Below are 72,089 nucleotides of genomic sequence, written 5' to 3' on the forward strand. Positions count from 1 at the left end.
CCTCTAGATGTTGGGATTTAATTCTAGAATTTGGGTTTGAAATCTATATATTTTGCTTTTCCTCTAGATGTTTGGCTTTACCTCTAGATATCTGGCTTTACCTCTAGATGTTGGGTTTTACCTCTAGATATTGGTCTTTACCTCTAGATGTTTGGCTTTAGATCTAGAAGTTGTGCTTTTCATCTAGATTTTGGGCTTTACGTCTAGATATTGGGCTTTACCTCTAGATTTTGCGGTTTATATCTATATATTTGGCTTTTCCTCTAGATGTTGGGCTTTACCCCTAGATATCTGGATTTACATGTAGATGTTGGGCTTTACCTCTAGATGTTGGGTTTTACCTCTAGATGTTGGTCTTTAGGTCTAGCTATTGGACTTTACCTCTAGATGTTGGGCTTTACATCTAGATGTTTTGCTTTACATTTAGATGTTGGTCTTTATCTCTAGATGTTGGGTTATACCTCTATATGTTGTGCTTCACCTCTAGATGTTAGGCTTTACCTCTAGATGTTTGGATTACATCTAGATGTTTTGCTTTACATTTAGATGTCCGGCTTTATCTCTAGATTTTGGGTTTTCCTCTAGATGTTGGGCTTTACCGTCAGATATCTGGCTTTACGTCTAGATGTTGGGCTTTACCTCTAGAAGTTGGACTTTAACTCTAGACTTTGGGCTTTACCTCTAGATTTTGGGCCTTACGTCTAGAAGTTGGGGGTTATATCTATATGGTTGGATTTAACTGTAGATGTCAGGCTTTAACACTAGATATTGGAATTCACCTCTAGATCTTAGTCTTTACCTCTACATGTTGGGCTTTACCTCTGGAGTATTTGGCTTTAGATCTAGCAATTGGGATTTACATCTAGATTTGGGGCTTTAGCTCTAGATGTTGGGCTTTACCTCCAGATTTTGGATTTTAAATCTATATATCTGGCTTTATCTCTAGATTTTGGGCTCTAACTCTAGGTATTGGTGTTTACCTCTAGATTTTGGACTTTAACTCTGGAAGTTGGGCTTTACCTCTAGATGTTGGGATTGAACTCTAGAATTTGGGTTTGAAATCTATATATTTTGCTTTTCCTCTAGATGTTGGGCTTTACCTCTAGATATCTGGCTTTACCTCTAGATGTTGGGTTTTACCTCTAGATATTGGTATTTACCTCTAGATTTTGGGTGTTAGATCTAGAATTTGGGCTTTACATCTAGATTTTGGGCTTTAGATCTAGAAGTTGGGCTTTACCTCTAGATTTTGGGTTTTAAATCTATATATTTGGCTTTTCCTCTAGATGTTGGGCTTTACCTCTAGATTTTGGGTTTTACATCTAGATGTTTGCCTTCACCTCTGTCAGTTGGGCTTTACCTGCAGACATTGGGCTGTAGGACTAGATGATGGGCTTTACCTCTTGAAGTTGGGCTTTACATCTAGATTTTGGGCTTTACCTCCAAATGGTGCGCTTAAACTCTAAATATTGGGCTTTACCTCTAGATGTTGGGCTTTAGATTTAGAAGTTGGGCTTTACATCTATATTTTGGGCTTTAGATCTATAAGTTGGGCTTTACATCTAGATTTTGGGCTTTACGTCTAGATATTGGTCTTTACCTCTTGATTTTGGGTTTTACATCTAGATGTTTGCCTTCACGTCTGTAAGTTGGGCTTTACCTGCAGACATTGGGCTGTAGGACTAGATGATGGGCTTTACCTCGAGACGTTGGGCTTTACCTCTAGATATCTGGCTTTACCTCTAGATGTTGGGATTTACCTCTAGATATTGGTCTTTATCTCTAGATTTTGGGCGTTAGACCTAAAAGTTGTGCTTTTCATCTAGATTTTGGGCTTTACGTCTAGATATTGGGCTTTACCTCTAGATTTTGGGTTTTATATCTATATATTTGGCTTTTCCTCTAGATGTTGGGCTTTACCCCTAGATATCTGGATTTACCTGTAGATGTTGGGCTTTACCTCTAGATTTTGGGTTTTCCATCTGGATTTTTGACTTCTCTCTAGAATCTGGGCTTTACCTCCAGAATTTGGGCTTTACCACTAGATGTTGGGTTTTACCTCTAGATGTTGGTCTTTAGGTCTAGATATTGGACTTTACCTCTAGATGTAGGGTTTTACATCTAGATATTTTGCTTTACATTTGGATGTTGGTCTTTATCTTTAGATGTTGGGTTATACCTCTATATGTTGTGCTTCACCTCTAGTTGTTAGGCTTTACCTCTAGATGTTTGGATTACATCTAGATGTTTTGCTTTACATTTAGGTGTTCGGCTTTATCTCTAGATTTTGGGTTTTAAATCTATATATTTGGCATATCTCTAGATTTTGGGTTCTAACTCTAGGTATTGGTGTTTACCTCTAGATTTTGGACTTTAACTCTGGAAGTTGGGGTTTACCCCTAGATGTTGGGATTTAACTCTAGAATTTGAGTTTGAAATCTATATATTTTGCTTTTCCTCTAGATGTTGGGCTTTACCTCTAGATATCTGGCTTTACCTCTAGATGTTGGGTTTTACCTCTAGATATTGGTCTTTATCTCTAGATTTTGGGCGTTAGATCTAGAATTTGGGTTTACATCTAGATGTTGGGCTTTAGATCTAGAAGTTGAGCTTTACATCCAGATTTTGGTCTTTAAATCTATATATTTGGCTTTTCCTCTAGATGTTGGGCTTTACCCCTAGATATCTGGATTTACCTGTAGATGTTGGGCTTTACCTCTAGATTTTGGTTCTTACATCTGGATTTTTGGCTTCTCTCTAGAATCTGGGCTTTACCTCCAGACGTTGGGCTTTACCACTAGATGTTGGGTTTTACCTCTAGATGTTGGTCTTTAGGTCTAGATATTGGACTTTAACTCTAGATGTAGGGTTTTACATCTAGATGTTTTGCTTTACATTTAGATGTTGGTCTTTATCTCTAGATGTTGTGTTATACCTCTATATGTTGTGCTTCACCTCTAGATGTTAGGCTTTACCTCTAGATGTTTGGATTACATCTAGATGTTTTGCTTTACATTTAGATGTTCAGCTTTATCTCTAGATTTTGGGTTTTAAATCTATATATTTGGCTTTTCCTCTAGATGTTGGGCTTTACATCTAGATATCTGCTTTACCTCTAGATGTTGGGTTTTACTTCTAGATATTGGTATTTAACTCTAGATTTTGGGCGTTAGATCTAGAATTTGGGCTTTACATCTAGATTTTGGGCTTTAGATCTAGAAGTTGGGCTTTACATCTAGACTTTGGGCTTTACGTCTAGATATTGGGCTTTACCTCTAGATTTTGGGTTTTATATCTATATATTTGGCTTTTCCTCTAGATGTTGGGCTTTACCCCTAGGTATCTGGATTTACCTGTAGATGTTGGGCTTTACCTCTAGATTTTGGTTCTTACATCTGGATTTTTGGCTTCTCTCTAGAATCTGGGCTTTACCTCCAGACGTTGGGCTTTACCACTAGATGTTGGGTTTTACCTCTAGATGTTGGTCTTTAGGTCTAGATATTGGACTTTAACTCTAGATGTAGGGTTTTACATCTAGATGTTTTGCTTTACATTTAGATGTTGGTCTTTATCTCTAGATGTTGTGTTATACCTCTATATGTTGTGCTTCACCTCTAGATGTTAGGCTTTACCTCTAGATGTTTGGATTACATCTAGATGTTTTGCTTTACATTTAGATGTTCAGCTTTATCTCTAGATTTTGGGTTTTAAATCTATATATTTGGCTTTTCCTCTAGATGTTGGGCTTTACCTCTAGATATCTGCTTTACCTCTAGATGTTGGGTTTTACTTCTAGATATTGGTCTTTATCTCTAGATTTTGGGCGTTAGATCTAGAATTTGGGCTTTACATCTAGATTTTGGGCTTTAGATCTAGATGTTGGGGTTTACATCTAGATTTTGGGCTTTACGTCTAGATATTGGGATTTACCTCTAGATTTTGGGTTTTAAATCTATATATTTGGCTTTTCCTCTAGAGGTTGGGCTTTACCTCTAGATATCTGGCTTTACCTCTAGATGTTGGGCTTTACCTCTAGGTTTTGGGTTTTAAATATATATATATTTGGCTTTTCCTCTAGAGGTTGGGCTTTACCTCTAGATTTTGGGTTTTACATCTAGATGTTTGCCTTCACCTCTGTATGTTGGGCTTTACCTGCAGACATTGGGCTGTAGGACTAGATGATGGGCTTTACCTCTAGAAGTTGGGCTTTACATCTAGATTTTGGGCTTTACCTCTAAATGATGCACTTAAACTCTAAATATTGGGCCTTACCTCTAGATGTTGGGCTTTAGGTTTAGAAGTTGGGCTTTACATCTATATTTTGGGCTTTAGATCAAGAAGTTGGGCTTTACATCTAGATTTTGGCCTTTACGTCTTGATATTGGGCTTTACCTCTAGATTTTGGGTTTTAAATCTATATATTTGGCTTTTCCTCTAGATGTTGGTGTTTACCCCTAGATATCTGGCTTTACCTCTAGATGTTGGGCTTTACCTCTAGATTTTGAGTTTTAAATATATATATATTTGGCTTTTCCTCTAGATGTAGGGCTTTACCTCTAGATTTGGGGTTTTACATCTAGATGTTTGCCTTCACCTCTGTAAGTTGGGCTTTACCTGCAGACATTGGGCTGTAGGACTAGATGATGGGCTTTACCTCTAGAAGTTGGGCTTTACATCTAGATTTTGGGCTTTACCTCCAAATGGTGCGCTTAAACTCTAAATATTGGGCTTTACCTCTAGATGTTGGGCTTTAGATTTAGAAGTTGGGCTTTACATCTAGATTTTGGGCTTTACGTCTAGATATTGGGCTTTACCTCTAGATTTTGGGGTTTATATCTATATATTTGGCTTTTCCTCTAGATGTTGGGCTTTACCTCTAGATTTTGGGTTTTACATCTAGATGTTTGCCTTCACCTCTGTCAGTTGGGCTTTACCTGCAGACATTGGGCTGTAGGACTAGATGATGGGCTTTACCTCTAGAAGTTGGGCTTTACATCTAGATTTTGGGCTTTACCTCCAAATGGTGCGCTTAAACTCTAAATATTGGGCTTTACCTCTAGATGTTGGGCTTTAGATTTAGAAGTTGGGCTTTACATCTATATTTTGGGCTTTAGATCTAGAAGTTGGGCTTTACATCTAGATTTTGGGCTTTACGTCTAGATATTGGTCTTTACCTCTTGATTTTGGGTTTTACATCTAGATGTTTGCCTTCACGTCTGTAAGTTGGGCTTTACCTGCAGACATTGGGCTGTAGGACTAGATGATGGGCTTTACCTCGAGACGTTGGGCTTTACCTCTAGATATCTGGCTTTACCTCTAGATGTTGGGATTTACCTCTAGATATTGGTCTTTATCTCTAGATTTTGGGCGTTAGACCTAAAAGTTGTGCTTTTCATCTAGATTTTGGGCTTTACGTCTAGATATTGGGCTTTACCTCTAGATTTTGGGTTTTATATCTATATATTTGGCTTTTCCTCTAGATGTTGGGCTTTACCCCTAGATATCTGGATTTACCTGTAGATGTTGGGCTTTACCTCTAGATTTTGGGTTTTCCATCTGGATTTTTGACTTCTCTCTAGAATCTGGGCTTTACCTCCAGAATTTGGGCTTTACCACTAGATGTTGGGTTTTACCTCTAGATGTTGGTCTTTAGGTCTAGATATTGGACTTTACCTCTAGATGTAGGGTTTTACATCTAGATATTTTGCTTTACATTTGGATGTTGGTCTTTATCTTTAGATGTTGGGTTATACCTCTATATGTTGTGCTTCACCTCTAGTTGTTAGGCTTTACCTCTAGATGTTTGGATTACATCTAGATGTTTTGCTTTACATTTAGGTGTTCGGCTTTATCTCTAGATTTTGGGTTTTAAATCTATATATTTGGCATATCTCTAGATTTTGGGTTCTAACTCTAGGTATTGGTGTTTACCTCTAGATTTTGGACTTTAACTCTGGAAGTTGGGGTTTACCCCTAGATGTTGGGATTTAATTCTAGAATTTGAGTTTGAAATCTATATATTTTGCTTTTCCTCTAGATGTTGGGCTTTACCTCTAGATATCAGGCTTTAACTCTAGATGTTGGGTTTTACCTCTAGATATTGGTCTTTATCTCTAGATTTTGGGCGTTAGATCTAGAATTTGGGTTTACATCTAGATGTTGGGCTTTAGATCTAGAAGTTGAGCTTTACATCCAGATTTTGGTCTTTAAATCTATATATTTGGCTTTTCCTCTAGATGTTGGGCTTTACCCCTAGATATCTGGATTTACCTGTAGATGTTGGGCTTTACCTCTAGATTTTGGTTCTTACATCTGGATTTTTGGCTTCTCTCTAGAATCTGGGCTTTACCTCCAGACGTTGGGCTTTACCACTAGATGTTGGGTTTTACCTCTAGATGTTGGTCTTTAGGTCTAGATATTGGACTTTAACTCTAGATGTAGGGTTTTACATCTAGATGTTTTGCTTTACATTTAGATGTTGGTCTTTATCTCTAGATGTTGTGTTATACCTCTATATGTTGTGCTTCACCTCTAGATGTTAGGCTTTACCTCTAGATGTTTGGATTACATCTAGATGTTTTGCTTTACATTTAGATGTTCAGCTTTATCTCTAGATTTTGGGTTTTAAATCTATATATTTGGCTTTTCCTCTAGATGTTGGGCTTTACATCTAGATATCTGCTTTACCTCTAGATGTTGGGTTTTACTTCTAGATATTGGTATTTAACTCTAGATTTTGGGCGTTAGATCTAGAATTTGGGCTTTACATCTAGATTTTGGGCTTTAGATCTAGAAGTTGGGCTTTACATCTAGACTTTGGGCTTTACGTCTAGATATTGGGCTTTACCTCTAGATTTTGGGTTTTATATCTATATATTTGGCTTTTCCTCTAGATGTTGGGCTTTACCCCTAGGTATCTGGATTTACCTGTAGATGTTGGGCTTTACCTCTAGATTTTGCGTTTTCCATCTGGATTTTTGGCTTCGCTCTAGAATCTGGGCTTTACCTCCAGACGTTGGGCTTTACCACTAGATGTTGGGTTTTACCTCTAGATGTTGGTCTTAAGGTCTAGATATTGGACTTTACCTCTAGATGTAGGGTTTTACATCTAGATGTTTTGCTTTACATTTAGATGTTGGTCTTTATCTCTAGATGTTGGGTTATACCTCTATATGTTGTGCTTCACCTCTAGATGTTAGGCTTTCCCTCTAGATGTTTGGATTACATCTAGATGTTTTGCTTTACATTTAGATGTTCGGCTTTATCTCTAGATTTTGGGTTTTAAATCTATATATTTGGCATATCTCTAGATTTTGGGCTCTAACTCTAGGTTTTGGTATTTACCTCTAGATTTTGGACTTTAACTCTGGAAGTTGGGGTTTACCCCTAGATGTTGGGTTTTAACTCTAGAATTTGGGTTTGAAATCTATATATTTAGCTTTTCCTCTAGATGTTGGGCTTTACCTTTAGATATCTGGCTTTACCTCTAGATGTTGGGTTTTACCTCTAGATATTGGTCTTTACCTCGAGATTTTGGGCGTTAGATCTAGAATTTGGGTTTACATCTAGATGTTGGGCTTTAGATCTAGAAGTTGAGCTTTACATCCAGATTTTGGTCTTTAAATCTATATATTTGGCTTTTCCTCTAGATGTTGGGCTTTACCCCTAGATATCTGGATTTACCTGTAGATGTTGGGCTTTACCTCTAGATTTTGGTTCTTACATCTGGATTTTTGGCTTCTCTCTAGAATCTGGGCTTTACCTCCAGACGTTGGGCTTTACCACTAGATGTTGGGTTTTACCTCTAGATGTTGGTCTTTAGGTCTAGATATTGGACTTTAACTCTAGATGTAGGGTTTTACATCTAGATGTTTTGCTTTACATTTAGATGTTGGTCTTTATCTCTAGATGTTGTGTTATACCTCTATATGTTGTGCTTCACCTCTAGATGTTAGGCTTTACCTCTAGATGTTTGGATTACATCTAGATGTTTTGCTTTACATTTAGATGTTCAGCTTTATCTCTAGATTTTGGGTATTAAATCTATATATTTGGCTTTTCCTCTAGATGTTGGGCTTTACATCTAGATATCTGCTTTACCTCTAGATGTTGGGTTTTACTTCTAGATATTGGTATTTAACTCTAGATTTTGGGCGTTAGATCTAGAATTTGGGCTTTACATCTAGATTTTGGGCTTTAGATCTAGAAGTTGGGCTTTACATCTAGATTTTGGGCTTTACCTCCAAATGGTGCGCTTAAACTCTAAATATTGGGCTTTACCTCTAGATGTTGGGCTTTAGATTTAGAAGTTGGGCTTTACATCTAGATTTTGGGCTTTACGTCTAGATATTGGGCTTTACCTCTAGATTTTGGGGTTTATATCTATATATTTGGCTTTTCCTCTAGATGTTGGGCTTTACCTCTAGATTTTGGGTTTTACATCTAGATGTTTGCCTTCACCTCTGTCAGTTGGGCTTTACCTGCAGACATTGGGCTGTAGGACTAGATGATGGGCTTTACCTCTAGAAGTTGGGCTTTACATCTAGATTTTGGGCTTTACCTCCAAATGGTGCGCTTAAACTCTAAATATTGGGCTTTACCTCTAGATGTTGGGCTTTAGATTTAGAAGTTGGGCTTTACATCTATATTTTGGGCTTTAGATCTATAAGTTGGGCTTTACATCTAGATTTTGGGCTTTACGTCTAGATATTGGTCTTTACCTCTTGATTTTGGGTTTTACATCTAGATGTTTGCCTTCACGTCTGTAAGTTGGGCTTTACCTGCAGACATTGGGCTGTAGGACTAGATGATGGGCTTTACCTCGAGACGTTGGGCTTTACCTCTAGATATCTGGCTTTACCTCTAGATGTTGGGATTTACCTCTAGATATTGGTCTTTATCTCTAGATTTTGGGCGTTAGACCTAAAAGTTGTGCTTTTCATCTAGATTTTGGGCTTTACGTCTAGATATTGGGCTTTACCTCTAGATTTTGGGTTTTATATCTATATATTTGGCTTTTCCTCTAGATGTTGGGCTTTACCCCTAGATATCTGGATTTACCTGTAGATGTTGGGCTTTACCTCTAGATTTTGGGTTTTCCATCTGGATTTTTGACTTCTCTCTAGAATCTGGGCTTTACCTCCAGAATTTGGGCTTTACCACTAGATGTTGGGTTTTACCTCTAGATGTTGGTCTTTAGGTCTAGATATTGGACTTTACCTCTAGATGTAGGGTTTTACATCTAGATATTTTGCTTTACATTTGGATGTTGGTCTTTATCTTTAGATGTTGGGTTATACCTCTATATGTTGTGCTTCACCTCTAGTTGTTAGGCTTTACCTCTAGATGTTTGGATTACATCTAGATGTTTTGCTTTACATTTAGGTGTTCGGCTTTATCTCTAGATTTTGGGTTTTAAATCTATATATTTGGCATATCTCTAGATTTTGGGTTCTAACTCTAGGTATTGGTGTTTACCTCTAGATTTTGGACTTTAACTCTGGAAGTTGGGGTTTACCCCTAGATGTTGGGATTTAACTCTAGAATTTGAGTTTGAAATCTATATATTTTGCTTTTCCTCTAGATGTTGGGCTTTACCTCTAGATATCTGGCTTTACCTCTAGATGTTGGGTTTTACCTCTAGATATTGGTCTTTATCTCTAGATTTTGGGCGTTAGATCTAGAATTTGGGTTTACATCTAGATGTTGGGCTTTAGATCTAGAAGTTGAGCTTTACATCCAGATTTTGGTCTTTAAATCTATATATTTGGCTTTTCCTCTAGATGTTGGGCTTTACCCCTAGATATCTGGATTTACCTGTAGATGTTGGGCTTTACCTCTAGATTTTGGTTCTTACATCTGGATTTTTGGCTTCTCTCTAGAATCTGGGCTTTACCTCCAGACGTTGGGCTTTACCACTAGATGTTGGGTTTTACCTCTAGATGTTGGTCTTTAGGTCTAGATATTGGACTTTAACTCTAGATGTAGGGTTTTACATCTAGATGTTTTGCTTTACATTTAGATGTTGGTCTTTATCTCTAGATGTTGTGTTATACCTCTATATGTTGTGCTTCACCTCTAGATGTTAGGCTTTACCTCTAGATGTTTGGATTACATCTAGATGTTTTGCTTTACATTTAGATGTTCAGCTTTATCTCTAGATTTTGGGTTTTAAATCTATATATTTGGCTTTTCCTCTAGATGTTGGGCTTTACATCTAGATATCTGCTTTACCTCTAGATGTTGGGTTTTACTTCTAGATATTGGTATTTAACTCTAGATTTTGGGCGTTAGATCTAGAATTTGGGCTTTACATCTAGATTTTGGGCTTTAGATCTAGAAGTTGGGCTTTACATCTAGACTTTGGGCTTTACGTCTAGATATTGGGCTTTACCTCTAGATTTTGGGTTTTATATCTATATATTTGGCTTTTCCTCTAGATGTTGGGCTTTACCCCTAGGTATCTGGATTTACCTGTAGATGTTGGGCTTTACCTCTAGATTTTGGTTCTTACATCTGGATTTTTGGCTTCTCTCTAGAATCTGGGCTTTACCTCCAGACGTTGGGCTTTACCACTAGATGTTGGGTTTTACCTCTAGATGTTGGTCTTTAGGTCTAGATATTGGACTTTAACTCTAGATGTAGGGTTTTACATCTAGATGTTTTGCTTTACATTTAGATGTTGGTCTTTATCTCTAGATGTTGTGTTATACCTCTATATGTTGTGCTTCACCTCTAGATGTTAGGCTTTACCTCTAGATGTTTGGATTACATCTAGATGTTTTGCTTTACATTTAGATGTTCAGCTTTATCTCTAGATTTTGGGTTTTAAATCTATATATTTGGCTTTTCCTCTAGATGTTGGGCTTTACCTCTAGATATCTGCTTTACCTCTAGATGTTGGGTTTTACTTCTAGATATTGGTCTTTATCTCTAGATTTTGGGCGTTAGATCTAGAATTTGGGCTTTACATCTAGATTTTGGGCTTTAGATCTAGATGTTGGGGTTTACATCTAGATTTTGGGCTTTACGTCTAGATATTGGGATTTACCTCTAGATTTTGGGTTTTAAATCTATATATTTGGCTTTTCCTCTAGAGGTTGGGCTTTACCTCTAGATATCTGGCTTTACCTCTAGATGTTGGGCTTTACCTCTAGGTTTTGGGTTTTAAATATATATATATTTGGCTTTTCCTCTAGAGGTTGGGCTTTACCTCTAGATTTTGGGTTTTACATCTAGATGTTTGCCTTCACCTCTGTATGTTGGGCTTTACCTGCAGACATTGGGCTGTAGGACTAGATGATGGGCTTTACCTCTAGAAGTTGGGCTTTACATCTAGATTTTGGGCTTTACCTCTAAATGATGCACTTAAACTCTAAATATTGGGCCTTACCTCTAGATGTTGGGCTTTAGGTTTAGAAGTTGGGCTTTACATCTATATTTTGGGCTTTAGATCAAGAAGTTGGGCTTTACATCTAGATTTTGGCCTTTACGTCTTGATATTGGGCTTTACCTCTAGATTTTGGGTTTTAAATCTATATATTTGGCTTTTCCTCTAGATGTTGGTGTTTACCCCTAGATATCTGGCTTTACCTCTAGATGTTGGGCTTTACCTCTAGATTTTGAGTTTTAAATATATATATATTTGGCTTTTCCTCTAGATGTAGGGCTTTACCTCTAGATTTGGGGTTTTACATCTAGATGTTTGCCTTCACCTCTGTAAGTTGGGCTTTACCTGCAGACATTGGGCTGTAGGACTAGATGATGGGCTTTACCTCTAGAAGTTGGGCTTTACATCTAGATTTTGGGCTTTACCTCCAAATGGTGCGCTTAAACTCTAAATATTGGGCTTTACCTCTAGATGTTGGGCTTTAGATTTAGAAGTTGGGCTTTACATCTAGATTTTGGGCTTTACGTCTAGATATTGGGCTTTACCTCTAGATTTTGGGGTTTATATCTATATATTTGGCTTTTCCTCTAGATGTTGGGCTTTACCTCTAGATTTTGGGTTTTACATCTAGATGTTTGCCTTCACCTCTGTCAGTTGGGCTTTACCTGCAGACATTGGGCTGTAGGACTAGATGATGGGCTTTACCTCTAGAAGTTGGGCTTTACATCTAGATTTTGGGCTTTACCTCCAAATGGTGCGCTTAAACTCTAAATATTGGGCTTTACCTCTAGATGTTGGGCTTTAGATTTAGAAGTTGGGCTTTACATCTATATTTTGGGCTTTAGATCTAGAAGTTGGGCTTTACATCTAGATTTTGGGCTTTACGTCTAGATATTGGTCTTTACCTCTTGATTTTGGGTTTTACATCTAGATGTTTGCCTTCACGTCTGTAAGTTGGGCTTTACCTGCAGACATTGGGCTGTAGGACTAGATGATGGGCTTTACCTCGAGACGTTGGGCTTTACCTCTAGATATCTGGCTTTACCTCTAGATGTTGGGATTTACCTCTAGATATTGGTCTTTATCTCTAGATTTTGGGCGTTAGACCTAAAAGTTGTGCTTTTCATCTAGATTTTGGGCTTTACGTCTAGATATTGGGCTTTACCTCTAGATTTTGGGTTTTATATCTATATATTTGGCTTTTCCTCTAGATGTTGGGCTTTACCCCTAGATATCTGGATTTACCTGTAGATGTTGGGCTTTACCTCTAGATTTTGGGTTTTCCATCTGGATTTTTGACTTCTCTCTAGAATCTGGGCTTTACCTCCAGAATTTGGGCTTTACCACTAGATGTTGGGTTTTACCTCTAGATGTTGGTCTTTAGGTCTAGATATTGGACTTTACCTCTAGATGTAGGGTTTTACATCTAGATATTTTGCTTTACATTTGGATGTTGGTCTTTATCTTTAGATGTTGGGTTATACCTCTATATGTTGTGCTTCACCTCTAGTTGTTAGGCTTTACCTCTAGATGTTTGGATTACATCTAGATGTTTTGCTTTACATTTAGGTGTTCGGCTTTATCTCTAGATTTTGGGTTTTAAATCTATATATTTGGCATATCTCTAGATTTTGGGTTCTAACTCTAGGTATTGGTGTTTACCTCTAGATTTTGGACTTTAACTCTGGAAGTTGGGGTTTACCCCTAGATGTTGGGATTTAATTCTAGAATTTGAGTTTGAAATCTATATATTTTGCTTTTCCTCTAGATGTTGGGCTTTACCTCTAGATATCAGGCTTTAACTCTAGATGTTGGGTTTTACCTCTAGATATTGGTCTTTATCTCTAGATTTTGGGCGTTAGATCTAGAATTTGGGTTTACATCTAGATGTTGGGCTTTAGATCTAGAAGTTGAGCTTTACATCCAGATTTTGGTCTTTAAATCTATATATTTGGCTTTTCCTCTAGATGTTGGGCTTTACCCCTAGATATCTGGATTTACCTGTAGATGTTGGGCTTTACCTCTAGATTTTGGTTCTTACATCTGGATTTTTGGCTTCTCTCTAGAATCTGGGCTTTACCTCCAGACGTTGGGCTTTACCACTAGATGTTGGGTTTTACCTCTAGATGTTGGTCTTTAGGTCTAGATATTGGACTTTAACTCTAGATGTAGGGTTTTACATCTAGATGTTTTGCTTTACATTTAGATGTTGGTCTTTATCTCTAGATGTTGTGTTATACCTCTATATGTTGTGCTTCACCTCTAGATGTTAGGCTTTACCTCTAGATGTTTGGATTACATCTAGATGTTTTGCTTTACATTTAGATGTTCAGCTTTATCTCTAGATTTTGGGTTTTAAATCTATATATTTGGCTTTTCCTCTAGATGTTGGGCTTTACATCTAGATATCTGCTTTACCTCTAGATGTTGGGTTTTACTTCTAGATATTGGTATTTAACTCTAGATTTTGGGCGTTAGATCTAGAATTTGGGCTTTACATCTAGATTTTGGGCTTTAGATCTAGAAGTTGGGCTTTACATCTAGACTTTGGGCTTTACGTCTAGATATTGGGCTTTACCTCTAGATTTTGGGTTTTATATCTATATATTTGGCTTTTCCTCTAGATGTTGGGCTTTACCCCTAGGTATCTGGATTTACCTGTAGATGTTGGGCTTTACCTCTAGATTTTGCGTTTTCCATCTGGATTTTTGGCTTCGCTCTAGAATCTGGGCTTTACCTCCAGACGTTGGGCTTTACCACTAGATGTTGGGTTTTACCTCTAGATGTTGGTCTTAAGGTCTAGATATTGGACTTTACCTCTAGATGTAGGGTTTTACATCTAGATGTTTTGCTTTACATTTAGATGTTGGTCTTTATCTCTAGATGTTGGGTTATACCTCTATATGTTGTGCTTCACCTCTAGATGTTAGGCTTTCCCTCTAGATGTTTGGATTACATCTAGATGTTTTGCTTTACATTTAGATGTTCGGCTTTATCTCTAGATTTTGGGTTTTAAATCTATATATTTGGCATATCTCTAGATTTTGGGCTCTAACTCTAGGTTTTGGTATTTACCTCTAGATTTTGGACTTTAACTCTGGAAGTTGGGGTTTACCCCTAGATGTTGGGTTTTAACTCTAGAATTTGGGTTTGAAATCTATATATTTAGCTTTTCCTCTAGATGTTGGGCTTTACCTTTAGATATCTGGCTTTACCTCTAGATGTTGGGTTTTACCTCTAGATATTGGTCTTTACCTCGAGATTTTGGGCGTTAGATCTAGAATTTGGGTTTACATCTAGATGTTGGGCTTTAGATCTAGAAGTTGAGCTTTACATCCAGATTTTGGTCTTTAAATCTATATATTTGGCTTTTCCTCTAGATGTTGGGCTTTACCCCTAGATATCTGGATTTACCTGTAGATGTTGGGCTTTACCTCTAGATTTTGGTTCTTACATCTGGATTTTTGGCTTCTCTCTAGAATCTGGGCTTTACCTCCAGACGTTGGGCTTTACCACTAGATGTTGGGTTTTACCTCTAGATGTTGGTCTTTAGGTCTAGATATTGGACTTTAACTCTAGATGTAGGGTTTTACATCTAGATGTTTTGCTTTACATTTAGATGTTGGTCTTTATCTCTAGATGTTGTGTTATACCTCTATATGTTGTGCTTCACCTCTAGATGTTAGGCTTTACCTCTAGATGTTTGGATTACATCTAGATGTTTTGCTTTACATTTAGATGTTCAGCTTTATCTCTAGATTTTGGGTTTTAAATCTATATATTTGGCTTTTCCTCTAGATGTTGGGCTTTACATCTAGATATCTGCTTTACCTCTAGATGTTGGGTTTTACTTCTAGATATTGGTATTTAACTCTAGATTTTGGGCGTTAGATCTAGAATTTGGGCTTTACATCTAGATTTTGGGCTTTAGATCTAGAAGTTGGGCTTTACATCTAGACTTTGGGCTTTACGTCTAGATATTGGGCTTTACCTCTAGATTTTGGGTTTTATATCTATATATTTGGCTTTTCCTCTAGATGTTGGGCTTTACCCCTAGGTATCTGGATTTACCTGTAGATGTTGGGCTTTACCTCTAGATTTTGCGTTTTCCATCTGGATTTTTGGCTTCGCTCTAGAATCTGGGCTTTACCTCCAGACGTTGGGCTTTACCACTAGATGTTGGGTTTTACCTCTAGATGTTGGTCTTAAGGTCTAGATATTGGACTTTACCTCTAGATGTAGGGTTTTACATCTAGATGTTTTGCTTTACATTTAGATGTTGGTCTTTATCTCTAGATGTTGGGTTATACCTCTATATGTTGTGCTTCACCTCTAGATGTTAGGCTTTCCCTCTAGATGTTTGGATTACATATAGATGTTTTGCTTTACATTTAGATGTTCGGCTTTATCTCTAGATTTTGGGTTTTAAATCTATATATTTGGCATATCTCTAGATTTTGGGCTCTAACTCTAGGCATTGGTATTTACCTCTAGATTTTGGACTTTAACTCTGGAAGTTGGGGTTTACCCCTAGATGTTGGGTTTTAACTCTAGAATTTGGGTTTGAAATCTATATATTTGGCTTTTCCTCTAGATGTTGGGCTTTACCTTTAGATATCTGGCTTTACATCTAGATGTTGGGTTTTACCTCTAGATATTGGTCTTTACCTCGAGATTTTGGGTGTTAGATCTAGAATTTGGGCTTTACATCTAGATTTTGGGCTTTAGATCTAGAAGCTGGTCTTTACATCTAGATTTTGGGCTTTACGTCTAGATATTGGGCTTTACCTCTAGATTTTGGGTTTTAAATGTATATATTTGGCTTTTCCTCTAGATGTTGGGCTTTACCCCTAGATATCTGGCTTTACCTCTAAATGTTGGGCTTTACCTCTAGATTTGGGGTTTTACATCTAGATGTTTGCCTTCACCTCTGTAAGTTGGGCTTTACCTGCAGACATTGGGCTGTAGGACTAGATGATGGGCTTTACCTCCAGACGTTGGACTTTACCTCTAGATATCTGGCTTTACCTCTAGATGTTGGGTTTTACCTCTAGCTATTGGTATTTACCTCTAGATGTTGGGCTTTAGATCTAGAAGTTGTGCTTTTCATCTAGATTTTGGGTTTACGTCTAGATATTGGGCTTTACCTCTGGATTTTGGGTTTTATATCGATATATTTAGCTTTTCCTCTAGTTGTTGGCCTTTACCCCTAGATATCTGGATTTACCTGTAGATGTTGGGCTTTACCTCTAGATTTTGGGTTTTCCATCTGGATTTTTGGCTTCCCTCTAGAATCTGGGCTTTACCTCCAGACGTTGGGCTTTACCTCTAGATGTTGGTCTTTAGGTCTAGATATTGGACTTTACCTCTAGATGTAGGGTTTTACATCTAGATGTTTTGCTTTACATTTAGATGTTGGTCTTTATCTCTAGATGTTGGGTTATACCTCTATATGTTGTGCTTCACCTCTAGATGTTAGGCTTTACCTCTAGATGTTTGGATTACATCTAGATGTTTTGCTTTACATTTAGATGTTCGGCTTTATCTCTAGATTTTGGGTTTTAAATCTATATATTTGGCTTTTCCTCTAGATGTTGGGCTTTACCGGCAGATATCTGGCTTTACGTCTAGATGTTGGGCTTTACCTCTAGAAGTTGGGCTTTAACTCTAGACTTTGGGCTTTACCTCAAGACGTTCGGCTTTAACTCTAGCTGTTGGGCTTTACCTCTAGATTTTGGGCCTTACCTCTAGAAGTTGGGGGTTATATCTATATGGTTGGATTTAACTGTAGATGTCAGGCCTTAACACTTGATTTTGGAATTCACCTCTAGATGTTAGGCTTTACATCTAGATTTTGGGCTTTACCTCTAAATGATGCACTTAAACTCTAAATATTGGGCCTTACCTCTAGATGTTGGGCTTTAGGTTTAGAAGTTGGGCTTTACATCTATATTTTGGGCTTTAGATCTAGAAGTTGGGCTTTACATCTAGATTTTGGGCTTTAGATCTAGAAGTTGGGCTTTAGCTCTAGATTTTGGGTTTTAAATCTATATATTTGGCTTTTCCTCTAGATGTTGGGCTTTACCTATAGATTTTGGGTTTTACATCTAGATGTTTGCCTTCACCTCTGTAAGTTGGGCTTTACCTGCAGACATTGGGCTGTAGGACTAGATGATGGGCTTTACCTCCAGACGTTGGGCTTTACCTCTAGATATCTGGCTTTACCTCTAGATGTTGGGTTTTACCTCTAGCTATTGGTATTTACCTCTAGATGTTGGGCTTTAGATCTAGAAGTTGTGCTTTTCATCTAGATTTTGGGCTTTACGTCTAGATATTGGGCTTTACCTCTAGATTTTGGGTTTTATATCTATATATTTGGCTTTTCCTCTAGATGTTGGGCTTTACCCCTAGATATCTGGATTTACCTGTAGATGTTGGGCTTTACCTCTAGATTTTGGGTTTTCCATCTGGATTTTTGGCTTCTCTCTAGAATCTGGGCTTTACCTCCAGACGTTGGGCTTTACCACTAGATGTTGGGTTTTACCTCTAGATGTTGGTCTTTAGGTCTAGATATTGGACTTTACCTCTAGATGTAGGGTTCTACATCTAGATGTTTTGCTTTACATTTAGATGTTGGTCTTTATCTCTAGATGTTGGGTTATACCTCTATATGTTGTGCTTCACCTCTAGATGTTAGGCTTTACCTCTAGATGTTTGGATTACATCTAGATGTTTTGCTTTACATTTAGATGTTGGGCTTTATCTCTAGATTTTGGGTTTTAAATCTATATATTTGGCTTTTCCTCTAGATGTTGGGCTTTACCGTCAGATATCTGGCTTTACGTCTAGATGTTGGGCTTTCCCTCTAGAAGTTGGGCTTTAACTCTAGACTTTGGGCTTTACTCGAAAGGATGCGCTTTAACTCTAGATATTCGGCTTTACCTCTAGAAGTTGGGTTGTACATCTAGATGTTTGGCTTTAACTGTAGGTGTCAGGCTTTAACACTAGATATTGGAATTCACCTCTAGATCTTAGTCTTTACCTCTACATGTTGGGCTTTACCTCTAGAGTATTTGGCTTTAGATCTAGCAATTGGGCTTTACATCTAGATTTGGGGCTTTACCTCTAGATGTTGGGCTTTACCTCCAGATTTTGGATTTTAAATCTATATATCTGGCTTTATCTCTAGATGTTGGGCTTTATCTCTAGATTTTGGGCTCTAACTCTAGGTATTGGTGTTTACCTCTAGATTTTGGACTTTAACTCTGGAAGTTGGGCTTTACCTCTAGATGTTGGGATTGAACTCTAGAATTTGGGTTTGAAATCTATATATTTTGCTTTTCCTCTAGATGTTGGGCTTTACCTCTAGATATCTGGCTTTACCTCTAGATGTTGGGTTTTACCTCTAGATATTGGTCTTTACCTCGAGATTTTGGGTGTTAGATCTAGAATTTGGGCTTTACATCTAGATTTTGGGCTTTAGGTCTAGATATTGGGCTTTACCTCTAGATTTTGGGTTTTAAATCTATATATTTGGCTTTTCCTCTAGATGTTGGGCTTTACCCCTAGATATCTGGCTTTACCTCTAAATGTTGGGCTTTACCTCTAGATTTTGGGTTTTAAATATATAAATATTGGGCTTTACCTCTAGATGTTGGGCTTTATATTTAGAAGTTGGGCTTTACATCTATATTTTGGGCTTTAGATCTAGAAGTTGGGCTTTACATCTAGATTTTGGGCTTTAGATCTAGAAGTTGGGCTTTACATCGAGACTTTGGGCTTTACGTCTAGATATTGGGCTTTACCTCTAGATTTTGGGGTTTTACATCTAGATGTTTGCCTTCACTTCTGTAAGTTGGGCTTTACCTGCAGACATTGGGCTGTAGGGCTAGATGATGGGCTTTACCTCCAGACGTTGGGCTTTACCTCTAGATATCTCGCTTTACCTCTAGATATTGGGTTTTACCTCTAGATATTGGTATTTACCTCCAGATGTTGGGCTTTAGATCTAGAAGTTGTGCTTTTCATCTATATTTTGGGCTTTACATCTAGATATTGGGCTTTACCTCTGGATTTTGGGGTTTATATCTATATATTTGGCTTTTCCTCTAGATGTTGGGCTTTACCCCTAGATATCTGGATTTACCTGTAGATGTTGGGCTTTACCTCTAGATTTTGGGTTTTCCATCTGGATTTTTGGCTTCTCTCTAGAATCTGGGCTTTACCTCCAGACGTTGGGCTTTACCACTAGATGTTGGGTTTTACCTCTAGATGTTGGTCTTTAGGTCTAGATATTGGACTTTACCTCTAGATGTAGGGTTCTACATCTAGATGTTTTGCTTTACATTTAGATGTTGGTCTTTATCTCTTGATGTTGGGTTATACCTCTATATGTTTTGCTTCACCTCTAGATGTTAGGCTTTACCTCTAGATATTTGGATTACATCTAGATGTTTTGCTTTACATTTAGATGTTGGGCTTTATCTCTAGATTTTGGGTTTTAAATCTATATATTTGGCTTTTCCTCTAGATGTTGGGCTTTAACGTCAGATATCTGGCTTTACGTCTAGATGTTGGGCTTTACTTCTAGAAGTTGGGCTTTAACTCTAGACTTTGGGCTTTACCTCAAGACGTTCGGCTTTAACTCTAGCTGTTGGGCTTTACCTCTAGATTTTGGGCCTTACCTCTAGAAGTTGGGGGTTATATCTATATGGTTGGATTTAACTGTAGATGTCAGGCCTTAACACTTGATTTTGGAATTCACCTCTAGACGTTAGGCTTTACATCTAGATTCTGGGCTTTCCCTCTAGATGTTGGGCTTTAACTCTAGATTTTGGGCTTTACTCTAAAGGATGCGCTTTAACTCTAGATATTCGGCTTTACCTCTAGAAGTTGGGTTTTACATCTAGATGTTTGGTTTTAACTGTAGGTGTCAGGCTTTAACACTAGATATTGGAATTCACCTCTAGATCTTAGTCTTTACCTCTACATGTTGGGCTTTACCTCTAGAGTATTTGGCTTTAGATCTAGCAATTGGGCTTCACATCTAGATTTGGGGCTTTAGCTCTAGATGTTGGGCTTTACCTCCAGATTGTGGATTTTAAATCTATATATCTGGCTTTATCTCTAGATGTTGGGCTTTATCTCTAGATTTTGGGCTCTAACTCTAGGTATTGGTGTTTACCTCTAGATTTTGGACTTTAACTCTGGAAGTTGGGCTTTACCTCTAGATGTTGGGATTTAACTCTAGAATTTGGGTTTGAAATCTATATATTTTGCTTTTCCTCTAGATGTTGGGCTTTACCTCTAGATATCTGGCTTTACCTCTAGATGTTGGGTTTTACATCTAGATATTGGTCTTTACCTCGAGATTTTGGGTGTTAGATCTAGAATTTGGGCTTTACATCTAGATTTTGGGCTTTAGGTCTAGATATTGGGCTTTACCTTTAGATTTTGGGTTTTAAATCTATATATTTGGCTTTTCCTCTAGATGTTGGGCTTTACCTCTAGATGTTGGGCTTTAGATTTAGAAGTTGGGCTTTAGATCTATATTTTGGGCTTTAGATCTAGAAGTTGGGCTTTACATCTAGATTTTGGGCTTTAGATCTAGAAGTTGGGCTTTACATCTAGACTTTGGGCTTTACGTCTAGATATTGGGCTTTACCTCTAGATTTTGGGGTTTACATCTAGATGTTTGCCTTCACCTCTGTAAGTTGGGCTTTACCTGCAGACATTGGGCTGTAGGACTAGATGATGGGCTTTACCTCTAGAAGTTGGTCTTTACATCTAGATTTTGGGCTTTACCTATAAATGATGTGCTTAAACTCTAAATATTGGGCTTTACCTCTAGATGTTGGGCTTTATATTTAGAAGTTGGGCTTTACATCTATATTTTGGGCTTTAGATCTAGAAGTTGGGCTTTACATCTAGATTTTGGGCTTTAGATCTAGAAGTTGGGCTTTACATCTAGACTTTGGGCTTTACGTCTAGATATTTTCCTTTACCTCTAGATTTTGGGGTTTACATCTAGATGTTTGCCTTCACCTCTGTAAGTTGGGCTTTACCTGCAGACATTGGGCTGTAGGACTAGATGATGGGCTTTACATCTAGATTTTGGGCTTTACCTCTAGATGTTGGGATTGAACTCTAGAATTTGGGTTTGAAATCTATATATTTTGCTTTTCCTCTAGATGTTGGGCTTTCCCTCTAGATATCTGGCTTTAGCTCTAGATGTTGGGTTTTACCTCTAGATATTGGTCTTTACCTCTAGATTTTGGGTGTTAGATCTAGATTTTGGGCTTTACATCTAGATTTTGGGCGTTAGATCTAGAAGTTGGGCTTTACATCTAGATTTTGGGCTTTACGTCTAGATATTGGGCTTTACCTCTAGATTTTGGGTTTTAAATCTATATATTTGGCTTTTCCTCTAGATGTTAGGCTTTACCTATAGATTTTGAGTTTTACATCTAGATGTTTGCCTTCACCTCTGTAAGTTGGGCTTTACCTGCAGACATTGGGCTGTAGGACTAGATGATGGGCTTTACCTCTAGATGTTGGGCTTTATATTTAGAAGTTGGGCTTTACATCTATATTTTGGGCTTTAGATCTAGAAGTTGGGCTTTACATCTAGATATTGGGCTTTACGTCTAGATATTGGGCTTCACCTCTAGGTTTTGGGGTTTAGATCTATATATCTGGCTTTATCTCTAGGTGTTGGGCTTTATCTCTAGATATTTGGTTTTAAATCTATATATTTGGCTTTTCCTCTAGATGTTGGGCTTTACCTCTAGATATCTGGCTTTACCTCTAGATGTTGGGGTTTACCTCTAGATATTGGTCTTTATCTCTAGATTTTGGGCGTTAGATCTAGAATTTGGGCTTTACATCTAGATTTTGGGCTTTAGATCAAGAAGTTAGGCTTTACATCTAGATTTTGGCCTTTACGTCTTGATATTGGGCTTTACCTCTAGATTTTTGGTTTTAAGTCTATATATTTGGCTTTTCCTCTAGATGTTGGCCTTTACCGCTAGATATCTGGCTTTACATCCAGATGTTGGGCTTTACCTCTAGATTTTGGTTTTTAAATATATATATATTTGGCTTTTCCTCTAGACGTTGGGCTTTACTTCTAGATTTGGGGTTTTACATCTAGATGTTTGCCTTCACCTCTGTAAGTTGGGCTTTACCTGCAGACATTGGGCTGTAGGACTAGATGATGGGCTTTACCTCCAGATGTTGGGCTTTACCTCTAGATATCTGGCTTTATCTCTAGATGTTGGGTTTTACTTCTAGCTATTGATCTTTACCTCTAGATGTTGATCTTTAGATCTAGAAGTTGTGCTTTTCATCTAGATTTTGGGCTTTATGTCTAGATATTGGGCTTTACCTCTAGATTTTGTGTTTTATATCTATATATTTGGCTTTTCCTCTAGATGTTGGGCTTTACACCTAGATATCTGGATTTACCTGTAGATGTTGGGCTTTACCTCTAGATTTTGGGTTTTCCATCTGGATTTTTGGCTTCTCTCTAGAATCTGGGCTTTACCTCCAGACGTTGGGCTTTACCACTAGATGTTGGGTTTTACCTCTAGATGTTGGTCTTTAGGTCTAGATATTGGACTTTACCTCTAGATGTAGGGTTTTACATCTAGATGTTTTGCTTTACATTTAGATGTTGGTCTTTATCTCTAGATGTTGGGTTATACCTCTATATGTTGTGCTTCACCTCTAGATGTTAGGCTTTACCTCTAGATGTTTGGATTACATCTAGATGTTTTGCTTTACATTTAGGTGTTCGGCTTTATCTCTAGATTTTGGGTTTTAAATCTATAAATTTGGCTTTTCCTCTAGATGTTGGGCTTTACCTCTAGAGTATTTGGCTTTAGATCTAGCAATTGGGCTTTACATCTAGATTTGGGGCTTTAGGTCTAGATGTTGGGCTTTACCTCCAGATTTTGGATTTTAAATCTATATATCTGGCTTTATCTCTAGATGTGGGCTTTATCTCTAGATTTTGGGCTCTAACTCTAGGTATTGGTGTTTACCTCTAGATTTTGGACTTTAACTCTGGAAGTTGGGCTTTACCTCTAGATGTTGGGATTGAACTCTAGAATTTGGGTTTGAAATGTATATATTTTGCTTTTCCTCTAGATGTTGGGCTTTACCTCTAGATATCTGGCTTTACCTCTAGATGTTGGGTTTTACCTCTAGATATTGGTCTTTATCTCTAGATGTTGGGCTTTAGATCTAGAATTTGGGCTTTACATCTAGATTTTGGGCTTTAGATCAAGAAGCTGGGCTTTACATCTAGATTTTGGCCTTTACGTCTTGATATTGGGCTTTACCTCTAGATTTTGGGGTTTAAATCTATATATTTGGCTTTTCCTCTAGATGTTGGCCTTTACCCCTAGATATCTGGCTTTACCTCTAGATGTTGGGCTATAGCTTTAGATTTTGGGTTTTACATCTATATATATTTGGCTTTTCCTCTAGATGTTGGGCTTTACCTCTAGATTTCGGGTTTTACATCTAGATGTTTGCCTTCACCTCTGTAAGTTGGGCTATACCTGCAGGCATTGGGGTGTAGGACTAGATGATGGGCTTTACCTCCAGACATTGCGCTTTACCTCTAGATATCTGGCTTTACCTCTAGATGTTGGGTTTTACCTCTAGATATTGGTCTTTACCTCTAGATGTTGGGCTTTAGATCTAGAAGTTGTGCTTTTCATCTAGATTTTGGGCTTTACGTCTAGATATTGGGCTTTACCTCTAGATTTTGGGTTTTATATCTATATATTTGGCTTTTCCTCTAGATGTTGGGCTTTACCCCTAGATATCTGGATTTACCTGTAGATGTTGGGCTTTACCTCTAGATTTTGGGTTTTCCATCTGGATTTTTAGCTTCTCTCTAGAATCTGGGCTTTACCTCCAGACGTTGGGCTTTACCACTAGATGTTGGGTTTTACCTCTAGATGTTGGTCTTTAGGTCTAGATATTGGACTTTACCTCTAGATGTAGGGTTTTACATCTAGATGTTTTGCTTTACATTTAGATGTTGGTCTTTATCTCTAGATGTTGGGTTATACATCTATATGTTGTGCTTCACCTCTAGATGTTAGGCTTTACCTCTAGATGTTTGGATTACATCTAGATGTTTTGCTTTACGTTTAGATGTTGGGCTTTATCTCTAGATTTTGGGTTTTAAATCTATATATTTGGCTTTTCCTCTAGATGTTGGGCTTTACCGTCAGATATCTGGCTATACGTCTAGATGTTGGGCTTTACCTCTAGAAGTTGGGCTTTAACTCTAGACTTTGGGCTTTACCTCAAGACGTTCGGCTTTAACTCTAGCTGTTGGGCTTTACCTCTAGATTTTGGGCCTTACCTCTAGAAGTTGGGGGTTATATCTATATGGTTGGATTTAACTGTAGATGTCAGGCCTTAACACTTGATTTTGGAATTCACCTCTAGACGTTAGGCTTTACATCTAGATTCTGGGCTTTCCCTCTAGATGTTGGGCTTTAACTCTAGATTTTGGGCTTTACTCTAAAGGATGCGCTTTAACTCTAGATATTCGGCTTTACCTCTAGAAGTTGGGTTTTACATCTAGATGTTTGGTTTTAACTGTAGGTGTCAGGCTTTAACACTAGATATTGGAATTCACCTCTAGATCTTAGTCTTTACCTCTACATGTTGGGCTTTACCTCTAGAGTATTTGGCTTTAGATCTAGCAATTGGGCTTTACATCTAGATTTGGGGCTTTACCTCTAGATGTTGGGCTTTACCTCCAGATTTTGGATTTTAAATCTATATATCTGGCTTTATCTCTAGATGTTGGGCTTTATCTCTAGATTTTGGGCTCTAACTCTAGGTATTGGTGTTTACCTCTAGATTTTGGACTTTAACTCTGGAAGTTGGGCTTTACCTCTAGATGTTGGGATTGAACTCTAGAATTTGGGTTTGAAATTTATATATATTGCTTTTCCTCTAGAAGTTGGGCTTTACCTCTAGATATCTGGCTTTACCTCTAGATGTTGGGTTTTACCTCTAGATATTGGTCTTTACCTCTAGATTTTGGGTGTTAGATCTAGAATTTGGGCTTTACATCTAGATTTTGGGCTTTAGGTCTAGATATTGGGCTTTACCTCTAGATTTTGGGTTTTAAATCTATATATTTGGCTTTTCCTCTAGATGTTGGGCTTTACCTCTAGATTTTGGGTTTTCCATCTGGATTTTTGGCTTCTCTCTAGAATCTGGGCTTTACCTCCAGACGTTGGGCTTTACCACTAGATGTTGGGTTTTACCTCTAGATGTTGGTCTTTAGGTCTAGATATTGGACTTTACCTCTAGATGTAGGGTTTTACATCTAGATGTTTTGCTTTACATTTAGATGTTGGTCTTTATCTCTTGATGTTGGGTTATACCTCTATATGTTGTGCTTCACCTCTAGATGTTAGGCTTTACCTCTAGATGTTTGGATTACATCTAGATGTTTTGCTTTACATTTAGATGTTCGGCTTTATCTCTAGATTTTGGGTTTTAAATCTATATATTTGGCTTTTCCTCTAGATGTTGGGCTTTACCGTCAGATATCTGGCTTTACGTCTAGATGTTGGGCTTTACCTCTAGAAGTTGGGCTTTAACTCTAGACTTTGCTCTTTACCTCAAGACGTTCGGCTTTAACTCTAGCTGTTGGGCTTTACCTCTAGATTTTGGGCCTTACCTCTAGAAGTTGGGGGTTATATCTATATGGTTGGATTTAACTGTAGATGTCAGGCCTTAACACTTGATTTTGGAATTCACCTCTAGACGTTAGGCTTTACATCTAGATTCTGGGCTTTCCCTCTAGATGTTGGGCTTTAACTCTAGATTTTGGGCTTTACTCTAAAGGATGCGCTTTAAATCTAGATATTCGGCTTTACCTCTAGGAGTTGAGTTTTACATCTAGATGTTTGGTTTTAACTGTAGGTGTCAGGCTTTAACACTAGATATTGGAATTCACCTCTAGATCTTAGTCTTTACCTCTACATGTTGGGCTTTACCTCTAGAGTATTTGGCTTTAGATCTAGCAATTGGGCTTTACATCTAGATTTGGGGCTTTACCTCTAGATGTTGGGCTTTACCTCCAGATTTTGGATTTTAAATCTATATATCTGGCTTTATCTCTAGATGTTGGGCTTTATCTCTAGATTTTGGGCTCTAACTCTAGGTATTGGTGTTTACCTCTAGATTTTGGACTTTAACTCTGGAAGTTGGGCTTTACCTCTAGATGTTGGGATTTAACTCTAGAATTTGGGTTTGAAATTTATATATATTGCTTTTCCTCTAGAAGTTGGGCTTTACCTCTAGATATCTGGCTTTACCTCTAGATGTTGGGTTTTACCTCTAGATATTGGTCTTTACCTCTAGATTTTGGGTGTTAGATCTAGAATTTGGGCTTTACATCTAGATTTTGGGCTTTAGATCTAGAAGTTGGGCTTTACATCTAGATTTTGGGCTTTAGGTCTAGATATTGGGCTTTACCTCTAGATTTTGGGTTTTAAATCTATATATTTGGCTTTTCCTCTAGATGTTGGGCTTTACCTCTAGATTTTGGGTTTTCCATCTGGATTTTTGGCTTCTCTCTAGAATCTGGGCTTTACCTCCAGACGTTGGGCTTTACCACTAGATGTTGGGTTTTACCTCTAGATGTTGGTCTTTAGGTCTAGATATTGGACTTTACCTCTAGATGTAGGGTTCTACATCTAGATGTTTTGCTTTACATTTAGATGTTGGTCTTTATCTCTAGATGTTGGGTTGTACCACTATATGTTGTGCTTCACCTCTAGATGTTAGGCTTTACCTCTAGATGTTTGGATTACATCTAGATGTTTTGCTTTACATTTAGATGTTCGGCTTTATCTCTAGATTTTGGGTTTTAAATCTATATATTTGGCTTTTCCTCTAGATGTTGGGCTTTACCGTCAGATATCTGGCTTTACGTCTAGATGTTGGGCTTTACCTCTAGAGTATTTGGCTTTAGATCTAGCAATTGGGCTTTACATCTAGATTTGGGGCTTTAGGTCTAGATGTTGGGCTTTACCTCCAGATTTTGGATTTTAAATCTATATATCTGGCTTTATCTCTAGATGTGGGCTTTATCTCTAGATTTTGGGCTCTAACTCTAGGTATTGGTGTTTACCTCTAGATTTTGGACTTTAACTCTGGAAGTTGGGCTTTACCTCTAGATGTTGGGATTGAACTCTAGAATTTGGGTTTGAAATCTATATATTTTGCTTTTCCTCTAGATGTTGGGCTTTACCTCTAGATATCTGGCTTTACCTCTAGATGTTGGGTTTTACCTCTAGATATTGGTCTTTATCTCTAGATGTTGGGCTTTAGATCTAGAATTTGGGCTTTACATCTAGATTTTGAGCTTTAGATCAAGAAGCTGGGCTTTACATCTAGATTTTGGCCTTTACGTCTTGATATTGGGCTTTACCTCTAGATTTTGGGTTTTAAATCTATATATTTGGCTTTTCCTCTAGATGTTGGGCTTTACCTCTAGATTTTGGGTTTTACATCTAGATGTTTGCCTTCACTTCTGTAAGTTGGGCTTTACCTGCAGACATTGGGCTGTAGGACTAGATGATGGGCTTTACCTCTAGAAGTTGGGCTTTACATCTAGATTTTGGGCTTTACCTCTAAATGATGCGCTTAAACACTAAATATTGGGCCTTACCTCTAGATGTTGGGCTTTAGATTTAGAAGTTGGGCTTTACAGCTATATTTTGGGCTTTAGATCTAGAAGTTGGGCTTTACATCTAGATTTTGGGCTTTACGTCTAGATATTGGGCTTCACCTCTAGATTTTGGGGTTTAGATCTATATATCTGGCTTTATCTCTAGATGTTGGGCTTTACCTCTACATTTTGGGCTCTACCTCTAGGTATTGGTATTTACATTTAGATTTTTGACTTTAAATCTGGAAGTTGATCTTTACATCTAGACTTTGGGATTTAACTCTAGATGTTGGGATTGAACTCTAGAATTTGGGTTTGAAATCTATATATTTTGCTTTTCCTCTAGATGTTGGGCTTTACCTCTAGATATCTGGCTTTACCTCTAGATGTTGGGTTTTACCTCTAGATATTGGTCTTTACCTCTAGATGTTGGGCTTTAGATCTAGAAGTTGTGCTGTACATCTAGATTTTGGGCTTTAGATCAAGAAGCTGGGCTTTACATCTAGATTTTGGCCTTTACGTCTTGATATTGGGCTTTACCTCTAGATTTTGGGTTTTAAATCTATATATTTGGCTTTTCCTCTAGATGTTGGCCTTTAACCCTATATATCTGGCTTTACCTCTAGATGTTGGGCTTTACCTCTAGATTTTGGGTTTTAAATATATATATATTTGGCTTTTCCTCTAGATGTTGGACTTTACCTCTAGATTTGGGGTTTTACATCTAGATGTTTGCCTTCACCTCTGTAAGTTGGGCTTTACCTGCAGACATTGGGCTGTAGGACTAGATGATGGGCTTTACCTCCAGACGTTGGGCTTTACCTCTAGATATCTGGCTTTACCTCTAGATGTTGGGATTTACCTCTAGCTATTGGTCTTTACCTCTAGATGTTGATCTTTAGATCTAGAAGTTGTGCTTTTCATCTAGATTTTGGGCTTTACGTCTAGATATTGGGCTTTACCTCTAGATTTTGGGTTTTATATCGATATATTTGGCTTTTCCTCTAGATGTTGGGCTTTACCCCTAGATATCTGGATTTACCTGTAGATGTTGGGCTTTACCTCTAGATTTTGGGTTTTCCATCTGGATTTTTGGCTTCTCTCTAGAATCTGGGCTTTACCTCCAGACGTTGGGCTTTACCACTAGATGTTGGGTTTTACCTCTAGATGTTGGTCTTTAGGTCTAGATATTGGACTTTACCTCTAGATGTAGGGTTTTACATCTAGATGTTTTGCTTTACATTTAGATGTTGGTCTTTATCTCTTGATGTTGGGTTATACCTCTATATGTTGTGCTTCACTTCTAGATGTTAGGCTTTACCTCTAGATGTTTGGATTACATCTAGATGTTTTGCTTTACATTTAGATGTTCGGCTTTATCTCTAGATTTTGGGTTTTAAATCTATATATTTGGCTTTTCCTCTAGATGTTGGGCTTTACCGTCAGATATCTGGCTTTACGTCTAGATGTTGGGCTTTACTTCTAGAAGTTGGGCTTTAACTCTAGACTTTGGGCTTTACCTCAAGACGTTCGGCTTTAACTCTAGCTGTTGGGCTTTACCTCTAGATTTTGGGCCTTACCTCTAGAAGTTGGGGGTTATATCTATATGGTTGGATTTAACTGTAGATGTCAGGCCTTAACACTTGATTTTGGAATTCACCTCTAGACGTTAGGCTTTACATCTAGATTCTGGGCTTTCCCTCTAGATGTTGGGCTTTAACTCTAGATTTTGGGCTTTACTCGAAAGGATGCGCTTTAACTCTAGATATTCGGCTTTACCTCTAGAAGTTGGGTTTTACATCTAGATGTTTGGTTTTAACTGTAGGTGTCAGGCTTTAACACTAGAAATTGGAATTCACCTCTAGATCTTAGTCTTTACCTCTACATGTTGGGCTTTACCTCTAGAGTATTTGGCTTTAGATCTAGCAATTGGGCTTTACATCTAGATTTGGGGCTTTACCTCTAGATGTTGGGCTTTACCTCCAGATTTTGGATTTTAAATCTATATATCTGGCTTTATCTCTAGATGTTGGGCTTTATCTCTAGATTTTGGGCTCTAACTCTAGGTATTGGTGTTTACCTCTAGATTTTGGACTTTAACTCTGGAAGTTGGGCTTTACCTCTAGATGTTGGGATTGAACTCTAGAATTTGGGTTTGAAATTTATATATATTGCTTTTCCTCTAGAAGTTGGGCTTTACCTCTAGATATCTGGCTTTACCTCTAGATGTTGGGTTTTACCTCTAGATATTGGTCTTTACCTCTAGATTTTGGGTGTTAGATCTAGAATTTGGGCTTTACATCTAGATTTTGGGCTTTAGATCTAGAAGTTGGGCTTTACATCTAGATTTTGGGCTTTAGGTCTAGATATTGGGCTTTACCTCTAGATTTTGGGTTTTAAATCTATATATTTGGCTTTTCCTCTAGATGTTGGGCTTTACCTCTAGATTTTGGGTTTTAAATCTATATATTTGGCTTTTCCTCTAGATGTTGGGCTTTACCTCTAGATTTTGGGTTTTCCATCTGGATTTTTGGCTTCTCTCTAGAATCTGGGCTTTACCTCCAGACGTTGGGCTTTACCACTAGATGTTGGGTTTTACCTCTAGATGTTGGTCTTTAGGTCTAGATATTGGACTTTACCTCTAGATGTAGGGTTCTACATCTAGATGTTTTGCTTTACATTTAGATGTTGGTCTTTATCTCTAGATGTTGGGTTGTACCTCTATATGTTGTGCTTCACCTCTAGATGTTAGGCTTTACCTCTAGATGTTTGGATTACATCTAGATGTTTTGCTTTACATTTAGGTGTTCGGCTTTATCTCTAGATTTTGGGTTTTAAATCTATATATTTGGCTTTTCCTCTAGATGTTGGGCTTTACCGTCAGATATCTGGCTTTACGTCTAGATGTTGGGCTTTACCTCTAGAGTATTTGGCTTTAGATCTAGCAATTGGGCTTTACATCTAGATTTGGGGCTTTACCTCTAGATGTTGGGCTTTACCTCCAGATTTTGGATTTTAAATCTATATATCTGGCTTTATCTCTAGATGTGGGCTTTATCTCTAGATTTTGGGCTCTAACTTTAGGTATTGGTGTTTACCTCTAGATTTTGGACTTTAACTCTGGAAGTTGGGCTTTACCTCTAGATGTGGGATTGAACTCTAGAATTTGGGTTTGAAATCTATATATTTTGCTTTTCCTCTAGATGTTGGGCTTTACCTCTAGATATCTGGCTTTACCTCTAGATGTTGGGTTTTACCTCTAGATATTGGTCTTTATCTCTAGATGTTGGGCTTTAGATCTAGAATTTGGGCTTTACATCTAGATTTTGGGCTTTAGATCAAGAAGCTGGGCTTTACATCTAGATTTTGGCCTTTACGTCTTGATATTGGGCTTTACCTCTAGATTTTGGGTTTTAAATCTATATATTTGGCTTTTCCTCTAGATGTTGGGCTTTACCTCTAGATTTGGGGTTTTACATCTAGATGTTTGCCTTCACTTCTGTAAGTTGGGCTTTACCTGCAGACATTGGGCTGTAGGACTAGATGATGGGCTTTACCTCTAGAAGTTGGGCTTTACATCTAGATTTTGGGCTTTACCTCTAAATGATGCGCTTAAACACTAAATATTGGGCCTTACCTCTAGATGTTGGGCTTTAGATTTAGAAGTTGGGCTTTACAGCTATATTTTGGGCTTTAGATCTAGAAGTTGGGCTTTACATCTAGATTTTGGGCTTTACGTCTAGATATTGGGCTTCACCTCTAGATTTTGGGGTTTAGATCTATATATCTGGCTTTATCTCTAGATGTTGGGCTTTACCTCTACATTTTGGGCTCTACCTCTAGGTATTGGTATTTACATTTAGATTTTTGACTTTAAATCTGGAAGTTGATCTTTACATCTAGACTTTGGGATTTAACTCTAGATGTTGGGATTGAACTCTAGAATTTGGGTTTGAAATCTATATATTTTGCTTTTCCTCTAGATGTTGGGCTTTACCTCTAGATATCTGGCTTTACCTCTAGATGTTGGGTTTTACCTCTAGATATTGGTCTTTACCTCTAGATGTTGGGCTTTAGATCTAGAAGTTGTGCTGTACATCTAGATTTTGGGCTTTAGATCAAGAAGCTGGGCTTTACATCTAGATTTTGGCCTTTACGTCTTGATATTGGGCTTTACCACTAGATTTTGGGTTTTAAATCTATATATTTGGCTTTTCCTCTAGATGTTGGCCTTTAACCCTAGATATCTGGCTTTACCTCTAGATGTTGGGCTTTACCTCTAGATTTTGGGTTTTAAATATATATATATTTGGCTTTTCCTCTAGATGTTGGACTTTACCTCTAGATTTGGGGTTTTACATCTAGATGTTTGCCTTCACCTCTGTAAGTTGGGCTTTACCTGCAGACATTGGGCTGTAGGACTAGATGATGGGCTTTACCTCCAGACGTTGGGCTTTACCTCTAGATATCTGGCTTTACCTCTAGATGTTGGGATTTACCTCTAGCTATTGGTCTTTACCTCTAGATGTTGATCTTTAGATCTAGAAGTTGTGCTTTTCATCTAGATTTTGGGCTTTACGTCTAGATATTGGGCTTTACCTCTAGATTTTGGGTTTTATATCGATATATTTGGCTTTTCCTCTAGATGTTGGGCTTTACCCCTAGATATCTGGATTTACCTGTAGATGTTGGGCTTTACCTCTAGATTTTGGGTTTTCCATCTGGATTTTTGGCTTCTCTCTAGAATCTGGGCTTTACCTCCAGACGTTGGGCTTTACCACTAGATGTTGGGTTTTACCTCTAGATGTTGGTCTTTAGGTCTAGATATTGGACTTTACCTCTAGATGTAGGGTTTTACATCTAGATGTTTTGCTTTACATTTAGATGTTGGTCTTTATCTCTTGATGTTGGGTTATACCTCTATATGTTGTGCTTCACTTCTAGATGTTAGGCTTTACCTCTAGATGTTTGGATTACATCTAGATGTTTTGCTTTACATTTAGATGTTCGGCTTTATCTCTAGATTTTGGGTTTTAAATCTATATATTTGGCTTTTCCTCTAGATGTTGGGCTTTACCGTCAGATATCTGGCTTTACGTCTAGATGTTGGGCTTTACTTCTAGAAGTTGGGCTTTAACTCTAGACTTTGGGCTTTACCTCAAGACGTTCGGCTTTAACTCTAGCTGTTGGGCTTTACCTCTAGATTTTGGGCCTTACCTCTAGAAGTTGGGGGTTATATCTATATGGTTGGATTTAACTGTAGATGTCAGGCCTTAACACTTGATTTTGGAATTCACCTCTAGACGTTAGGCTTTACATCTAGATTCTGGGCTTTCCCTCTAGATGTTGGGCTTTAACTCTAGATTTTGGGCTTTACTCGAAAGGATGCGCTTTAACTCTAGATATTCGGCTTTACCTCTAGAAGTTGGGTTTTACATCTAGATGTTTGGTTTTAACTGTAGGTGTCAGGCTTTAACACTAGAAATTGGAATTCACCTCTAGATCTTAGTCTTTACCTCTACATGTTGGGCTTTACCTCTAGAGTATTTGGCTTTAGATCTAGCAATTGGGCTTTACATCTAGATTTGGGGCTTTACCTCTAGATGTTGGGCTTTACCTCCAGATTTTGGATTTTAAATCTATATATCTGGCTTTATCTCTAGATGTTGGGCTTTATCTCTAGATTTTGGGCTCTAACTCTAGGTATTGGTGTTTACCTCTAGATTTTGGACTTTAACTCTGGAAGTTGGGCTTTACCTCTAGATGTTGGGATTGAACTCTAGAATTTGGGTTTGAAATTTATATATATTGCTTTTCCTCTAGAAGTTGGGCTTTACCTCTAGATATCTGGCTTTACCTCTAGATGTTGGGTTTTACCTCTAGATATTGGTCTTTACCTCTAGATTTTGGGTGTTAGATCTAGAATTTGGGCTTTACATCTAGATTTTGGGCTTTAGATCTAGAAGTTGGGCTTTACATCTAGATTTTGGGCTTTAGGTCTAGATATTGGGCTTTACCTCTAGATTTTGGGTTTTAAATCTATATATTTGGCTTTTCCTCTAGATGTTGGGCTTTACCTCTAGATTTTGGGTTTTAAATCTATATATTTGGCTTTTCCTCTAGATGTTGGGCTTTACCTCTAGATTTTGGGTTTTCCATCTGGATTTTTGGCTTCTCTCTAGAATCTGGGCTTTACCTCCAGACGTTGGGCTTTACCACTAGATGTTGGGTTTTACCTCTAGATGTTGGTCTTTAGGTCTAGATATTGGACTTTACCTCTAGATGTAGGGTTCTACATCTAGATGTTTTGCTTTACATTTAGATGTTGGTCTTTATCTCTAGATGTTGGGTTGTACCTCTATATGTTGTGCTTCACCTCTAGATGTTAGGCTTTACCTCTAGATGTTTGGATTACATCTAGATGTTTTGCTTTACATTTAGGTGTTCGGCTTTATCTCTAGATTTTGGGTTTTAAATCTATATATTTGGCTTTTCCTCTAGATGTTGGGCTTTACCGTCAGATATCTGGCTTTACGTCTAGATGTTGGGCTTTACCTCTAGAGTATTTGGCTTTAGATCTAGCAATTGGGCTTTACATCTAGATTTGGGGCTTTACCTCTAGATGTTGGGCTTTACCTCCAGATTTTGGATTTTAAATCTATATATCTGGCTTTATCTCTAGATGTGGGCTTTATCTCTAGATTTTGGGCTCTAACTTTAGGTATTGGTGTTTACCTCTAGATTTTGGACTTTAACTCTGGAAGTTGGGCTTTACCTCTAGATGTGGGATTGAACTCTAGAATTTGGGTTTGAAATCTATATATTTTGCTTTTCCTCTAGATGTTGGGCTTTACCTCTAGATATCTGGCTTTACCTCTAGATGTTGGGTTTTACCTCTAGATATTGGTCTTTATCTCTAGATGTTGGGCTTTAGATCTAGAATTTGGGCTTTACATCTAGATTTTGGGCTTTAGATCAAGAAGCTGGGCTTTACATCTAGATTTTGGCCTTTACGTCTTGATATTGGGCTTTACCTCTAGATTTTGGGTTTTAAATCTATATATTTGGCTTTTCCTCTAGATGTTGGGCTTTACCTCTAGATTTGGGGTTTTACATCTAGATGTTTGCCTTCACTTCTGTAAGTTGGGCTTTACCTGCAGACATTGGGCTGTAGGACTAGATGATGGGCTTTACCTCTAGAAGTTGGGCTTTACATCTAGATTTTGGGCTTTACCTCTAAATGATGCGCTTAAACACTAAATATTGGGCCTTACCTCTAGATGTTGGGCTTTAGATTTAGAAGTTGGGCTTTACAGCTATATTTTGGGCTTTAGATCTAGAAGTTGGGCTTTACATCTAGATTTTGGGCTTTACGTCTAGATATTGGGCTTCACCTCTAGATTTTGGGGTTTAGATCTATATATCTGGCTTTATCTCTAGATGTTGGGCTTTACCTCTACATTTTGGGCTCTACCTCTAGGTATTGGTATTTACATTTAGATTTTTGACTTTAAATCTGGAAGTTGATCTTTACATCTAGACTTTGGGATTTAACTCTAGATGTTGGGATTGAACTCTAGAATTTGGGTTTGAAATCTATATATTTTGCTTTTCCTCTAGATGTTGGGCTTTACCTCTAGATATCTGGCTTTACCTCTAGATGTTGGGTTTTACCTCTAGATATTGGTCTTTACCTCTAGATGTTGGGCTTTAGATCTAGAAGTTGTGCTGTACATCTAGATTTTGGGCTTTAGATCAAGAAGCTGGGCTTTACATCTAGATTATGGCCTTTACGTCTTGATATTGGGCTTTACCTCTAGATTTTGGGTTTTAAATCTATATATTTGGCTTTTCCTCTAGATGTTGGCCTTTAACCCTAGATATCTGGCTTTTCCTCTAGATGTTGGGCTTTACCTCTAGATTTGGGGTTTTACATCTAGATGTTTGCCTTCACCTCTGTAAGTTGGGCTTTACCTGCAGACATTGGGCTGTAGGACTAGATGATGGGCTTTACCTCCAGACGTTGGGCTTTACCTCTAGATATCTGGCTTTACCTCTAGATGTTGGGATTTACCTCTAGCTATTGGTCTTTACCTCTAGATATTGATCTTTAGATCTAGAAGTTGTGCTTTTCATCTAGATTTTGGGCTTTACGTCTAGATATTGGGCTTTACCTCTAGATTTTGGGTTTTATATCTATATATTTGGCTTTTCCTCTAGATGTTGGGCTTTACCCCTAGATATCTGGATTTACCTGTAGATGTTGGGCTTTACCTCTAGATTTTGGGTTTTCCATCTGGATTTTTGGCTTCTCTCTAGAATCTGGGCTTTACCTCCAGACGTTGGGCTTTACCACTAGATGTTGGGTTTTACCTCTAGATGTTGGTCTTTAGGTCTAGATATTGGACTTTACCTCTAGATGTAGGGTTTTACATCTAGATGTTTTGCTTTACATTTAGATGTTGGTCTTTATCTCTTGATGTTGGGTTATACCTCTATATGTTGTGCTTCACCTCTAGATGTTAGGCTTTACCTCTAGATGTTTGGATTACATCTAGATGTTTTGCTTTACATTTAGATGTTCGGCTTTATCTCTAGATTTTGGGTTTTAAATCTATATATTTGGCTTTTCCTCTAGATGTTGGGCTTTACCGTCAGATATCTGGCTTTACGTCTAGATGTTGGGCTTTACCTCTAGAAGTTGGGCTTTAACTCTAGACTTTGGGCTTTACCTCAAGACGTTCGGCTTTATCTCTAGATGTTGGGCTTTATCTATAGATTTTGGGCTCTAACTCTTTGTATTGGTGTTTACCTCTAGATTTTGTACTTTAACTCTGGAAGTTGGGCTTTACCTCTAGATGTTGGGATTTAACTCTAGAATTTGGGTTTGAAATTTATATATATTGCTTTTCCTCTAGAAGTTGGGCTTTACCTCTAGATATCTGGCTTTACCTCTAGATGTTGGGTTTTACCTCTAGATATTGGTCTTTACCTCTGGATTTTGGGTGTTAGATCTAGAATTTGGGCTTTACATCTAGATTTTGGGCTTTAGATCTAGAAGTTGGGCTTTACATCTAGATTTTGGGCTTTAGGTCTAGATATTGGGCTTTACCTCTAGATTTTGGGTTTTAAATCTATATATTTGGCTTTTCCTCTAGATGTTGGGCTTTACCTCTAGATTTTGGGTTTTAAATCTATATATTTGGCTTTTCCTCTAGATGTTGGGCTTTACATCTAGATTTTGGGTTTTCCATCTGGATTTTTGGCTTCTCTCTAGAATCTGGGCTTTACCTCCAGACGTTGGGCTTTACCACTAGATGTTGGGTTTTACCTCTAGATGTTGGTCTTTAGGTCTAGCTATTGGACTTTACCTCTAGATGTAGGGTTCTACATCTAGATGTTTTGCTTTACATTTAGATGTTGGTCTTTATCTCTAGATGTTGGGTTGTACCTCTATATGTTGTGCTTCACCTCTAGATGTTAGGCTTTACCTCTAGATGTTTGGATTACATCTAGATGTTTTGCTTTACATTTAGGTGTTCGGCTTTATCTCTAGATTTTGGGTTTTAAATCTATATATTTGGCTTTTCCTCTAGATGTTGGGCTTTACCGTCAGATATCTGGCTTTACGTCTAGATGTTGGGCTTTACCTCTAGAGTATTTGGCTTTAGATCTAGCAATTGGGCTTTACATCTAGATTTGGGGCTTTACCTCTAGATGTTGGGCTTTACCTCCAGATTTTGGATTTTAAATCTATATATCTGGCTTTATCTCTAGATGTGGGCTTTATCTCTAGATTTTGGGCTCTAACTTTAGGTATTGGTGTTTACCTCTAGATTTTGGACTTTAACTCTGGAAGTTGGGCTTTACCTCTAGATGTGGGATTGAACTCTAGAATTTGGGTTTGAAATCTATACATTTTGCTTTTCCTCTAGATGTTGGGCTTTACCTCTAGATATCTGGCTTTACCTCTAGATGTTGGGTTTTACCTCTAGATATTGGTCTTTATCTCTAGATGTTGGGCTTTAGATCTAGAATTTGGGCTTTACATCTAGATTTTGGGCTTTAGATCAAGAAGCTGGGCTTTACATCTAGATTTTGGCCTTTACGTCTTGATATTGGGCTTTACCTCTAGATTTTGGGTTTTAAATCTATATATTTGGCTTTTCCTCTAGATGTTGGGCTTTACCTCTAGATTTTGGGTTTTACATCTAGATGTTTGCCTTCACTTCTGTAAGTTGGGCTTTACCTGCAGACATTGGGCTGTAGGACTAGATGATGGGCTTTACCTCTAGAAGTTGGGCTTTACATCTAGATTTTGGGCTTTACCTCTAAATGATGCGCTTAAACACTAAATATTGGGCCTTACCTCTAGATGTTGGGCTTTAGATTTAGAAGTTGGGCTTTACAGCTATATTTTGGGCTTTAGATCTAGAAGTTGGGCTTTACATCTAGATTTTGGGCTTTACGTCTAGATATTGGGCTTCACCTCTAGATTTTGGGGTTTAGATCTATATATCTGGCTTTATCTCTAGATGTTGGGCTTTACCTCTACATTTTGGGCTCTACCTCTAGGTATTGGTATTTACATTTAGATTTTTGACTTTAAATCTGGAAGTTGATCTTTACATCTAGACTTTGGGATTTAACTCTAGATGTTGGGATTGAACTCTAGAATTTGGGTTTGAAATCTATATATTTTGCTTTTCCTCTAGATGTTGGGCTTTACCTCTAGATATCTGGCTTTACCTCTAGATGTTGGGTTTTACCTCTAGATATTGGTCTTTACCTCTAGATGTTGGGCTTTAGATCTAGAAGTTGTGCTGTACATCTAGATTTTGGGCTTTAGATCAAGAAGCTGGGCTTTACATCTAGATTATGGCCTTTACGTCTTGATATTGGGCTTTACCTCTAGATTTTGGGTTTTAAATCTATATATTTGGCTTTTCCTCTAGATGTTGGCCTTTAACCCTAGATATCTGGCTTTACCTCTAGATGTTGGGCTTTACCTCTAGATTTTGGGTTTTAAATATATATATATTTGGCTTTTCCTCTAGATGTTGGGCTTTACCTCTAGATTTGGGGTTTTACATCTAGATGTTTGCCTTCACCTCTGTAAGTTGGGCTTTACCTGCAGACATTGGGCTGTAGGACTAGATGATGGGCTTTACCTCCAGACGTTGGGCTTTACCTCTAGATATCTGGCTTTACCTCTAGATGTTGGGATTTACCTCTAGCTATTGGTCTTTACCTCTAGATATTGATCTTTAGATCTAGAAGTTGTGCTTTTCATCTAGATTTTGGGCTTTACGTCTAGATATTGGGCTTTACCTCTAGATTTTGGGTTTTATATCTATATATTTGGCTTTTCCTCTAGATGTTGGGCTTTACCCCTAGATATCTGGATTTACCTGTAGATGTTGGGCTTTACCTCTAGATTTTGGGTTTTCCATCTGGATTTTTGGCTTCTCTCTAGAATCTGGGCTTTACCTCCAGACGTTGGGCTTTACCACTAGATGTTGGGTTTTACCTCTAGATGTTGGTCTTTAGGTCTAGATATTGGACTTTACCTCTAGATGTAGGGTTTTACATCTAGATGTTTTGCTTTACATTTAGATGTTGGTCTTTATCTCTAGATGTTGGGTTGTACCTCTATATGTTGTGCTTCACCTCTAGATGTTAGGCTTTACCTCTAGATGTTTGGATTACATCTAGATGTTTTGCTTTACATTTAGGTGTTCGGCTTTATCTCTAGATTTTGGGTTTTAAATCTATATATTTGGCTTTTCCTCTAAATGTTGGGCTTTACCGTCAGATATCTGGCTTTACGTCTAGATGTTGGGCTTTACCTCTAGAGTATTTGGCTTTAGATCTAGCAATTGGGCTTTACATCTAGATTTGGGGCTTTACCTCTAGATGTTGGGCTTTACCTCCAGATTTTGGATTTTAAATCTATATATCTGGCTTTATCTCTAGATGTGGGCTTTATCTCTAGATTTTGGGCTCTAACTTTAGGTATTGGTGTTTACCTCTAGATTTTGGACTTTAACTCTGGAAGTTGGGCTTTACCTCTAGATGTTGGGATTGAACTCTAGAATTTGGGTTTGAAATCTATATATTTTGCTTTTCCTCTAGATGTTGGGCTTTACCTCTAGATATCTGGCTTTGCCTCTAGATGTTGGGTTTTACCCCTAGATATTGGTCTTTACCTCTAGATTTTGGGTGTTAGATCTAGAATTTGGGCTTTAGATCTTGAAGTTGGGTTTTAGATCTGGAAGTTGGGCTTTAGATCTGGAAGTTGGGCTTTACATCTAGATTTTGGGCTTTACGTCTAGATATTGGGCTTTACCTCTAGATTTTGGGTTTTACATCTAGATGTTTGCCTTCACCTCTGTAAGTTGGGCTTTACCTGCAGACATTGGGCTGTAGGACTAGATGATGGGCTTTACCTCTAGAAGTTGGGCTTTACATCTAGATTTTGGGCTTTACCTCTAAATGATGAGCTTAAACTCTAAATACTGGGCTTTACCTCTAGATGTTGGGCTTTAGATTTAGAAGTTGGGCTTTACATCTATATTTTGGGCTTTAGATCTAGAATTTGGGCTTTACATCTAGATTTTGGGCTTTACGTCTAGATATTGGGCTTCACCTCTAGATTTTGGGTTTTAAATCTATATATTTGTCTTTTCCTAGATGTTGGGCTTTACCTGTAGATATCTGTGTTTACATCTATATTTTGGGCTTTACGTCTAGATTTTGGTCTTTACCCCTAGATTTTTAGGTTTACATCTAGATGTTTGCCTTCACCTCTGTAAGTTGGGCTTTACCTGCAGACATTGGGCTGTAGGACTAGATGATGGGCTTTACCTCTAGAAGTTGGGCTTTACCTCTAGATATCTGGCTTTACCTCTAGATGTTGGGTTTTACCTCTAGATATTGGTCTTTACCTCTAGATGTTGGGCTTTTGATCTAGAAGTTGGGCTTTTCATCTAGATTTTGGGCTTTAACTCTAGATTTTGGGCTTTACCTCTAAATCATGAGCTTAAACTCTAAATATTGGGCCTTACCTCTAGATGTTGGGCTTTAGATCTAGAATTTGGGCTTTACATCTAGATTTTGGGCTTTACGTCTAGATATTGGGCTTCACCTCTAGATTTTGGGGTTTAGATCTATATATCTGGCTTTATCTCTAGATGTTGGGCTTTAGATCTAGAATTTGGGCTTTACATCTAGATTTTGGGCTTTAGATCAAGAAGCTGGGCTTTACATCTAGATTTTGGCCTTTACGTCTAGATATTGGGCTTTACCTTTAGATTTTGGGTTTTAAATCTATATATTTGGCTTTTCCTCTAGATGTTGGCCTTTACCCCTAGATATCTGGCTTTACCTCTAGATGTTGGGCTATACCTCTAGATTTTGGGATTTAAATATAAATATATTTATCTTTTCCTCTAGATGTTGGGCTTTACCTCTAGATTTGGGGTTTTACATCTAGATGTTTGCCTTCACCTCTGTAAGTTGGGCTATACCTGCAGGCATTGGGCTGTAGGACTAGATGATGGGCTTTACCTCCAGACATTGGGCTTTACCTCTAGATATCTGGCTTTACCTCTAGATGTTGGGTTTTACCTCTAGATGTTGGGCTTTACCTCTAGATGTTGGGCTTTACCTCTAGATTTTGGGTTTTATATCTATATATTTGGCTTTTCCTCTAGATGTTGGGCTTTACCCCTAGATATCTGGATTTACCTGTAGATGTTGGGCTTTACCTCTAGATTTTGGGTTTTCCATCTGGATTTTTGGCTTCTCTCTAGAATCTGGGCTTTACCTCCAGACGTTGGGCTTTACCACTAGATGTTGGGTTTTACCTCTAGATGTTGGTCTTTAGGTCTAGATATTGGACTTTACCTCTAGATGTAGGGGTTTACATCTAGATGTTTTGCTTTACATTTAGATGTTGGTCTTTACCTCTAGATGTTGGGTTATACCTCTATATGTTGTGCTTCACCTCTAGATGTTAGGCTTTACCTCTAGATGTTTGGATTACATCTAGATGTTTTGCTTTACATTTAGATGTTCGGCTTTATCTCTAGATTTTGGGTTTTAAATCTATATATTTGGCTTTTCCTCTAGATGTTGGGCTTTACCGTCAGATATCTGGCTTTACGTCTAGATGTTGGGCTTTACCTCTAGAAGTTGGGCTTTAACTCTAGACTTTGCTCTTTACCTCAAGACGTTCGGCTTTAACTCTAGCTGTTGGGCTTTACCTCTAGATTTTGGGCCTTACCTCTAGAAGTTGGGGGTTATATCTATATGGTTGGATTTAACTGTAGATGTCAGGCCTTAACACTTGATTTTGGAATTCACCTCTAGATGTTAGGCTTTACATCTAGATTCTGGGCTTTCCCTCTAGATGTTGGCCTTTAACTCTAGATTTTGGGCTTTACTCTAAAGGATGCGCTTTCACTCTAGATATTCGGCTTTACCTCTAGAAGTTGGGTTTTACATCTAGATGTTTGGCTTTAACTGTAGGTGTCGGCCTTTAACACTAGAAATTGGAATTCACCTCTAGATCTTAGTCTTTACCTCTACATGTTGGGCTTTACCTCTAGAGTATTTGGCTTTAGATCTAGCAATTGGGCTTTACATCTAGATTTGGGGCTTTAGCTCTAGATGTTGGGCTTTACCTCCAGATTTTGGATTTTAAATCTATATATCTGGCTTTATCTCTAGATGTTGGGCTTTATCTCTAGATTTTGGGCTCTAACTTTAGGTATTGGTGTTTACCTCTAGATTTTGGACTTTAACTCTGGAAGTTGGGCTTTACCTCTAGATGTTGGGATTGAACTCTAGAATTTGGGTTTGAAATCTATATATTTTGCTTTTCCTCTAGATGTTGGGCTTTACCTCTAGATATCTGGCTTTACCTCTAGATGTTGGGTTTTACCTCTAGATATTGGTCTTTACCTCTAGATTTTGGGTGTTAGATCTAGAATTTGGGCTTTACATCTAGATTTTGGGCTTTAGATCTAGAAGTTGGGCTTTACATCTAGATTTTGGGCTTTAGGTCTAGATATTGGGCTTTACCTCTAGATTCTGGGTTTTAAATCTATATATTTGGCTTTTCCTCTAGATGTTGGGCTTTACCTCTAGATTTTGGGTTTTACATCTAGATGTTTGCCTTCACCTCTGTAAGATGTGCTTTACCTGCAGACATTGGGCTGTAGGACTAGATGATGGGCTTTACCTCTAGAAGTTGGGCTTTACATCTAGATTTTGGGCTTTACCTCTAAATGATGCGCTTAAACTCTAAATATTGGGCTTTACCTCTAGATGTTGGGCTTTAGATTTAGAAGTTGGGATTTACAGCTATATTTTGGGCTTTAGATCTAGAAGTTGGGCTTTACATCTAGATTTTGGGCTTTACGTCTAGATATTGGGCTTCACCTCTAGATTTTGGGGTTTAGATCTATATATCTGGCTTTATCTCTAGATGTTGGGCTTTACCTCTACATTTTGGGCTCTACCTCTAGGTATTGGTATTTACATTTAGATTTTTGACTTTAAATCTGGAAGTTGAGCTTTACATCTAGACTTTGGGATTTACCTCTAGATGTTGGGATTGAACTCTAGAATTTGGGTTTGAAATCTATATATTTTGCTTTTCCTCTAGATGTTGGGCTTTACCTCTAGATATCTGGCTTTACCTCTAGATGTTGGGTTTTACCTCTAGATATTGGTCTTTATCTCTAGATTTTGGGCGTTAGATCTAGAATTTGGGCTTTACATCTAGATTTTGGGCTTTAGATCAAGAAGCTGGGCTTTACATCTAGATTTTGGCCTTTACGTCTTGATATTGGGCTTTACCTCTAGATTTTGGGGTTTAAATCTGTATATTTGGCTTTTCCTCTAGATGTTGGGCTTTACCCCTAGATATCTGGCTTTACCTCTAGATGTTGGGCTTTACCTCTAGATTTTGGGTTTTAAATATATATATATTTGGCTTTTCCTCTAGATGTTGGGCTTTACCTCTAGATTTGGGGTTTTACATCTAGATGTTTGCCTTCACCTCTGTAAGTTGGGCTTTACCTGCAGACATTGGGCTGTAGGACTAGATGATGGGCTTTACCTCCAGACGTTGGGCTTTACCTCTAGATATCTCGCTTTACCTCTAGATGTTGGGTTTTACCTCTAGCTATTGGTCTTTACCTCTAGATGTTGGGCTTTCGATCTAGAAGTTGTGCTTTTCATCTAGATTTTGGGCTTTACGTCTAGATATTGGGCTTTACCTCTAGATTTTGGGTTTTATATCTATATATTTGGCTTTTCCTCTAGATGTTGGGCTTTACCCCTAGATATCTGGATTTACCTGTAGATGTTGGGCTTTACCTCTAGATTTTGGGTTTTCCATCTGGATTTTTGGCTTCTCTCTAGAATCTGGGCTTTACCTCCAGACGTTGGGCTTTACCACTAGATGTTGGGTTTTACCTCTAGATGTTGGTCTTTAGGTCTAGATATTGGACTTTACCTCTAGATGTAGGGGTTTACATCTAGATGTTTTGCTTTACATTTAGATGTTGGTCTTTATCTCTAGATGTTGGGTTATACCTCTATATGTTGTGCTTCACCTCTAGATGTTAGGCTTTACCTCTAGATGTTTGGATTACATCTAGATGTTTTGCTTTACATTTAGATGTTCGGCTTTATCTCTAGATTTTGGGTTTTAAATCTATATATTTGGCTTTTCCTCTAGATGTTGGGTTTACCGTCAGATATCTGGCTTTACGTCTAGATGTTGGGCTTTACCTCTAGAAGTTGGGCTTTACCTCAAGACGTTCGGCTTTAACTCTAGCTGTTGGGCTTTACCTCTAGATTTTGGGCCTTACCTCTAGAAGTTGGGGGTTATATCTATATGGTTGGATTTAACTGTAGATGTCAGGCCTTAACACTTGATTTTGGAATTCACCTCTAGATGTTAGGCTTTAATCTAGATTCTGGGCTTTCCCTCTAGATGTTGGGCTTTAACTCTAGATTTTGGGCTTTACTCTAAAGGATGCGCTTTAACTCTAGATATTCGGCTTTACCTCTAGAAGTTGGGTTGTACATCTAGATGTTTGGCTTTAACTGTAGGTGTCGGGCTTTAACACTAGATATTGGAATTCACCTCTAGATCTTAGTCTTTACCTCTACATGTTGGGCTTTACCTCTAGATTATTTGGCTTTAGATCTAGCAATTGGGCTTTACATCTAGATTTGGGGCTTTACCTCTAGATGTTGGGCTTTACCTCCAGATTTTGGATTTTAAATCTATATATCTGGCTTTATCTCTAGATGTTGGGCTTTATCTCTAGATTTTGGGCTCTAACTTTAGGTATTGGTGTTTACCTCTAGATTTTGGACTTTAACTCTGGAAGTTGGGCTTTACCTCTAGATGTTGGGATTGAACTCTAGAATTTGGGTTTGAAATCTATATATTTTGCTTTTCCTCTAGATGTTGGGCTTTACCTCTAGATATCTGGCTTTACCTCTAGATCTTGGGTTTTACCTCTAGATATTGGTCTTTACCTCTAGATTTTGGGTGTTAGATCTAGAATTTGGGCTTTACATCTAGATTTTGGGCTTTAGATCTAGAAGTTGGGCTTTACATCTAGATTTTGGGCTTTAGGTCTAGATATTGGGCTTTACCTCTAGATTTTGGGTTTTAAATCTATATATTTGGCTTTTCCTCTAGATGTTGGGCTTTACCTCTAGATTTTGGGTTTTACATCTAGATGTTTGCCTTCACCTCTGTAGGTTGGGCTTTACCTGCAGACATTGGGCTGTAGGACTAGATGATGGGCTTTACCTCTAGAAGTTGGGCTTTACATCTAGATTTTGGGCTTTACCTCTAAATGATGCGCTTAAACTCTAAATATTGGGCTTTACCTCTAGATGTTGGGCTTTAGATTTAGAAGTTGGGCTTTACAGCTATATTTTGGGCTTTAGATCTAGAAGTTGGGCTTTACATCTAGATTTTGGGCTTTACGTCTAGATATTGGGCTTCACCTCTAGATTTTGGGGTTTAGATCTATATATCTGGCTTTATCTCTAGATGTTGGGCTTTACCTCTACATTTTGGGCTCTACCTCTAGGTATTGGTATTTACATTTAGATTTTTGACTTTAAATCTGGAAGTTGAGCTTTACATCTAGACTTTGGGATTTACCTCTAGATGTTGGGATTGAACTCTAGAATTTGGGTTTGAAATCTATATATTTTGCTTTTCCTTTAGATGTTGGGCTTTACCTCTAGATATCTGGCTTTACCTCTAGATGTTGGGTTTTACCTCTAGATATTGGTCTTTATCTCTAGATTTTGGGCGTTAGATCTAGAATTTGGGCTTTACATCTAGATTTTGGGCTTTAGATCAAGAAGCTGGGCTTTACATCTAGATTTTGGCCTTTACGTCTTGATATTGGGCTTTACCTCTAGATTTTGGGTTTTAAATCTATATATTTGGCTTTTCCTCTAGATGTTGGCCTTTACCCCTAGATATCTGGCTTTACCTCTAGATGTTGGGCTTTATCTCTAGATTTTGGGTTTTAAATATATATATATTTGGCTTTTCCTCTAGATGTTGGGCTTTACCTCTAGATTTGGTGTTTTACATCTAGATGTTTGCCTTCACCTCTGTAAGTTGGGCTTTACCTGCAGACATTGGGCTGTAGGACTAGATGATGGGCTTTACCTCCAGACATTGGGCTTTACCTCTAGATATCTGGCTTTATCTCTAGATGTTGGGTTTTACCTCTAGCTATTGGTCTTTACCTCTAGATGTTGGGCTTTCGATCTAGAAGTTGTGCTTTTCATCTAGATTTTGGGCTTTACGTCTAGATATTGGGCTTTACCTCTAGATTTTGGGTTTTATATCGATATATTTGGCTTTTCCTCTAGATGTTGGGCTTTACCCCTAGATATCTGGATTTACCTGTAGATGTTGGGCTTTACCTCTAGATTTTGGGTTTTCCATCTGGATTTTTGGCTTCTCTCTAGAATCTGGGCTTTACCTCCAGACGTTGGGCTTTACCACTAGATGTTGGGTTTTACCTCTAGATGTTGGTCTTTAGGTCTAGATATTGGACTTTACCTCTAGATGTAGGGGTTTACATCTAGATGTTTTGCTTTACATTTAGATGTTGGTCTTTATCTCTAGATGTTGGGTTATACCTCTATATGTTGTGCTTCACCTCTAGATGTTAGGCTTTACCTCTAGATGTTTGGATTACATCTAGATGTTTTGCTTTACATTTAGATGTTCGGCTTTATCTCTAGATTTTGGGTTTTAAATCTATATATTTGGCTTTTCCTCTAGATGTTGGGCTTTACCGGCAGATATCTGGCTTTACGTCTAGATGTTGGGCTTTACCTCTAGAAGTTGGGCTTTAACTCTAGACTTTGGGCTTTACCTCAAGACGTTCGGCTTTAACTCTAGCTGTTGGGCTTTACCTCTAGATTTTGGGCCTTACCTCTAGAAGTTGGGGGTTATATCTATATGGTTGGATTTAACTGTAGATGTCAGGCCTTAACACTTGATTTTGGAATTCACCTCTAGATGTTAGGCTTTACATCTAGATTCTGGGCTTTCCCTCTAGATGTTGGGCTTTAACTCTAGATTTTGGGCTTTACTCGAAAGGATGCGCTTTAACTCTAGATATTCGGCTTTACCTCTAGAAGTTGGGTTGTACATCTAGATGTTTGGCTTTAACTGTAGGTGTCGGCCTTTAACACTAGATATTGGAATTCACCTCTAGATCTTAGTCTTTACCTCTACATGTTGGGCTTTACCTCTAGAGTATTTGGCTTTAGATCTAGCAATTGGGCTTTACATCTAGATTTGGGGCTTTACCTCTAGATGTTGGGCTTTACCTCCAGATTTTGGATTTTAAATCTATATATCTGGCTTTATCTCTAGATGTTGGGCTTTATCTCTAGATTTTGGGCTCTAAATCTAGGTATTGGTGTTTACCTCTAGATTTTGGACTTTAACTCTGGAAGTTGGGCTTTACCTCTAGATGTTGGGATTGAACTCTAGAATTTGGGTTTGAAATCTATATATTTTGCTTTTCCTCTAGATGTTGGGCTTTACCTCTAGATATCTGGCTTTACCTCTAGATGTTGGGTTTTACCTCTAGATATTGGTCTTTACCTCTAGATTTTGGGTGTTAGATCTAGAATTTGGGCTTTACATCTAGATTTTGGGCTTTAGGTCTAGATATTGGGCTTTACCTCTAGATTCTGGGTTTTAAATCTATATATTTGGCTTTTCCTCTAGATGTTGGGCTTTACCTCTAGATTTTGGGTTTTACATCTAGATGTTTGCCTTCACCTCTGTAAGTTGGACTTTACCTGGAGACATTGGGCTGTAGGACTAGATGATGGGCTTTACCTCTAGAAGTTGGGCTTTACATCTAGATTTTGGGCTTTACCTCTAAATGATGCGCTTAAACTCTAAATATTGGGCTTTACCTCTAGATGTTGGGCTTTAGATTTAGAAGTTGGGATTTACAGCTATATTTTGGGCTTTAGATCTAGAAGTTGGGCTTTACATCTAGATTTTGGGCTTTACGTCTAGATATTGGGCTTCACCTCTAGATTTTGGGGTTTAGATCTATATATCTGGCTTTATCTCTAGATGTTGGGCTTTACCTCTACATTTTGGGCTCTACCTCTAGGTATTGGTATTTACATTTAGATTTTTGACTTTAAATCTGGAAGTTGAGCTTTACATCTAGACTTTGGGATTTAGCTCTAGATGTTGGGATTGAACTCTAGAATTTGGGTTTGAAATCTATATATTTTGCTTTTCCTCTAGATGTTGGGCTTTACCTCTAGATATCTGGCTTTACCTCTAGATGTTGGGTTTTACCTCTAGATATTGGTCTTTATCTCTAGATTTTGGGCGTTAGATCTAGAATTTGGGCTTTACATCTAGATTTTGGGCTTTAGATCAAGAAGCTGGGCTTTACATCTAGATTTTGGCCTTTACGTCTTGATATTGGGCTTTACCTCTAGATTTTGGGTTTTAAATCTATATATTTGGCTTTTCCTCTAGATGTTGGCCTTTAACCCTAGATATCTGGCTTTACCTCTAGATGTTGGGCTTTACCTCTAGATTTTGCGTTTTAAATATATATATATTTGGCTTTTCCTCTAGATGTTGGGCTTTACCTCTAGATTTGGGGTTTTACATCTAGATGTTTGCCTTCACCTCTGTAAGTTGGGCTTTACCTGCAGACATTGGGCTGTAGGACTAGATGATGGGCTTTACCTCCAGACGTTGGGCTTTACCTCTAGATATCTGGCTTTACCTCTAGATGTTGGGTTTTACCTCTAGCTATTGGTCTTTACCTCTAGATGTTGGGCTTTCGATCTAGAAGTTGTGCTTTTCATCTAGATTTTGGGCTTTACGTCTAGATATTGGGCTTTACCTCTAGATTTTGGGTTTTATATCGATATATTTGGCTTTTCCTCTAGATGTTGGGCTTTACCCCTAGATATCTGGATTTACCTGTAGATGTTGGGCTTTACCTCTAGATTTTGGGTTTTCCATCTGGATTTTTGGCTTCTCTCTAGAATCTGGGCTTTACCTCCAGACGTTGGGCTTTACCACTAGATGTTGGGTTTTACCTCTAGATGTTGGTCTTTTGGTCTAGATATTGGACTTTACCTCTAGATGTAGGGGTTTACATCTAGATGTTTTGCTTTACATTTAGATGTTGGTCTTTATCTTTTGATGTTGGGTTATACCTCTATATGTTGTGCTTCACCTCTAGATGTTAGGCTTTACCTCTAGATGTTTGGATTACATCTAGATGTTTTGCTTTACATTTAGATGTTCGGCTTTATCTCTAGATTTTGGGTTTTAAATCTATATATTTGGCTTTTCCTCTAGATGTTGGGCTTTACCGGCAGATATCTGGCTTTACGTCTAGATGTTGGGCTTTACCTCTAGAAGTTGGGCTTTAACTCTAGACTTTGGGCTTTACCTCAAGACGTTCGGCTTTAACTCTAGCTGTTGGGCTTTACCTCTAGATTTTGGGCCTTACCTCTAGAAGTTGGGGGTTATATCTATATGGTTGGATTTAACTGTAGATGTCAGGCCTTAACACTTGATTTTGGAATTCACCTCTAGATGTTAGGCTTTACATCTAGATTCTGGGCTTTCCCTCTAGATGTTGGGCTTTAACTCTAGATTTTGGGCTTTACTCGAAAGGATGCGCTTTAACTCTAGATATTCGGCTTTACCTCTAGAAGTTGGGTTGTACATCTAGATGTTTGGCTTTAACTGTAGGTGTCGGCCTTTAACACTAGATATTGGAATTCACCTCTAGATCTTAGTCTTTACCTCTACATGTTGGGCTTTACCTCTAGAGTATTTGGCTTTAGATCTAGCAATTGGGCTTTACATCTAGATTTGGGGCTTTACCTCTAGATGTTGGGCTTTACCTCCAGATTTTGGATTTTAAATCTATATATCTGGCTTTATCTCTAGATGTTGGGCTTTATCTCTAGATTTTGGGCTCTAAATCTAGGTATTGGTGTTTACCTCTAGATTTTGGACTTTAACTCTGGAAGTTGGGCTTTACCTCTAGATGTTGGGATTGAACTCTAGAATTTGGGTTTGAAATCTATATATTTTGCTTTTCCTCTAGATGTTGGGCTTTACCTCTAGATATCTGGCTTTACCTCTAGATGTTGGGTTTTACCTCTAGATATTGGTCTTTACCTCTAGATTTTGGGTGTTAGATCTAGAATTTGGGCTTTACATCTAGATTTTGGGCTTTAGGTCTAGATATTGGGCTTTACCTCTAGATTCTGGGTTTTAAATCTATATATTTGGCTTTTCCTCTAGATGTTGGGCTTTACCTCTAGATTTTGGGTTTTACATCTAGATGTTTGCCTTCACCTCTGTAAGTTGGACTTTACCTGCAGACATTGGGCTGTAGGACTAGATGATGGGCTTTACCTCTAGAAGTTGGGCTTTACATCTAGATTTTGGGCTTTACCTCTAAATGATGCGCTTAAACTCTAAATATTGGGCTTTACCTCTAGATGTTGGGCTTTAGATTTAGAAGTTGGGATTTACAGCTATATTTTGGGCTTTAGATCTAGAAGTTGGGCTTTACATCTAGATTTTGGGCTTTACGTCTAGATATTGGGCTTCACCTCTAGATTTTGGGGTTTAGATCTATATATCTGGCTTTATCTCTAGATGTTGGGCTTTACCTCTACATTTTGGGCTCTACCTCTAGGTATTGGTATTTACATTTAGATTTTTGACTTTAAATCTGGAAGTTGAGCTTTACATCTAGACTTTGGGATTTAGCTCTAGATGTTGGGATTGAACTCTAGAATTTGGGTTTGAAATCTATATATTTTGCTTTTCCTCTAGATGTTGGGCTTTACCTCTAGATATCTGGCTTTACCTCTAGATGTTGGGTTTTACCTCTAGATATTGGTCTTTATCTCTAGATTTTGGGCGTTAGATCTAGAATTTGGGCTTTACATCTAGATTTTGGGCTTTAGATCAAGAAGCTGGGCTTTACATCTAGATTTTGGCCTTTACGTCTTGATATTGGGCTTTACCTCTAGATTTTGGGTTTTAAATCTATATATTTGGCTTTTCCTCTAGATGTTGGCCTTTAACCCTAGATATCTGGCTTTACCTCTAGATGTTGGGCTTTACCTCTAGATTTTGCGTTTTAAATATATATATATTTGGCTTTTCCTCTAGATGTTGGGCTTTACCTCTAGATTTGGGGTTTTACATCTAGATGTTTGCCTTCACCTCTGTAAGTTGGGCTTTACCTGCAGACATTGGGCTGTAGGACTAGATGATGGGCTTTACCTCCAGACGTTGGGCTTTACCTCTAGATATCTGGCTTTACCTCTAGATGTTGGGATTTACCTCTAGCTATTGGTCTTTACCTCTAGATGTTGATCTTTAGATCTAGAAGTTGTGCTTTTCATCTAGATTTTGGGCTTTACGTCTCGATATTGGGCTTTACCTCTAGATTTTGGGTTTTATATCGATATATTTGGCTTTTCCTCTAGATGTTGGGCTTTACCCCTAGATATCTGGATTTACCTGTAGATGTTGGGCTTTACCTCTAGATTTTGGGTTTTCCATCTGGATTTTTGGCTTCTCTCTAGAATCTGGGCTTTACCTCCAGACGTTGGGCTTTACCACTAGATGTTGGGTTTTACCTCTAGATGTTGGTCTTTAGGTCTAGATATTGGACTTTACCTCTAGATGTAGGGGTTTACATCTAGATGTTTTGCTTTACATTTAGATGTTGGTCTTTATCTCTTGATGTTGGGTTATACCTCTATATGTTGTGCTTCACCTCTAGATGTTAGGCTTTACCTCTAGATGTTTGGATTACATCTAGATGTTTTGCTTTACATTTAGATGTTCGGCTTTATCTCTAGATTTTGGGTTTTAAATCTATATATTTGGCTTTTCCTCTAGATGTTGGGCTTTACCGTCAGATATCTGGCTTTACGTCTAGATGTTGGGCTTTACCTCTAGAAGTTGGGCTTTAACTCTAGACTTTGGGCTTTACCTCAAGACGTTCGTCTTTTACTCTAGCTGTTGGGCTTTACCTCTAGATTTTGGGCCTTACCTCTAGAAGTTGGGGGTTATATCTATATGGTTGGATTTAACTGTAGATGTCAGGCCTTAACACTTGATTTTGGAATTCACCTCTAGATGTTAGGCTTTACATCTAGATTCTGGGCTTTCCCTCTAGATGTTGGGCTTTAACTCTAGATTTTGGGCTTTACTCGAAAGGATGCGCTTTAACTCTAGATATTCGGCTTTACCTCTAGAAGTTGGGTTGTACATCTAGATGTTTGGCTTTAACTGTAGGTGTCGGCCTTTAACACTAGATATTGGAATTCACCTCTAGATCTTAGTCTTTACCTCTACATGTTGGGCTTTACCTCTAGAGTATTTGGCTTTAGATCTAGCAATTGGGCTTTACATCTAGATTTGGGGCTTTACCTCTAGATGTTGGGCTTTACCTCCAGATTTTGGATTTTAAATCTATATATCTGGCTTTATCTCTAGATGTTGGGCTTTATCTCTAGATTTTGGGCTCTAACTCTAGGTATTGGTGTTTACCTCTAGATTTTGGACTTTAACTCTGGAAGTTGGGCTTTACCTCTAGATGTTGGGATTGAACTCTAGAATTTGGGTTTGAAATCTATATATTTTGCTTTTCCTCTAGATGTTGGGCTTTACCTCTAGATATCTGGCTTTACCTCTAGATGTTGGGTTTTACCTCTAGATATTGGTCTTTACCTCTAGATTTTCGGTGTTAGATCTAGAATTTGGGCTTTACATCTAGATTTTGGGCTTTAGGTCTAGATATTGGGCTTTACCTCTAGATTCTGGGTTTTAAATCTATATATTTGGCTTTTCCTCTAGATGTTGGGCTTTACCTCTAGATTTTGGGTTTTACATCTAGATGTTTGCCTTCACCTCTGTAAGTTGGACTTTACCTGGAGACATTGGGCTGTAGGACTAGATGATGGGCTTTACCTCTAGAAGTTGGGCTTTACATCTAGATTTTGGGTTTACCTCTAAATGATGCGCTTAAACACTAAATATTGGGCCTTACCTCTAGATGTTGGGCTTTAGATTTAGAAGTTGGGCTTTACAGCTATATTTTGGGCTTTAGATCTAGAAGTTGGGCTTTACATCTAGATTTTGGGCTTTACGTCTAGATATTGGGCTTCACCTCTAGATTTTGGGGTTTAGATCTATATATCTGGCTTTATCTCTAGATGTTGGGCTTTACCTCTACATTTTGGGCTCTACCTCTAGGTATTGGTATTTACATTTAGATTTTTGACTTTAAATCTGGAAGTTGAGCTTTACATCTAGACTTTGGGATTTACCTCTAGATGTTGGGATTGAACTCTAGATTTTGGGTTTGAAATCTATATATTTTGCTTTTCCTCTAGATGTTGGGCTTTACCTCTAGATATCTGGCTTTACCTCTAGATGTTGGGTTTTACCTCTAGATATTGGTCTTTACCTCTAGATTTTGGGTGTTAGATCTAGAATTTGGGCTTTACATCTAGATTTTGGGCTTTAGATCTAGAAGTTGGGCTTTACATCTAGATTTTGGGCTTTACGTCTAGATATTGGGCTTTACCTCTAGATTTTGGGTTTTACATCTAGATGTTTGCCTTCACCTCTGTAAGTTGGGCTTTACCTGCAGACATTGGGCTGTAGGACTAGATGATGGGCTTTACCTCTAGAAGTTGGGCTTTACCTCTAGATGTTGGGCTTTAGATTTAGAAGTTGGGCTTTACATCTAGATTTTGGGCTTTAGATCAAGAAGCTGGGCTTTACATCTAGATTTTGGACTTTACGTCTTGATATTGGGCTTTACCTCTAGATTTTGGGTTTTAAATCTATATATTTGGCTTTTCCTCTAGATGTTGGCCTTTACCCCTAGATATCTGGCTTTACCTCTAGATGTTGGGCTATACCTCTAGATTTTGGGTTTTAAATATATATATATATTTGGCTTTTCCTCTAGATGTTGGGCTTTACCTCTAGATTTGGGGTTTTACATCTAGATGTTTGCCTTCACCTCTGTAAGTTGGGCTTTACCTGCAGACATTGGGCTGTAGGACTAGATGATGGGCTTTACCTCCAGACGTTGGGCTTTACCTCTAGATATCTGGCTTTACCTATAGATTTTGGGTTTTACCTCTAGATGTTGGTCTTTACCTCTAGATGTTGGGCTTTAGATCTAGAAGTTGTGCTTTTCATCTAGATTTTGGGCTTTACGTCTCGATATTGGGCTTTACCTCTAGATTTTGGGTTTTATATCTATATATTTGGCTTTTCCTCTAGATGTTGGGCTTTACCCCTAGATATCTGGATTTACCTGTAGATGTTGGGCTTTACCTCTAGATTTTGGGTTTTCCATCTGGATTTTTGGCTTCTCTCTAGAATCTGGGCTTTACCTCCAGACGTTGGGCTTTACCACTAGATGTTGGGTTTTACCTCTAGATGTTGGTCTTTAGGTCTAGATATTGGACTTTACCTCTAGATGTAGGGGTTTACATCTAGATGTTTTGCTTTACATTTAGATGTTGGTCTTTATCTCTAGATGTTGGGTTATACCTCTATATGTTGTCCTTCACCTCTAGATGTTAGGCTTTACCTCTAGATGTTTGGATTACATCTAGATGTTTTGCTTTACATTTAGATGTTCGGCTTTATCTCTAGATTTTGGGTTTTAAATCTATATATTTGGCTTTTCCTCTAGATGTTGGGCTTTACCGTCAGATATCTGGCTTTACGTCTAGATGTTGGGCTTTACCTCTAGAAGTTGGGCTTTAACTCTAGACTTTGGGCTTTACCTCAAGACGTTCGTCTTTTACTCTAGCTGTTGGGCTTTACCTCTAGATTTTGGGCCTTACCTCTAGAAGTTGGGGGTTATATCTATATGGTTGGATTTAACTGTAGATGTCAGGCCTTAACACTTGATTTTGGAATTCACCTCTAGATGTTAGGCTTTACATCTAGATTCTGGGCTTTCCCTCTAGATGTTGGGCTTTAACTCTAGATTTTGGGCTTTACTCGAAAGGATGCGCTTTAACTCTAGATATTCGGCTTTACCTCTAGAAGTTGGGTTGTACATCTAGATGTTTGGCTTTAACTGTAGGTGTCGGCCTTTAACACTAGATATTGGAATTCACCTCTAGATCTTAGTCTTTACCTCTACATGTTGGGCTTTACCTCTAGAGTATTTGGCTTTAGATCTAGCAATTGGGCTTTACATCTAGATTTGGGGCTTTACCTCTAGATGTTGGGCTTTACCTCCAGATTTTGGATTTTAAATCTATATATCTGGCTTTATCTCTAGATGTTGGGCTTTATCTCTAGATTTTGGGCTCTAACTCTAGGTATTGGTGTTTACCTCTAGATTTTGGACTTTAACTCTGGAAGTTGGGCTTTACCTCTAGATGTTGGGATTGAACTCTAGAATTTGGGTTTGAAATCTATATATTTTGCTTTTCCTCTAGATGTTGGGCTTTACCTCTAGATATCTGGCTTTACCTCTAGATGTTGGGTTTTACCTCTAGATATTGGTCTTTACCTCTAGATTTTCGGTGTTAGATCTAGAATTTGGGCTTTACATCTAGATTTTGGGCTTTAGGTCTAGATATTGGGCTTTACCTCTAGATTCTGGGTTTTAAATCTATATATTTGGCTTTTCCTCTAGATGTTGGGCTTTACCTCTAGATTTTGGGTTTTACATCTAGATGTTTGCCTTCACCTCTGTAAGTTGGACTTTACCTGGAGACATTGGGCTGTAGGACTAGATGATGGGCTTTACCTCTAGAAGTTGGGCTTTACATCTAGATTTTGGGTTTACCTCTAAATGATGCGCTTAAACACTAAATATTGGGCCTTACCTCTAGATGTTGGGCTTTAGATTTAGAAGTTGGGCTTTACAGCTATATTTTGGGCTTTAGATCTAGAAGTTGGGCTTTACATCTAGATTTTGGGCTTTACGTCTAGATATTGGGCTTCACCTCTAGATTTTGGGGTTTAGATCTATATATCTGGCTTTATCTCTAGATGTTGGGCTTTACCTCTACATTTTGGGCTCTACCTCTAGGTATTGGTATTTACATTTAGATTTTTGACTTTAAATCTGGAAGTTGAGCTTTACATCTAGACTTTGGGATTTACCTCTAGATGTTGGGATTGAACTCTAGAATTTGGGTTTGAAATCTATATATTTTGCTTTTCCTCTAGATGTTGGGCTTTACCTCTAGATATCTGGCTTTACCTCTAGATGTTGGGTTTTACCTCTAGATATTGGTCTTTACCTCTAGATTTTGGGTGTTAGATCTAGAATTTGGGCTTTACATCTAGATTTTGGGCTTTAGATCTAGAAGTTGGGCTTTACATCTAGATTTTGGGCTTTACGTCTAGATATTGGGCTTTACCTCTAGATTTTGGGTTTTACATCTAGATGTTTGCCTTCACCTCTGTAAGTTGGGCTTTACCTGCAGACATTGGGCTGTAGGACTAGATGATGGGCTTTACCTCTAGAAGTTGGGCTTTACCTCTAGATGTTGGGCTTTAGATTTAGAAGTTGGGCTTTACATCTATATTTTTGGCTTTAGATCTAGAAGTTGGGCTTTACATCTAGATATTGGGCTTTACGTCTAGATATTGGGCTTCACCTCTAGGTTTTGGGGTTTAGATCTATATATCTGGCTTTATCTCTAGGTGTTGGGCTTTATCTCTAGATTTTTGGTTTTAAATCTATATATTTGGCTTTTCCTCTAGATGTTGGCCTTTACCGCTAGATATCTGGCTTTACATCCAGATGTTGGGCTTTACCTCTTGATTTTGGGTTTTAAATATATATATATTTGTCTTTTCCTCTAGACGTTGGGCTTTACCTCTAGATTTGGGGTTTTACATCTAGATGTTTGCCTTCACCTCTGTAAGTTGGGCTTTACCTGCAGACATTGGGCTGTAGGACTAGATGATGGGCTTTACCTCCAGATGTTGGGCTTTACCTCTAGATATCTGGCTTTATCTCTAGATGTTGGGTTTTACTTCTAGCTATTGATCTTTACCTCTAGATGTTGACCTTTAGATCTAGAAGTTGTGCTTTTCATCTAGATTTTGGGCTTTATGCCTAGATATTGGGCTTTACCTCTAGATTTTGTGTTTTATATCTATATATTTGGCTTTTTTTCTAGATGTTGGGCTTTACCCCTAGATATCTGGATTTACCTGTAGATGTTGGGCTTTACCTCTAGATTTTGGGGTTTCCATCTGGATTTTTGGCTTCTCTCTAGAATCTGGGCTTTACCTCCAGACGTTGGGCTTTACCACTAGATGTTGGGTTTTACCTCTAGATGTTGGTCTTTAGGTCTAGATATTGGACTTTACCTCTAGATGTAGGGTTTTACATCTAGATGTTTTGCTTTACATTTAGATGTTGGTCTTTATCTCTAGATGTTGGGTTATACCTCTATATGTTGTGCTTCACCTCTAGAGGTTAGGCTTTACCTCTAGATGTTTGGATTACATCTAGATGTTTTGCTTTACATTTAGGTGTTCGGCTTTATCTCTAGATTTTGGGTTTTAAATCTATATATTTGGCTTTTCCTCTAGATGTTGGGCTTTACCGTCAGATATCTGGCTTTACGTCTAGATGTTGGGCTTTACCTCTAGAAGTTGGGCTTTAAATCTAGACTTTGGGCTTTACCTCAAGACGTTCGGCTTTAACTCTAGCTGTTGGGCTTTACCTCTAGATTTTGGGCCTTACCTCTAGAAGTTGGGGGTTATATCTATATGGTTGGATTTAACTGTAGATGTCAGGCCTTAACACTTGATTTTGGAATTCACCTCTAGATGTTAGGCTTTACATCTAGATTCTGGGCTTTCCCTCTAGATGTTGGGCTTTAACTCTAGATTTTGGGCTTTACTCGAAAGGATGCGCTTTAACTCTAGATATTCGGCTTTACCTCTAGAAGTTGGGTTTTACATCTAGATGTTTGGCTTTAACTGTAGGTGTCGGCCTTTAACACTAGATATTGGAACTCACCTCTAGATCTTAGTCTTTACCTCTACATGTTGGGCTTTACCTCTAGAGTATTTGGCTTTAGATCTAGCAATTGGGCTTTACATCTAGATTTGGGGCTTTACCTCTAGATGTTGGGCTTTACCTCCAGATTTTGGATTTTAAATCTATATATCTGGCTTTATCTCTAGATGTTGGGCTTTATCTCTAGATTTTGGGCTCTAACTTTAGGTATTGGTGTTTACCTCTAGATTTTGGACTTTAACTCTGGAAGTTGGGCTTTACCTCTAGATGTTGGGATTGAACTCTAGAATTTGGGTTTGAAATCTATATATTTTGCTTTTCCTCTAGATGTTGGGCTTTACCTCTAGATATCTGGCTTTACCTCTAGATGTTGGGTTTTACCTCTAGATATTGGTCTTTACCTCTAGATTTTGGGTGTTAGATCTAGAATTTGGGCTTTACATCTAGATTTTGGGCTTTAGGTCTAGATATTGGGCTTTACCTCTAGATTTTGGGTTTTAAATCTATATATTTGGCTTTTCCTCTAGATGTTGGGCTTTACCTCTAGATTTTGGGTTTTACATCTAGATGTTTGCCTTCACCTCTGTAAGTTGGACTTTACCTGCAGACATTGGGCTGTAGGACTAGATGATGGGCTTTACCTCTAGAAGTTGGGCTTTACATCTAGATTTTGGGCTTTACCTCTAAATGATGCGCTTAAACACTAAATATTGGGCCTTACCTCTAGATGTTGGGCTTTAGATTTAGAAGTTGGGCTTTACAGCTATATTTTGGGCTTTAGATCTAGAAGTTGGGCTTTACATCTAGATTTTGGGCTTTACGTCTAGATATTGGGCTTCACCTCTAGATTTTGGTGTTTAGATCTATATATCTGGCTTTATCTCTAGATGTTGGGCTTTACCTCTACATTTTGGGCTCTACCTCTAGGTATTGGTATTTACATTTAGATTTTTGACTTTAAATCTGGAAGTTGAGCTTTACATCTAGACTTTGGGATTTACCTCTAGATGTTGGGATTGAACTCTAGAATTTGGGTTTGAAATCTATATATTTTGCTTTTCCTCTAGATGTTGGGCTTTACCTCTAGATATCTGGCTTTACCTCTAGATGTTGGGATTTACCTCTAGCTCTTGGTCTTTACCTCTAGATGTTGGGCTTTAGATCTAGAAGTTGTGCTTTTCATCTAGATTTTGGGCTTTACGTCTAGATATTGGGCTTTACCTCTAGATTTTGGGTTTTATATCTATATATTTGGCTTTTCCTCTAGATGTTGGGCTTTACCCCTAGATATCTGGATTTACCTGTAGATGTTGGGCTTTACCTCTAGATTTTGGGTTTTCCATCTGGATTTTTGGCTTCTCTCTAGAATCTGGGCTTTACCTCCAGACGTTGGGCTTTACCACTAGATGTTGGGTTTTACCTCTAGATGTTGGTCTTTAGGTCTAGATATTGGACTTTACCTCTAGATGTAGGGTTCTACATCTAGATGTTTTGCTTTACATTTAGATGTTGGTCTTTATCTCTAGATGTTGGGTTATACCTCTATATGTTGCGCTTCACCTCTAGATGTTAGGCTTTACCTCTAGATGTTTGGATTACATCTAGATGTTTTGCTTTACATTTAGATGTTCGGCTTTATCTCTAGATTTTGGGTTTTAAATCTATATATTTGGCTTTACGTCTAGATGTTGGGCTTTACCTCTAGAAGTTGGGCTTTACCTCAAGACGTTCGGCTTTAACTCTAGCTGTTGGGCTTTACCTCTAGATTTTGGGCCTTACCTCTAGAAGTTGGGGGTTATATCTATATGGTTGGATTTAACTGTAGATGTCAGGCCTTAACACTTGATTTTGGAATTCACCTCTAGATGTTAGGCTTTACATCTAGATTCTGGGCTTTCCCTCTAGATGTTGGGCTTTAACTCTAGATTTTGGGCTTTACTCTAAAGGATGCGCTTTAACTCTAGATATTCGGCTTTACCTCTAGAAGTTGGGTTGTACATCTAGATGTTTGGCTTTAACTGTAGGTGTCGGCCTTTAACACTAGATATTGGAATTCACCTCTAGATCTTAGTCTTTACCTCTACATGTTGGGCTTTAACTCTAGAGTATTTGGCTTTAGATCTAGCAATTGGGCTTTACATCTAGATTTGGGGCTTTACCTCTAGATGTTGGGCTTTACCTCCAGATTTTGGATTTTAAATCTATATATCTGGCTTTATCTCTAGATGTTGGGCTTTATCTCTAGATTTTGGGCTCTAACTTTAGGTATTGGTGTTTACCTCTAGATTTTGGACTTTAACTCTGGAAGTTGGGCTTTACCTCTAGATGTTGGGATTGAACTCTAGAATTTGGGTTTGAAATCTATATATTTTGCTTTTCCTCTAGATGTTGGGCTTTACCTCTAGATATCTGGCTTTACCTCTAGATGTTGGGGTTTACCACTAGATATTGGTCTTTACCTCTAGATTTTGGGTGTTAGATCTAGAATTTGGGCTTTAGATCTAGAAGTTGGGCTTTAGATCTGGAAGTTGGGCTTTACATCTAGATTTTGGGCTTTAGGTCTAGATATTGGGCTTTACCTCTAGATTTTGGGTTTTAAATCTATATATTTGGCTTTTCCTCTAGATGTTGGGCTTTACCTCTAGATTTTGGGTTTTACATCTAGATGTTTGCCTTTACCTCTGTAAGATGTGCTTTACCTGCAGACATTGGGCTGTAGGACTAGATGATGGGCTTTACCTCTAGAAGTTGGGCTTTACATCTAGATTTTGGGCTTTACCTCTAAATGATGCGCTTAAACTCTAAATATTGGTCTTTACCTCTAGATGTTGATCTTTAGATCTAGAATTTGGGCTTTACATCTAGATTTTGGGCTTTACGTCTCGATATTGGGCTTTACCTCTAGATTTTGGGTTTTATATCGATATATTTGGCTTTTCCTCTAGATGTTGGGCTTTACCCCTAGATATCTGGATTTACCTGTAGATGTTGGGCTTTACCTCTAGATTTTGGGTTTTCCATCTGGATTTTTGGCTTCTCTCTAGAATCTGGGCTTTACCTCCAGACGTTGGGCTTTACCACTAGATGTTGGGTTTTACCTCTAGATGTTGGTCTTTAGGTCTAGATATTGGACTTTACCTCTAGATGTAGGGGTTTACATCTAGATGTTTTGCTTTACATTTAGATGTTGGTCTTTACCTCTAGATGTTGGGTTATACCTCTATATGTTGTGCTTCACCTCTAGATGTTAGGCTTTACCTCTAGATGTTTGGATTACAACTAGATGTTTTGCTTTACATTTAGATGTTCGGCTTTATCTCTAGATTTTGGGTTTTAAATCTATATATTTGGCTTTTCCTCTAGATGTTGGGTTTACCGTCAGATATCTGGCTTTACGTCTAGATGCTGGGCTTTACCTCTAGAAGTTGGGCTTTACCTCAAGACGTTCGGCTTTAACTCTAGCTGTTGGGCTTTACCTCTAGATTTTGGGCCTTACCTCTAGAAGTTGGGGGTTATATCTATATGGTTGGATTTAACTGTAGATGTCAGGCCTTAACACTTGATTTTGGAATTCACCTCTAGATGTTAGGCTTTACATCTAGATTCTGGGCTTTCCCTCTAGATGTTGGGCTTTAACTCTAGATTTTGGGCTTTACTCTAAAGGATGCGCTTTAACTCTAGATATTCGGCTTTACCTCTAGAAGTTGGGTTGTACATCTAGATGTTTGGCTTTAACTGTAGGTGTCGGCCTTTAACACTAGATATTGGAATTCACCTCTAGATCTTAGTCTTTACCTCTACATGTTGGGCTTTACCTCTAGAGTATTTGGCTTTAGATCTAGCAATTGGGCTTTACATCTAGATTTGGGGCTTTACCTCTAGATGTTGGGCTTTACCTCCAGATTTTGGATTTTAAATCTATATATCTGGCTTTATCTCTAGATGTTGGGCTTTATCTCTAGATTTTGGGCTCTAACTTTAGGTATTGGTGTTTACCTCTAGATTTTGGACTTTAACTCTGGAAGTTGGGCTTTACCTCTAGATGTTGGGATTGAACTCTAGAATTTGGGTTTGAAATCTATATATTTTGCTTTTCCTCTAGATGTTGGGCTTTACCTCTAGATATCTGGCTTTACCTCTAGATGTTGGGTTTTACCTCTAGATATTGGTCTTTACCTCTAGATTTTGGGTGTTAGATCTAGAATTTGGGCTTTACATCTAGATTTTGGGCTTTAGATCTAGAAGTTGGGCTTTACATCTAGATTTTGGGCTTTAGGTCTAGATATTGGGCTTTACCTCTAGATTCTGGGTTTTAAATCTATATATTTGGCTTTTCCTCTAGATGTTGGGCTTTACCTCTAGATTTTGGGTTTTACATCTAGATGTTTGCCTTCACCTCTGTAAGATGTGCTTTACCTGCAGACATTGGGCTGTAGGACTAGATGATGGGCTTTACCTCTAGAAGTTGGGCTTTACATCTAGATTTTGGGCTTTACCTCTAAATGATGCGCTTAAACTCTAAATATTGGGCTTTACCTCTAGATTTTGGGCTTTAGATTTAGAAGTTGGGCTTTACAGCTATATTTTGGGCTTTAGATCTAGAAGTTGGGCTTTACATCTAGATTTTGGGCTTTACGTCTAGATATTGGGCTTCACCTCTAGATTTTGGGGTTTAGATCTATATATCTGGCTTTATCTCTAGATGTTGGGCTTTACCTCTACATTTTGGGCTCTACCTCTAGGTATTGGTATTTACATTTAGATTTTTGACTTTAAATCTGGAAGTTGAGCTTTACATCTAGACTTTGGGATTTACCTCTAGATGTTGGGATTGAACTCTAGAATTTGGGTTTGAAATCTATATATTTTGCTTTTCCTCTAGATGTTGGGCTTTACCTCTAGATATCTGGCTTTACCTCTAGATGTTGGGTTTTACCTCTAGATATTGGTCTTTATCTCTAGATTTTGGGCGTTAGATCTAGAATTTGGGCTTTACATCTAGATTTTGGGCTTTAGATCAAGAAGCTGGGCTTTACATCCAGATTTTGGCCTTTACGTCTTGATATTGGGCTTTACCTCTAGATTTTGGGTTTTAAATCTATATATTTGGCTTTTCCTCTAGATGTTGGCCTTTAACCCTAGATATCTGGCTTTACCTCTAGATGTTGGGCTTTACCTCTAGATTTTGGGTTTTAAATATATATATATTTGGCTTTTCCTCTAGATGTTGGCCTTTAACCCTAGATATCTGGCTTTACCTCTAGATGTTGGGCTTTACCTCTAGGTTTTGGGTTTTAAATATATATATATTTGGCTTTTCCTCTAGATGTTGGGCTTTACCTCTAGATTTGGGGTTTTACATCTAGATGTTTGCCTTCACCTCTGTAAGTTGGGATTTACCTGCAGACATTGGGCTATAGGACTAGATGATGGGCTTTACCTCCAGACGTTGGGCTTTACCTCTAGATATCTGGCTTTACCTCTAGATGTTGGGATTTACCTCTAGCTATTGGTCTTTACCTCTAGATGTTGGGCTTTAGATCTAGAAGTTGTGCTTTTCATCTAGATTTTGGGCTTTACGTCTAGATATTGGGCTTTACCTCTAGATTTTGGGTTTTATATCTATATATTTGGCTTTTCCTCTAGATGTTGGGCTTTACCCCTAGATATCTGGATTTACCTGTAGATGTTGGGCTTTACCTCTAGATTTTGGGTTTTCCATCTGGATTTTTGGCTTCTCTCTAGAATCTGGGCTTTACCTCCAGACGTTGGGCTTTACCACTAGATGTTGGGTTTTACCTCTAGATGTTGGTCTTTAGGTCTAGATATTGGACTTTACCTCTAGATGTAGGGGTTTACATCTAGATGTTTTGCTTTACATTTAGATGTTGGTCTTTATCTCTAGATGTTGGGTTATACCTCTATATGTTGTGCTTCACCTCTAGATGTTAGGCTTTACCTCTAGATGTTTGGATTACAACTAGATGTTTTGCTTTACATTTAGATGTTCGGCTTTATCTCTAGATTTTGGGTTTTAAATCTATATATTTGGCTTTTCCTCTAGATGTTGGGTTTACCGTCAGATATCTGGCTTTACGTCTAGATGTTGGTCTTTACCTCTAGAAGTTGGGCTTTACCTCAAGACGTTCGGCTTTAACTCTAGCTGTTGGGCTTTACCTCTAGATTCTGGGCTTTCCCTCTAGATGTTGGGCTTTAACTCTAGATTTTGGGCTTTACTCGAAAGGATGCGCTTTAACTCTAGATATTCGGCTTTACCTCTAGAAGTTGGGTTTTACATCTAGATGTTTGGCTTTAACTGTAGGTGTCGGCCTTTAACACTAGATATTGGAATTCACCTCTAGATCTTAGTCTTTACCTCTACATGTTGGGCTTTACCTCTAGAGTATTTGGCTTTAGATCTAGCAATTGGGCTTTACATCTAGATTTGGGGCTTTACCTCTAGATGTTGGGCTTTACCTCCAGATTTTGGATTTTAAATCTATATATCTGGCTTTATCTCTAGATGTTGGGCTTTATCTCTAGATTTTGGGCTCTAACTTTAGGTATTGGTGTTTACCTCTAGATTTTGGACTTTAACTCTGGAAGTTGGGCTTTACCTCTAGATGTTGGGATTGAACTCTAGAATTTGGGTTTGAAATCTATATATTTTGCTTTTCCTCTAGATGTTGGGCTTTACCTCTAGATATCTGGCTTTACCTCTAGATGTTGGGTTTTACCTCTAGATATTGGTCTTTACCTCTAGATTTTGGGTGTTAGATCTAGAATTTGGGCTTTAAATCTAGATTTTGGGCTTTAGATCTAGAAGTTGGGCTTTACATCTAGATTTTGGGCTTTAGGTCTAGATATTGGGCTTTACCTCTAGATTCTGGGTTTTAAATCTATATATTTGGCTTTTCCTCTAGATGTTGGGCTTTACCTCTAGATTTTGGGTTTTACATCTAGATGTTTGCCTTCACCTCTGTAAGATGTGCTTTACCTGCAGACATTGGGCTGTAGGACTAGATGATGGGCTTTACCTCTAGAAGTTGGGCTTTACATCTAGATTTTGGGCTTTACCTCTAAATGATGCGCTTAAACTCTAAATATTGGGCTTTACCTCTAGATGTTGGGCTTTAGATTTAGAAGTTGGGATTTACAGCTATATTTTGGGCTTTAGATCTAGAAGTTGGGCTTTACATCTAGATTTTGGGCTTTACGTCTAGATATTGGGCTTCACCTCTAGATTTTGGGGTTTAGATCTATATATCTGGCTTTATCTCTAGATGTTGGGCTTTACCTCTACATTTTGGGCTCTACCTCTAGGTATTGGTATTTACATTTAGATTTTTGACTTTAAATCTGGAAGTTGAGCTTTACATCTAGACTTTGGGATTTACCTCTAGATGTTGGGATTGAACTCTAGAATTTGGGTTTGAAATCTATATATTTTGCTTTTCCTCTAGATGTTGGGCTTTACCTCTAGATATCTGGCTTTACCTCTAGATGTTGGGTTTTACCTCTAGATATTGGTCTTTATCTCTAGATTTTGGGCGTTAGATCTAGAATTTGGGCTTTACATCTAGATTTTGGGCTTTAGATCAAGAAGCTGGGCTTTACATCTAGATTTTGGCCTTTACGTCTTGATATTGGGCTTTACCTCTAGATTTTGGGTTTTAAATCTATATATTTGGCTTTTCCTCTAGATGTTGGCCTTTACCCCTAGATATTTGGCTTTTCCTCTAGATGTTGGGCTTTACCCCTAGATTTTGGGTTTTAAATATATATATATTTGGCTTTTCCTCTAGATGTTGGGCTTTACCTCTAGATTTGGGGTTTTACATCTAGATGTTTGCCTTCACCTCTGTAAGTTGGGCTTTACCTGCAGACATTGGGCTATAGGACTAGATGATGGGCTTTACCTCCAGACGTTGGGCTTCACCTCTAGATATCTGGCTTTACCTCTAGATGTTGGGATTTACCTCTAGCTATTGGTCTTTACCTCTAGATGTTGGGCTTTAGATCTGGAAGTTGTGCTTTTCATCTAGATTTTGGGCTTTACGTCTAGATATTGGGCTTTACCTCTAGATTTTGGGTTTTATATCTATATATTTGGCTTTTCCTCTAGATGTTGGGCTTTACCCCTAGATTTTGGGTTTTCCATCTGGATTTTTGGCTTCTCTCTAGAATCTGGGCTTTACCTCCAGACGTTGGGCTTTACCACTAGATGTTGGGTTTTACCTCTAGATGTTGGTCTTTAGGTCTAGATATTGGACTTTACCTCTAGATGTAGGGTTTTACATCTAGATGTTTTGCTTTACATTTAGATGTTGGTCTTTATCTCTTGATGTTGGGTTATACCTCTATATGTTGTGCTTCACCTCTAGATGTTAGGCTTTACCTCTAGATGTTTGGATTACATCTAGATGTTTTGCTTTACATTTAGATGTTCGGCTTTATCTCTAGATTTTGGGTTTTAAATCTATATATTTGGCTTTTCCTCTAGATGTTGGGCTTTACCGTCAGATATCTGGCTTTACGTCTAGATGTTGGGCTTTACCTCTAGAAGTTGGGCTTTAACTCTAGACTTTGGGCTTTACCTCAAGACGTTCGTCTTTAACTCTAGCTGTTGGGCTTTACCTCTAGATTTTGGGCCTTACCTCTAGAAGTTGGGGGTTATATCTATATGGTTGGATTTAACTGTAGATGTCAGGCCTTAACACTTGATTTTGGAATTCACCTCTAGATGTTAGGCTTTACATCTAGATTCTGGGCTTTCCCTCTAGATGTTGGGCTTTAACTCTAGATTTTGGGCTTTACTCGAAAGGATGCGCTTTAACTCTAGATATTCGGCTTTACCTCTAGAAGTTGGGTTGTACATCTAGATGTTTGGCTTTAACTGTAGGTGTCGGCCTTTAACACTAGATATTGGAATTCACCTCTAGATCTTAGTCTTTACCTCTACATGTTGGGCTTTACCTCTAGAGTATTTGGCTTTAGATCTAGCAATTGGGCTTTACATCTAGATTTGGGGCTTTACCTCTAGATGTTGGGCTTTACCTCCAGATTTTGGATTTTAAATCTATATATCTGGCTTTATCTCTAGATGTTGGGCTTTATCTCTAGATTTTGGGCTCTAACTTTAGGTATTGGTGTTTACCTCTAGATTTTGGACTTTAACTCTGGAAGTTGGGCTTTACCTCTAGATGTTGGGATTGAACTCTAGAATTTGGGTTTGAAATCTATATATTTTGCTTTTCCTCTAGATGTTGGGCTTTACCTCTAGATATCTGGCTTTTCCTCTAGATGTTGGGCTTTACCTCTAGATATCTGGCTTTACCTCTAGATCTTGGGTTTTACCTCTAGATATTGGTCTTTACCTCTAGATTTTGGGTGTTAGATCTAGAATTTGGGCTTTACATCTAGATTTTGGGCTTTAGATCTAGAAGTTGGGCTTTACCTCTAGATTCTGGGTTTTACATCTAGATGTTTGCCTTCACCTCTGTAAGTTGGACTTTACCTGCAGACATTGGGCTGTAGGACTAGATGATGGGCTTTACCTCTAGAAGTTGGGCTTTACATCTAGATTTTGGGCTTTACCTCTAAATGATGCGCTTAAACACTAAATATTGGGCCTTACCTCTAGATGTTGGGCTTTAGATTTAGAAGTTGGGCTTTACAGCTATATTTTGGGCTTTAGATCTAGAAGTTGGGCTTTGCATCTAGATTTTGGGCTTTACGTCTAGATATTGGGCTTCACCTCTAGAGTTTGGGGTATAGATCTATATATCTGGCTTTATCTCTAGATGTTGGGCTTTACCTCTACATTTTGGGCTCTACCTCTAGGTATTGGTATTTACATTTAGATTTTTGACTTTAAATCTGGAAGTTGAGCTTTACATCTAGACTTTGGGATTTACATCTAGATGTTGGGATTGAACTCTAGAATTTGGGTTTGAAATCTATATATTTTGCTTTTCCTCTAGATGTTGGGCTTTACCTCTAGATGTTGGGTTTTACCTCTAGATATTGGTCTTTACCTCTAGATTTTGGGTGTTAGATCTAGAATTTGGGCTTTACATCTAGATTTTGGGCTTTAGATCAAGAAGCTGGGCTTTACATCTAGATTTTGGCCTTTACGTCTTTATATTGGGCTTTACCTCTAGATTTTAGGTTTTAAATCTATATATTTGGCTTTTCCTCTAGATGTTGGGCTTTACCCCTAGATATCTGGCTTTACCTCTAGATGTTGGGCTTTACCTCTAGATTTTGGGTTTTAAATATATATATATTTGGCTTTTCCTCTAGATGTTGGGCTTTACCTCTAGATTTGGGGTTTTACATCTAGATGTTTGCCTTCACCTCTGTAAGTTGGGCTTTACCTGCAGAAATTGGGCTATAGGACTAGATGATGGGCTTTACCTCCAGACGTTGGGCTTTACCTCTAGATATCTGGCTTTACCTCTAGATGTTGGGTTTTACCTCTAGCTATTGGTCTTTACCTCTAGATGTTGGGCTTTAGATCTAGAAGTTGTGCTTTTCATCTAGATTTTGCGCTTTTCGTCTAGATATTGGGCTTTACCTCTAGATTTTGGGTTTTATATCTATATATTTGGCTTTTCCTCTAGATGTTGGGCTTTACCCCTAGATATCTGGATTTACCTGTAGATGTTGGGCTTTACCTCTAGATTTTGGGTTTTCCATCTGGATTTTTGGCTTCTCTCTAGAATCTGGGCTTTACCTCCAGACGTTGGGCTTTACCACTAGATGTTGGGTTTTACCTCTAGATGTTGGTCTTTAGGTCTAGATATTGGACTTTACCTCTAGATGTAGGGTTCTACATCTAGATGTTTTGCTTTACATTTAGATGTTGGTCTTTATCTCTAGATGTTGGGTTATACCTCTATATGTTGTGCTTCACCTCTAGATGTTAGGCTTTACCTCTAGATGTTTGGATTACATCTAGATGTTTTGCTTTACATTTAGATGTTCGGCTTTATCTCTAGATTTTGGGTTTTAAATCTATATATTTGCCTTTTCCTCTAGATGTTGGGTTTACCGTCAGATATCTGGCTTTACGTCTAGATGTTGGGCTTTACCTCTAGAAGTTGGGCTTTAACTCTAGACTTTGGGCTTTACCTCAAGACGTTCGTCTTTAACTCTAGCTGTTGGGCTTTACCTCTAGATTTTGGGCCTTACCTCTAGAAGTTGGGGGTTATATCTATATGGTTGGATTTAACTGTAGATGTCAGGCCTTAACACTTGATTTGGAATTCACCTCTAGATGTTAGGCTTTACATCTAGATTCTGGGCTTTCCCTCTAGATGTTGGGCTTTACTCTAAAGGATGCGCTTTAACTCTAGATATTCGGCTTTACCTCTAGAAGTTGGGTTGTACATCTAGATGTTTGGCTTTAACTGTAGGTGTCAGGCTTTAACACTAGATATTGGAATTCACCTCTAGATCTTAGTCTTTACCTCTACATGTTGGGCTTTACCTCTAGAGTATTTGGCTTTAGATCTAGCAATTGGGCTTTACATCTAGATTTGGGGCTTTAGCTCTAGATGTTGGGCTTTACCTCCAGATTGTGGATTTTAAATCTATATATCTGGCTTTATCTCTAGATATTGGTCTTTATCTCTAGATTTTGGGCGTTAGATCTAGAAGTTGGGCTTTACATCTAGATAGTGGGCTTTACGTCTAGATATTGGGCTTCATCTCTAGATTATGGGTTTTAGATCTATATATCTGGCTTTATCTTTAGATGTTGGGCTTTACCTCTAGATTTTGGGTTTTAAATCTATATATTTGGCTTTTCCTCTAGATGTTGGGCTTTACCTCTAGATTTTGGGTTTTACATCTAGATGTTTGCCTTCACCTCTGTAAGTTGGGCTTTACCTGCAGACATTGGGCTGTAGGACTAGATGATGCGCTTTACCTCTAGAAGCTGGGCTTTACATCTAGATTTTGGGCTTTACCTCTAGATGTTGGGATTGAACTCTAGAATTTGGGTTTGAAATCTATATATTTTGCTTTTCCTCTAGATGTTGGGCTTTACCTCTAGATATCTGGCTTTACCTCTAGATCTTGGGTTTTACCTCTAGATATTGGTCTTTACCTCTAGATTTTTGGTGTTAGATCTAGAATTTGGGCTTTACATCTAGATTTTGGGCTTTAGATCTAGAAGTTGGGCTTTACATCTAGATTTTGGGCTTTAGGTCTAGATATTGGGCTTTACCTCTAGATTTTGGGTTTTAAATCTATATATTTGGCTTTTCCTCTAGATGTTGGGCTTTACCTCTAGATTTTGGGTTTTACATCTAGATGTTTGCCTTCACCTCTGTAAGATGTGCTTTACCTGCAGACATTGGGCTGTAGGACTAGATGATGGGCTTTACCTCTAGAAGTTGGGCTTTACATCTAGATTTTGGGCTTTACCTCTAAATGATGCGCTTAAACTCTAAATATTGGGCTTTACCTCTAGATGTTGGGCTTTAGATTTAGAAGTTGGGCTTTACAGCTATATTTTGGGCTTTAGATCTAGAAGTTGGGCTTTACATCTAGATTTTGGGCTTTACGTCTAGATATTGGGCTTCACCTCTAGATTTTGGGGTTTAGATCTATATATCTGGCTTTATTTCTAGATGTTGGGCTTTACCTCTACATTTTGGGCTCTACCTCTAGGTATTGGTATTTACATTTAGATTTTTGACTTTAAATCTGGAAGTTGAGCTTTACATCTAGACTTTGGGATTTACCTCTAGATGTTGGGATTGAACTCTAGAATTTGGGTTTGAAATCTATATATTTTGCTTTTCCTCTAGATGTTGGGCTTTACCTCTAGATATCTGGCTTTACCTCTAGATGTTGGGTTTTACCTCTAGATATTGGGCTTTACCTCTAGATTTTGGGTTTTATATCTATATATTTGGCTTTTCCTCTAGATGTTGGGCTTTACCGCTAGATTTGGGGTTTTACATCTAGATGTTTGCCTTCACCTCTGTAAGTTGGGCTTTACCTGCAGACATTGGGCTGTAGGACTAGATGATGGGCTTTACCTCCAGACGTTGGGCTTTACCTCTAGATATCTGGCTTTACCTCTAGATGTTGGGATTTACCTCTAGCTATTGGTCTTTACCTCTAGATGTTGATCTTTAGATCTAGAAGTTGTGCTTTTCATCTAGATTTTGGGCTTTACATCTAGATATTGGGCTTTACCTCTAGATTTTGGGTTTTATATCTATATATTTGGCTTTTCCTCTAGATGTTGGGCTTTACCCCTAGATATCTGGATTTACCTGTAGATGTTGGGCTTTACCTCTAGATTTTGGGTTTTCCA

The sequence above is a fragment of the Leptosomus discolor genome, unplaced genomic scaffold, assembly GCF_034619465.1.
Source record: "Leptosomus discolor isolate bLepDis1 unplaced genomic scaffold, bLepDis1.hap2 HAP2_SCAFFOLD_27, whole genome shotgun sequence".
Classification (NCBI taxonomy): Eukaryota; Metazoa; Chordata; class Aves; order Leptosomiformes; family Leptosomidae; genus Leptosomus; species Leptosomus discolor.